This window comes from Pinus tabuliformis, chromosome 2_2 (genome assembly GCF_031772625.1).
Source record: "Pinus tabuliformis cultivar Carrire ecotype Pingquan chromosome 2_2, CPIR1, whole genome shotgun sequence".
In the NCBI taxonomy this organism is placed as follows: Eukaryota; Viridiplantae; Streptophyta; class Pinopsida; order Pinales; family Pinaceae; genus Pinus; species Pinus tabuliformis.
Window position 1 is genome coordinate 251,918,027 of NC_142300.1, and position 72,089 is coordinate 251,990,115.

The following is a 72,089-nucleotide window of genomic DNA, read 5'->3' on the forward strand; positions in this document are numbered from 1 at the left end:
CCAAAACTATGAAGGAAGTAGTGGATTGAGAGGATGGAAAACTCTGGAAAGAGGCCATGGTTGATGAAATGGCATCTTTACACAAAAATTAGGTTTGGGATCTGGTGGAGTTTCCGGCTGGAAGGAAACCCATTGGTAGCAAATGGGTGTTCAAAAAGAAGACAAATGTAGAAGGAAAAGTGGAGAAATATAAAGCTCGGTTGGTAGCAAAAGGTTATTCCCAGGTGTCAGGAATTGATTTTGGTGATATTTTTTCTCCTGTTGCCAAGGTAACTTCTATTAGATTACTTTTATCTATTGCTACTCCTTTTGATTTTGAGGTAGAATAGATGGATGTGAAGAAAGCATTTCTTCATAGGGATCTGGAAGAGGAGATCTACATGAAGCAACCTAAAGGCTTTGTGGTGAAGGGTAAGAAAGAACTGGTATGTAAGTTAAAGAAGTATCTATATGGGTTAAAACAGTCACCAAGGATGTGGTATCAGAAATTTGATACATTTATACGGGGACTTGGCTTCACCAGAAGAAAAGCAGATCACTGTGTGTATTTTAAATTAATTGGTGACTGTGTTATTTATCTGGTCTTGTATGTGAATGATATGTTGTTGGTTGGAAATGAAAAAGAAGTTATCAATGATTTGAAGACCCAATTGTCCTCCAAATTCGACATGAAAGATCTTGGTGCTGCAAACTATATTTTGGGCATAGAAATTAAAAGAGATTGGGCAAAGAGGAAGCTCTGGTTAAACTAGAGGAAGTATGCCGAGACAATATTGTAGAGTTTAATATGCAAGATAGTAAACCTATGAAGGTTCCTATTCCTGTAGGTGTGAGGTTATCTGTTAAACAGTGTCCCAAGACACAAGAAGAGGAAGAGGACATGTCTCGTGTTCCATATGAAAATGTAGTCGGTAGCCTGATGTACGCAATGGTCTATATTAGACCAGACATTGCACATGTCGTGGGAGTATTGAGCAGGTTTATGTCAAAACCAGGGAAGGAGCACTTGATCGCAGTGAAGCGGGTTTTCAGGTATTTGCGTGGCACTAGTGATTATGGTTTAGGATACCAACAAAGATCAGGATTGGACAGAGTGTTGGATATTCATGGCTTTGTTGATGTAGACTAGGTTGGAGATCTAGATCAGAGAAGATCTACAAGTGGTTATGTGTTTAACCTATTTGGAGGTGCAGTTAGTTGAATGAGTAAGAAACAATCTGTGGTGGCACTGTCAACTACAGAGGCAGAATACATGGCAGCAACTCATGCAAGCAAGGAAGCAGTTTGGTTGCAGAGATTGTGTTGAAGTATGGGGTTAGTACAGGAAGCTATAAGGATAGACTATGACAGCCAAAGTGCAATTTTCTTTGCAAAGAACCTCGCATATCATTCTAAGACAAAGCACATTGATGTTCAGTATCACTTTGTGAGGGATATGATAGAAGACAAAAAGGTGTTACTGGTAAATGTGGACACTTTGAAGAATACTACAGATGCATTGACAAAATCTATGAGCTCTGAGAAGTTCTCTTGGTGTAGAGATACAATGGGCATTTTAGGGCTGGAAAAATGACTATGCTCTCTTGTGGCCCCTTGTGGAAAGAAAACAACAAGTGGGAGAATGTTGGGTTATGTTATATTCTTTCCACATAGTTAACAGGGGGTTTGACGGGCACTCGTAACCCCACTATATGGGGTCCAGGGTAGAACCTCGGAAAATTTTAGTTTTGGACCCTATGTTAGGTTGGGCGGACCCAACTATGGTTTTGTGCATGATTTTCGCCCATGTTTTTTGGAGGCGATGATTTATGGTCCATGGTATTGGACGCGATGGTTTTCAGTCCATGTTATTGGATGCTTCGGCATGTATAAATATGTATTATAACATTGAAAGGAACATAATGAAGAATCAAGCTAGTAGTCCTGCTTTTGGGATCCAGGGTAAAATCTCTGTGTATATGTGTTTTATGTGTTCTGCTCTCGCATTATTTATTTTCTGTGTTTTTAGAATTCGTATGCAGGTAATTTCTGTACTGGGTTAAAACCTACATCTTGCATAGTTCTGCTGCTCACTTCTACTACTATTGCTATTCCCTATGGTGCTTGGAGACATAGAGACACTCATGGAAATAAAAAGTCAGCTAAAAAGCAAAAAGTAACTCAAGGATCGGTCATGCAACAAACTGGGTGATTGTTGGGCAAGATTGCATAGTTATGACTCTGTGAGATAGGGAGACTGTCACCTGGAACTGCGCATTGTGTATTCATGGCTACTAGTGAGTGGGTTCTTGGCTGAAAATACATATAACATAGTCTAGTTTGCCTTGCCGAGAACTAGAAATATGCAATGCAAAGTTCAATTTGGATTGATTGCTGGCTAGGATTGCACATTGTGCAATCCTAGGGAAAGACTAGGCATTGTCTCCTAGAACTGCGCAGAGCATAGCTGAGAAGCCAGTGACATGTAGCCTTTGCACAATTCTTGGAGCCAAGGAAGAGCCTTGAGTCCCAGGAATGGGCGGTGTATGCCTGGCAAGGCAAGATCTAGGCCAAGGCATCCGAGATTTTCCTAAGGGCGACTTGAAAATAGGTAGGATTAAATGCATGTTAAAATATGGTGTAGAGCTGAGTGAATGGACATGCATGCAATTAGAGAAATTTCAAGAATCAGTCAAACATAAGAACAATGAAGCTCATGAAGCGAGTCACCGCAACAATGACCGTTAGTGCAGAAACAGGGTCATGCATGCGACACTAAGGAAATGCAATGAAAACTTGAAACAACTCTTCTACAAATTAAAATACATTAAAACACCAACAATCATTCAATAAAATAAGGAAAAAAACACCCACACAACCTAAGGAAATAAAAGCGATTGAAAAAGCAACAAAAGACATGAAAAGTAAAACTTACCCGGAAAAGTCGTAAAGATCATGTCAAAGATTTGTAGATGCCTCAAGAATGCCAGAGCTCGAAGATCGAATGTGGAGAATGAGCTCTAGGGTGTCCATTGAATAAATTTGGTATATTTACAATTTATAACATGCATTCCAAAAAACTAGGAGAAAGTGACACTTGGCGGGAAGTTTCTAAAATCAAGTTGCATGCAACTCCTAGTGCTAAAAATAGATCCATATTTTTTAGGGATGCTTTTTTGCTTTATTCTTTTTATTTTCCTTTTCGGGAAAGACTGTCATGCATGCATGGGAGGATTTCACAATTCTAGGGGGAATCGAGGAACTTTCTGGCACATGCATCGCACAACAACATGAGGAATGCTTCTGCACAATTCCTTGGCTGAGTGGCTCTTGCTATCTCTCATGCTCTATGCAATTTCCCAACTGAAGACAAGCTGCCAGCTAGGTCTGATGATCTAGGTCGATATTGGTGGCCACCCGCCTATTCCACATAGACCCCCTAGTTAGTTTCATTTGTTTTCTTAATTGTACCACATTTTACTATTTTTGGCAGTTTTTCGGGTCCTGAACTTCCGAAGCCGTTTTGAGGCCCTAAATGATGTTTTTCTAGCAAAATTCACTAGAAAATTGATACAACAATGGTGTCATTAGTTGTAGTCCTTGGAGAAATCTTTCAAAAGAGGTATCATACACGTCAAATGGAGAAAATATGACCAAGTCACAACCCCAAGAAGTTGGTTGCCCAACTAACCCTAACTGGGCCCATAAACTCTTGGTGTTACGTCTCCTCAGTTAGGGTTTTGGTTTTTTAGGGTTTTCTCTTATTGTTAAATAATAAAATGGCCCTTGAGCCTCATTTTAAATCAGTTTAGAGGCATGTAGCCTCCACATATCTTCTCAGAGATAAGCTACCATCACCTAAGCTATCTTATTTTCATTCTGTTTGTAAGCATAGTTCAATATTCTTCTATTAATAAAATGAAGTGTTTTTCTGTTGCATCTATGTGTTTATGGTTATATCTATAATTTGTTGTATTCAAGTGTAAGTTTGGATCAGTGGTATCAGAGCGGTCTTCTCTTTCATTGTTTTCCTTTGCATGTCCCTAATGAGGTCGGGATATAAGGAGTTAGGGAACTGGTCGAACCTTTGCAAGACTAGCCTTGCCAATCCCGATGGCCTCCCTTGGCAAATGAAAATCAATACTAGGGGAAAGGAGATCCTATCAAAATCTTGCCCGAAGAAGCCCTTGGGTGACCAAGGAACGCAGTGATGGACAACTTTGCCCAAATCCTTCAGCGGCTACCAAGAGACGATGCATCTACTTCCAGCATCTACTCTGGAAGCACCACAACCTTTAAGGTACAAGTTAACTTTGACATTCCCATATTTTAGTGTCTGATAGATGCGGATGTCGTAGATAAATTGTTAAATTTCTAGAAGGATATTTTTTTGTTCATGATTTTTCCAGCTGAGAAAAGATCACTTTTGCACTTCTTAAATCCGCCCCCCACATCAAGGACTGGTTGGAAACCCACTACGAGCATAAGGATGAAAGTACGACCTCACTATTTTTAGCCCCACCCACTTGGAATTTCTTTTGGGATGCCATCAAGGAGCAATACTACCGTGTAAGAAGCTATGAGGATAAATACATAAAGTGGACCACGCTACGGTAGAGAAGGGACCAAGACATGATAGAGTTTACCAATATTTTTCATACCCTTCGCACAAAGTTGGGTATCAAGGATTCTGAGCGGCATTTGGTACTCAAATATCACAACTGCCTACACATTTAGGATGAGATAGAGTTCATATACACCTCGTCGATTGGCATGGCGTACTGATACAATGTCAAGATTGAGCAGAAATTTAAAGAATAAAGGACAAAGCCAAGGCGGGGTGACCCAAGAAAACCTGTCAAAGCTGCAAGAAAATAACACCACCATGAAGCCAAATAAGGACACAGGAAAGTGGTGTGAGTTCCATAAGAGCCCCACTCAAAACAAAAGTGAGTGTCAGGCCAAGCAGTCGTTGGTGGCTGAGTTGAAGGATTTAGAATCAGATGCATGTTCCGACCTTGAATCAGAATACGACAAGAGGAGTGAGAAAGGGAAGCGGATTATTGATGCGGAGCCCAGTGCCACCATTACCACCACGAAGATCCATAATAATGAGCCCAAAGATCTAGAGGAGTGGGAGCCTCTTTTCCACTTAAAAATATGGGTAAAGTGTTTGTCGCTACAGTTCATTGTTGACAGTGGAAGCTAAAAAAACATCATTTCAATAGAGGTCATGAAGCGGCTGGGCCTACTAACCATACCACACCTGCAGCAGTACAACATCGGCTGGCTCCACCAAGGACGAAATCTCTGAGTCAGCCAGCAGTGTTGCCTTCCCTACAACATCAAGCCCTTCACATATGAGTTATTGTGTGATGTTGCTCGTCTCAACATTTGTGATGTATTATTAGGAAAACCATAGTTTTGGAAGCGACATGTTGTAGTATGAATTTGGACTTTGCTCTATGATTATTTCTTCGGGTGATATGTTATATAGGATACTAGAGGTAGCCCCACCTACTTCCACCTCTTTGATCTCTGCTAAGAAATGCAGCAAGATCATCTCCCAGATTACGAAATTTATTTTGTTTTTGATTCACTGTCAAAATAAGCAGAAGATCATATCCAAATCCATGGCCCCTATGAAGGGTTCCTCCACGCAACAGAATCAGGTGGATACAGTCATGAAAGAATACAGGGACATCTTCTCCTCACCCACAGGGATACCATTGCACTGTCAGGTCAAGCATTCGTTCGAGATGACTCCCAGAGAACCTCTACCCAATGGGCTGATATATTGTTGCTCCATTGTGGAAAGTGCAAAATACAAGCAATGACATGATCAACATCGGGTGCCACACAAGTTTCAGGTGGGAGACAAAGTCTGGTTGTGTTTGCAGAAAGAACACCTTACAAGAGCCCATCAGAAGCTCAGACCACTCTGATATGGTCCTTACACCATTACCAAGGCTATGACAAACAATGCTTCAACATCAGATATTGAAGAACATCTCACCAGGGACCAAGTTCAACAAGAATTTCCTCAACTCATGGAGGCTTTGCATGCAATGTGGACCATTGCTTCCTAGGGGGGAGGAATGATCCAAGTGGATATTGGTGGTCACATGCCTATTCCACCTAGACACTCAAGTCAGTTACATTTGTTTCCTTAACTGTAGCCTAGCTTATTATTTTTGGTAGTTTTTCGGGTCCTGAACTTCTCGAGCCATTTTGAGGCCCTGAACGAATTTTTTTTTGGCAATCACGTCAATAGTTGTAGTCCTTGGAGAGATATTTCAAATGATGTATCATACGCATCAAACGGAGATAATATGACCAAGTTATGACCCCAGGAATTTGGCTACCCAACTAACCCCAACGAGGCCCATAAACTCTTGGTGTTACATCTCTTCGGTTTAGGGTTTTCTCTTATTGTTCAATAATAAAAATTCCCTTGAGCCTCATTGTAATTGAGTTCAGTGGCATTTAGCCATCACATCTCTTCTCAGAGATAAGCTACCATCACCCGAGCCATCTTATTTCCATTCTGTTTGTAAGCATAGTTCAGTTTTTTTTTTACTAATTAGATGAAGTGTTTTTCTACTACATTTCTGTTTTTATGATTATATTTGTAAGATGTTGCATTCATGTTTAAGTTTGGATCATCTGTGCAATTCCTAAGTGGGAGCCCAGTGTTTGGATATTCTAAGCAATTTCTCTAAGCAAGGTTGTCTGTCGGACTGCTCTGTGCATTTCTAGAGAGCAAGGTTGACTGTCGGGCTACTCTACGCAATTCCTGAGAGCAAGCAAGGTTGCCCTCTAGGATTGCACAATTTGCCAAGACAACGAGAGAACCAGATGTGAACCAAGTCACGGGGTCATCTTGTGATTACTTAGCAAAAACAAGTTAGCGAACACAAGTTACATGTAATATCCCTCCTTTTTTTTGTTTGTAAAGTCATAGTGGCTAAGATAGTATAATTAGTACTTCAAAATATTGGTAATAATGGGATCTTGGCCAAATTGTTTTTGGAAAAAGAACTATGATAATGTAATTAATTACGTTTAAAGAATAAAATAAGATGTTGCAATGAATTAGTTGCAAAGAACAAAAGAACGATCAAGATCATTATCCTCATCGATAGTTTAGGATCAATGGATTGGATTTAGGAAAAGAGGCAAAACACTGAACTTTCCCAAATCACACCAAAGAAAAATCCACTTGGAGTAGAACCATGTGATTTTCTGGATATGTATAGAAAGGAATCTATACAAATCACCCAGTGTGAGTGAAACAACACTGGAAGGGGTGGAAAAGCACCATAGAAAAAAAGGATGGGCTTTCAAGGATGAAAAAGAATAATTTAAATTCTCAAAAAAAATGAAAAAATCCTAGGTTATGGGTACAAGAAGATTCCCGAAAAAGTGGGACACCAGTTTAAAAATTTTGCTGGGGAAAGTGAAATATAAATGAAACCTATACGAAAATAACCAAGGTTTTTGGTTCTATGAGAATTATTGATCTCAACTCAGGGGGAACCAGGAGATAAGGTTTATGGTGGGGTGGAAAATTGTTCAATCAAGTTTAATTCGGTTGCAGAAATTCGATTTTGGTAACCGTGTGTTAATTATTTTGTGCATATTTACATAAATTTTGTTATAGTAGTTTCTTTGAAGTCTAATATAACTTTGTGGCATAAATTTATGTTAAATCATTTTACAATAATTATTTATGTTATGCTTATCAGACAAAAGTAAGTTATTTGTAATCGTTTTCTCATATTAAGATTGTTAAGCAGAAATAAGTTATATGCAATCATTTTTAAATGATTATTGAACTTATGTTTAGCATGGAGGATTAGTAAATAATATTGAATTTAGCAGGGTGGTGATTTTAGTAGAGTGAGGCCTAAGGGGGAACCCAGATAGGGTGTTAATTTTTTTTGAAAGGTGATGGTATGGGATGGGGCAGTTGCATGCCTAATTTAGTGAGGGATATCTAGTAAGTAGTTGGGTCTTGGTTTGTAAGTTACCTTAACCCAACTCTAAGACATCCTCTCACAAGGTTGTGATTAGGCTAGTTGGTACGCTGAGTGGAGATAGATGGAAAAAGAAGAAACATAAATGAATCCTTCGAGAGACAAGTCCATTTCCACTCTAATCACTTCTCCTAATGATATCAAGTGCTGTAGTGTAGCAAAATGGACATAGTTACCATGCTTCTTGTACATAGCTCATACCATTAATATGGAAAGGTCTAGATGGACCTTAGCTTATATACATACAGACCAAGAGAAAATCCAAAGTAGAATTGATGAATATCTATCTCGTAGGCTAGTTAATTTAATGCAGGCCGAGGGGAATGGTTATTTTAGTGTAATAGAATAGTTAAAGTAAAATAATTCACAAAAGGAATTCATAGAGAAGTATAGTCAACTCATTTTGTAAGTGCACTCATGAAGTGGCTACAGTAAAACAACCTAAGAAACAAATGCATGCAATAGTTAAAGAGAACTAACAAGGAGCAGATTCAGCTCTACGAATGGCTCACAATAATAATACAATTGACAATCCATTAAACATTAATTAATAGAGTTACACTATTATACTGAAAACATCGAACAATAATAGTTCAAGAGTCATTACAAGATTAAAAATAAATATAACTTTCAATACACTATCATCAAAAGGAAGCATTATCAGAAAACCCTTGCTCGCATTTTTATGCATGCAAAGGGAACAATCCCCAGGCTTGAGCTGGAGATGAGCCAAGGCCTCCAGAAGACTGAAGAAGATAAGCGTAGTTCTTCCCAGTCATAGACATAGAAATAATCATAAAAAAAATAATGGAATATACTGGAACAAGAGCTATTTAGTCTAACCATGGACAACATTCACAAACTGAACTTTCTACGTAGAAAGAAGTAATACAGAGCAGTAAGATGATATAAATTTTCGTATGATAAAGAATAACTCACACATAGGAATGATGAATTAACACAGATCAAGCGAAAGTATCTATAGCAACTGCAATTTAGAGGATGAAATCATAACTGCCAATATAAATTAGACATTATTGAAAATTCAAAGGTACAACAGTAATATAAAGCCTCATTAACCCAGCTGGGTGAGGAATGTCATTGCCAGAGACAAAGCTCAGTGAGATGACCAAAATAATTACAATATACAGATATTCTTAAATGAATATGAGAAATCTAACAAGAGTAAAAAGATCCTAATTTAACATTTCCAAGTGATTGGTTTAACGTCGCGACTACAACCAAGAAAGTGCAAGAAAAACCCATTTGTGAAAACATATCGAGCAAACTAGAGGAGCATTATGATTATGAGGTATAACCAGATCAGACCCTTTCAGAAGACAGGATAATCAAGAATCGACTTGGTAAGTGGGACATAGCTCAAGGTTAGCTAGCCGAATGCATGGAAAGACCTTCTGTAGTCGCTAACAAGAATTGAAGTTACCTGCCTTGAAACAAAACAAAAACGCGTTCACAAACCAGTGAGCCATAGACTGCACAGGTAAAAAAATGTTTAATGTTATTCTATATGAGTAAAAAAAACAACAGTAACTAAAAAGTATACCTTTGAAAGGTTGAGGATCGCCGCATGTTGGAATGGAAACTCAGAATGCATGCCAAGCATTGTGAGCACTGGAATAGTGCAACAAGTTACATAATTAAAATTGGTTGAATAGTTGATTGTGTGATAAATTACATCAAGCGTTCAAAGGTGAAGGGGTGCACTTTTTCTATGAAGGACCACCAAGGTTTTCCAAATTCATCACCCAAAAACCCTGTAGCGAATGGGGAAAGCATTCAAAACTCACATAATAAATTGGGTTGGGAAATAATAGTAAACAAAGTTAAACCAAAACAAAATGTATACTTCAAATACTAGAAGGAATTCAAAAATTGAACATTCTAGAGGCGTAAGAAACTGAGTCAATAAGGAAGTGAAGGAACCCCAGGGCCAACAGGGTGTTCTCCATGGGAAAATGCCACGAACTATACATCGTTCTCTCCTAATCATTTTTTCGCTGAGGAACCATACCTCGACCACGGAGGGAAACCTCAGGCATAGACCAAGAAAATAATGGAAACCATGTGAAAATACAGAACTACACCGAACGACAGTGAAAATGAGGGAAGGCATAAGGTTACAAGCATTTAGGGTTTGAGGGTTTCATTATGAGCCGTCGATCTATCCCTAGACAACTAGAACCCTTGAAATCTCATCAACCACATAGTTATACAATCGAGGAAACCCTGGTATGGGGAGTGGGGTGAGACCACATGGCCCCAAGGGATGTGGCACCACTCTACTCACTTGGGGTACAACTAGGCATGAGTGGATAGGGACACATTGAGGGTATTGATAGCAGCTTATAGAAAAGTGTACCAAGTTAATGAAGAGGGTAACCTTGAAGGTATAACAGTATGTTATAGTTGGTTAGGGGATAAAATCACCCCCTAGGTATTTGAGGGTTATAGACATGAATTTTGTACATAAATTGAATGTAGATAGTTAGAAATTGAATATAAAAGACATAGGGAGTAAGGTCATCTATCTTAAGGGTGGTGGGGTGCAATAGAACGAAACCATATGATTACATAATTTATTTTATGTGTTCTGGGGGAATACTATAATCATCAATAATGGCTACTGTTACGATTTGCAATTGGAAAAAAACAAATTAGAGTTGGGGAACATGAAAAATGCTATCATAGCCAAGATTTCTACACTGGGCCTGCATAAAGGTTCCATTACAGGTTACAGTTAGCATTATTCACAGTAACAACAAATTTCTGATATTGAAATTTTTTTATTTGGATTTTGGTATTGCACTCTGAGTGAAGGATGGAGGATATAAATCTAGACACTACAGGAGGGGAGACATTATATGTAGACCTAGGAGAAGGGGGTATGTCCTCCGCCGATCAGTTGGCAGGGTAATGATAAAGTTACTATAGGAAATGGCAGAACTCCAGAATAGAAATGAGAGATTAATAAAATCTAGTGAAGAACAAGAGAAATTGATTAGAGAATGGACTAAAAAATCTTGTCATAAGAGTGTTGAACTAGAAGGGTCAAAACAAAAACAACCAAGATTGACACTGGACAGATTTGAAAGTGAGGAGGAATATGAAAAAATAGATTCTAAGAACCAAAAAGACAGAAAAAGAAAGGAACTACATGGGGAGTTTTGAAAGATAAAACCCCCAACCTTTGATGGAGAAAAGGAAGAAGGTGTTGAAGCTTGGCTTTTAAATATCGTTAAGTACTTTCAGGTGTATGAATACGAAAGCAACTTGAAAGAAATATTAGTAGTCTATCCATTGCAGGTAAAACCCACTCTCTGGTGAGAGGAGACAAAAATGATACATCTACTAGAAGAAAATACGGTGTCGCGAGAGGAATTTCAACATAAATTTAAAGCCCGCTATCTGAGTGATAGGTACTATGATGATCGGGCGAAATGATTCCACGAATTGAGGTTGGGACAAATTACCATGGACAAATTCATGACTATGTTCACCAACTTTCTTTGGTATGTGCCTTACATCCAAGAGGAAAAATCAAAGGTACAGAGGTTTCTGAACTGTTTACCAACTATGTACAAAGAAATAATTGAATTTGATAATCCTAGGACTATGGATGAAGCGGTCAGAAAGTCAAGACTTTGTTATCAATAGTTACGAAATAAAAGTGAGGGCTCTCGACCTTGGCAGAATAAGGATTAAAACAAGATGGGGGAAAACCTAAAGAGGCAAAAACCAACTTACTTTAAAAAATTTGGTAAAGACCACCAATGGAAGAAAATCATTAGGAGTGAGTTGAGTCATCTAGCACAGTCTTACACGGGCTCTAGGACTGTAGAGCTGGGAAAAAAGAAGAACATGGGAGGTAAAGAAAGGAAGCCATTAAATTTTTAGGGATGTGGTGAACCCCACTTGCTATAGGATTGTCCTCACAACCCCAAATCGATCTAGAATGTACAGGTAGCACCTAAAGCTTCTACAGTAAATAATGTGGCCTAGAGTATCCCAAGAATCAGTGCAGCCTTGGAAGACCGACAAGAAGAAAATCAATCTATAATGATTGAAATAGAATCTATTATCCAAATCCATCCTGTGTCTATTTTAATAGACCCTGGGGCTAGCCGAAGCTATATACAGCCTTGGAAGACAAATAAGAAGAACATCAATCTATAATGATTGGAATAGAATCTGTTATCCAAATCCATCTCGTGTCTATTTTAATAGATCCTGGGGCTAGCCTAAGCTATATAAAACCCTAGATTATGGAAAAGCGAGGTTTAAAATCATAAAAATTCCACCATCCATCATTGGTATAACTAGCACTAGTACTAAAAGGAGAGTGACCCATGTGGTAAATCAAGGTGTAGTAAATTTAAATGGATACCTCACTAAAATCAATTTAAACATCCTCCCCTTAGGATCATATGATCTCTTGGTGGGAATGGACTGGTTAGAACAATATAAAGTTGTTGTAAATTGTTTGGAAAAGACAATGAGTTGTGTGGACCCCCAAGGGAATTCGTTTCTGGTGAAAGGAAAACCAAAACCAATTTCAGTAAGGAAAATAACAACCTTACAGCTGAAAATAACAACAAGAAATGGTTGCCAAGTGTATGTAGCACATGTGGAAGAGCAGGAACAACAGACTGAAGTGAGAGGATTAAATAAACTACTAGTTGTGAGAGAATTCCAAGATTTGTTTCTAGAAGAAATCCCCAAGCTACCCCCCGGAGAACCCTTGATTTCTCAATTGAATTAGTGTCAGGTGCTACACCAAAGACCCATATAGAATGAGTACCCTAGAATTGATATAATTAAAATTGAAACTACAAGAGATCCTTGATAAAGGTTATATTAGACCAACTGTGTTCCCATGGGGAGGCCTAGTATTGTTCGTTAAGAAGAAAGATGGTACACTTAGAATGTGTATTGACTATAGACAGGTGAATAAGATAACCATAAAAAATAGATATCCTCTACCCTGAATTGACGATCTATATGACCAAGTAAGAGTGGTAGTCTTATTTTCTAAGATTAATTTGCAAAATGGACATCACTATTTGCACATAATGGATGAGGATATACATAAGACAACCTTCAGAACAAGGTATGGATATTATGAGGTCATGGTATTACCATTCAGACTCACTAATGCCCCTCCTACCTTCATGTGTCTCATGAATAGTGTACTGCATAGTTTTTTGGTTCAATTTGTGTTAGTATTTATTGATGACATTTTAATACACTCAAACAATGAGGAGGAACACCAAGAGCATCTAAAATTAGTATTACAAACGATTAGAGAGAATAAAATTTATGGAAAGGGCAGTAAGTGTGAGTTTTTTAAAACTAAAATCCAATATTTTTATCATCTCCAAAGAAGGATTGCTGGTGGATCCTGAAAAAATTAAAGCCATTATGAATTGGCTGATACCAAAAGATGTATCAACAATTCTTTCCTTTATGGGAATTGTTGGGTACTACTATAGGTTTGTACATGGGTTCTCCAAGTTAGCGTACCCCATTACCTCTCTACAGAAGAAGGGGGTTAAGTTTGAATGGATAGATAAATGTCAAAAAAGTTTTGATCAATTGAAGCGTATGTTGACAACAACCCATGTTCTAAAGATAACAGACCCAAATAAGGAGTTCACTGTGTGTAAAGATGCACGTTTGGAAGGATTGGGAGTTTTGTTTCAATAAGACAATGCATTCATAGCCAATGAGTCAAGAAAACTAAAAAAACATGGACATAATTATGATGTTTATGACTTGGAGTTAGTTGCAGTCATCCACGGATTAAAAATGTCGAGACATTACTTGTAAAAAAATTGTGCTGGTAACAGATCATATTATTTTAAAGTACTTCCTTAGCCAACCAGATTTAAATGATAGGAAAGAAAGATGGTAAGGGTTCCTAAGAGAATTTGAGATGGAAATTAAACATATTAAGGGAAAGGAAAACAAGATTGTGGATGCATTATGTAGATATTCTCTTTCATTGCTGGCTAGTGTAGAAAGTAGTGTAAAAACAAATTTGGAAGAATAGATACAAGTGTAAGGGAAACATGACCTGAAGTATCAAGAAATATAAATGAAGGTACAACAAGGAAAGGCTATGGGATATGATATCAACTAAAAAAGATTTTTTACCTATTATACTAGGTTCTAGGTTCCAGTGTAACAACATTAAAGAAAATGATCTTGGATGAGTGCTATAAGAGACCATATTTCGGTCATGTAGCGTACCAAAAGATGATCACCACCTTAAGAAAACAATTTTTTTGGCAAAGAATGGAGAAGGAGGTAGAAGAATATTCATCCAAATGCCTATAATGCAAACAGGTGAAGGTGGAACATCAGCATGCGACAGGATTATTGAATCCACTGTGCATACCTGAGTGGAAGTGGGAGGTGATATCCATGGTTTTTATAACTAGTTTGCCTTAGACAAGATAACAACATGGCTCTATCATGGTGGTAGTATACACACTGACTAAGGTGACACAATTTATCCCAGTGAAATCCACCTTTGGTATTGCCCATATTACTAATGTATTCATGTGCGATATCTTCCAACTGCATGGAATATCGAAAATGATAATATCATATATAAATGCAAATATTACCTCCAATTTCTGGAAGGCATTGTTCGGGGCTTAGGTACTAAGTTGAACTTCAGTATTGCATATCACCGACAGATGGCTGGGAAAATTGAACGAAAAAACCAAATTTTGGAGGATATGCTCTGAATATTTGTAATGGACCGACTCACCAAGTAGGAATATTTTCTACATCTAGTGGATTTTACGTACACTAATAGCTATCAAGTTACTATCAATATGAGCCCTTTTGAAGCCTTGTATGGCAGGGGATGTAATACTCCACTCAGTTGGATTCAACCTTATGATAGATTGATTCTCGGACTAGAGATGCTGAACCAAATGGAACAAACTGTGCGGAAAATTCAATAGAATATTAAAATGTCCCAAGACCGCCAAAAAAGTTATGTAGACCGAAAGAGGGCCCATGAGGAACTCCAAGTAGGGGAGAATGTGTGTACTTGAGAGTTAAACCTCAAAAAAGTACTCTCAAAACTGAAGAATGTGTGAAATTAGCACCTTGGTTTTGTAGACCATTTGAAATTTTGGATCATGTGGGTCCAGAGGCATACTAGTTAGCTCTCCCTAGCCATGTTAAAGTTCATTATGTATTTCATGTGTCATTACTGAAAAAATATGTTGATGATCCTTCTCATATATTTTACTGGAATGTGTTACAAGTGGAGCCCAAAGGAGACTTTCTAATAGAACATCTCCATATTTTGGAGTGGAAAGAACTATGCTCCGGAATCGGGTCATGGGCCGGGTTAAAGTGTAGTGGAGGCACTTTACTCCGGAAGAGGCCACTTGGGAAATATAAGACAATATGAAAGGAAATTATCCTTATTGGATTGCCTTAGAGATGTCCAAGAAATAGACATTGAGGATGATGTAATTTTATTTTAGGGGGGGAATATGTAATATTCCTCCTTTTGTTTACAAAGTCATAGTGGTTAAGAAAGTATAATTAGTAGTTAAAAATATTGTTAATAATGGGAGGTTGGTCTAGTTGTTTTTGGAAAAAGAACTATGATGATGTAATTAATTATGTTGAAATAATAAATTATGATGTTGCAAGGAATTAGCTAGAAAGAACAAAAGAATGATTGAGATCATTATCTTGATCCATAGTTTTGGATCAATGGATTGGATTTAGGAAAAGAGGCAAAGCACTCGAAAGAAAAATCCCGTTGGAGTAGAACCATGTGATTTTTTGGATAAGTAGAGAAAGGAATCTCAAAAAATCACCGAGTGCGAGGGAAAATCACCGTAGTAGAAAAAGGACAGGCTTTAAAAGATGAAAAATAATCCTTTTCTTAGAAAAGATGAAAAAAAAATCTAGGTTATGGGGATTAGTAGATTCCCGGAAAAATGGGACGTGGTTTTAGAAATTTTTCTGGGGAAATTGAAATATAAATAAATCCTATACTAGACCAGTCCGGGTTGTTGGTTCTAGGAGAAGTATTGATCTCATCTCGGGGGGAACTAGGAGATAAGGTTCACAGTTGGGTGGAAAATTGTTCAGTCCAGTTCAATTCGGTTGCAGAAACTTGGATTATGGTAACTGTGTGTTCATTATTTTATGCATATTTACATAAGTTTTGTTATAGTAGTTTGTTTGAAGTCTGATATAACTATGTGGCATAAAGTTGTGGTAAATTGTTTTACAATAATTATTTATGTTATGCTTATCAGGTAGAAGTAAGTTCTGTGTTATTGTTTTCTCATATTTACTTATATTAAGATTGTCATGCAGAAATAAGTTATATGAATTTGTTTTTCAATGATTATTGAACTTATGTTTAGCATGCAGGATTAGTTAATAATATTGAATTTAGCAGGGTGATGATTTTAGTATAGTGAGGTCTAAGGGGGAACCCATATAAGGCGTTTAAATTTTTTGAAAGGTAATGGTATGGGATGGGGACGTTGTGCGCCTAATTTAGTGAGGGATATCAAGTAAGTAGTGGGGTATTTTCTTGCAGGTTACCTGAACCCAACTCTGAGATATCCTCTTGCAAGGTTTTGAGTAGGCTAGTTGGTATGCAGAGTGGAGATAGATGGGAAAAGAGGAAACATAAATGACTCCTTCCATATAAAAGTTCGTTGCCACTCTAATCACGAGTCCTAATGATATCAAGTATTGTAATGTAGCATAGTGGATGTAGTTACCACTCTACTTGTACACAGCTCATAGCATTAAGATGGAAAGGTCCATATGGGCATTAGTTTATATACATATAGACTAAGAGCAAGTCCAAAGTAGAATTGATGAATATCTATCTCACATGCTAGTAAATTTAATTCAAGCTAGGGGAATCAGTATTTTAGTGTAATAGAGAAATTACAATAAAATCATTCACAAAATGAATTCATAGATCAGTATGGTCAAATCATTTCCTAAGCACACTCGTGAAGTGGCTACAGTAAAACAACCTAAGAAACAAAGCCATGAAGTAGTCACAAAGAACTAATAAGGAGTTGATTCAACTCTATGAATGCCTCACAGTAATAATATAGTTGGAAATCCATTAAAAACTAATTAATAGAGTTACAGTACTATACTGAAAACATCGAATAGTAATTGTTCACGAGTCATTGCAAGTTTAAAAATAAATATAACTTTCAATCCACTGTCAACAAATGGAAGCATTATTCAAAAACCCTCATTCGCAGTTTTATGCATGCAAAGGGAATAGTCCCTAGGCATGAGCTGGACATGATAAAAGGCCTCTAGAAGACTTGAGAAGATAAGTGTAGTTCTTCCTATAATAATCATCATAAAAAAATAATAGAATATACTAGAACAAGAGCTATTTAGTCTAACCATGGAAAACATTCACAACCTGAACTTTTTTCACAACAAGAAGTAATACATAGTAGTAAGATGATATCCATTTTTGTATGGTAAGGAATAACTCACACACAAGAATGATGAATTAACATAGATGAAGAGAAAGTAGCCATAGCAACTGTAATTTAGAGGATGAACTCATAACTATCAATATAAATTAGACATTATCGAAATTTCAAAAGTATAACAATAATATAAAACCTCATTAAACCATCTGGGGGAGGAATGTCATTTCCAAAGACAGAGCTCAAGGAGATGACCTAAATCATTACAATATATTGAGATTCCTAAATGAATCTGAGAACTATAACAAGAGTAAAAAGAACCTAATGCAAAATTCCCAGTGATTGGTTTCACATTATGACTACAACCAAGAGAGTTCGAACAAAACCCATTTATGAAAACATATCGACCAAACCAGAGGAGCATTTTTCTTATGAGGTATAACTAGATCAAACACTTTAGGAAAATAGGAGAATCCAGAACTTTCTTGGTAAGTGGCACATAGCTCAAGGTTCGCTAGGCAAATGCATGCAAAGACCTTCCCTAGTCGCTAACAAGAATTAAATTTACCTACCGCGAAAAAAACAAAAGATCCATTCACAAAGCAGTGAGCCATAGGCGACAGGGGTAAAGAAATGTTTAATATTATTCTATATGAGAAAAAACAATAACATTAAACCAAAAGCATACTTTTGGAAGGGTGAGGATCACCACACACTAGAATAGAGATTCATAGTGCATACCAAGCATTGTGATCACTGGAATAGTGAACCACGTTACATAAGTAAAATTGGTCGAATAGTTGATTGTGAGATAACTTACCTAAAGCGTGTGTAGGTGAAGGGGTGTGCCCCATCTTTGAAGGGCCGCCAAGCTTTTCCAGATTCTGCACACAAAAACCCTATAGAGAATGGGGAAAACATTCAAAACTCACATAATAAATTGGGAAGGGAAACAATAGTAAAAAAATTTAAACCAAAAGAAAATGTATACCTTAAATACTCAAAGGCAGTCAAGACATGAGCATTTCGCAAGCATAAGGATCTAAGTCAAGAAGGAAGTGAAGGAACCCTAGGGCCAATAGGGTGTTCTCCATGGGAGGTTGCCATGAACCATACGTCTCTCCCTCCTGATCATTTTCTCATTGAGGAACCATACCTCGAGCACAAAGGGAAACCTCAGGCACAAACTACGAAAAAAATGGAAACCATGTGCAAATGGAGAACTCACCAAACAACACAAAAAATGAGGGAAGGCACAAGGTTACAACCATTTAGGGTTTGAGGGTTTCATTATGAGTCATCGATCTATCCCTAGATGATCACCACCCTTGAAGTCTCATCAACCACATAGTTATACAACCGAGGAAACCCTAGTAGCGGAGGAGGGCGAGACCACATGGCCCCAAGGGACATGGCACCACTCTACTCACCCAGGGTACAACTGGGCATGAGCTGATAGGGACGCATTGCAGGCGTTGACAACAGGTTTTAGAAAACCACACCAAGTTAACGAAAAGGGTAACCATGAACGTATAAGGGAAAATATTATTACCAAGTATCACCAAGTAGAATGATATGTTATAGTTGGTTAGGGGATAAAATCACCCCCCTAGGTATTCGATGGTTATAGACATGAATTTTGTACATTAATTGAATGTAGATAGTTAGAAATTGAACGTAAAAGACATAGGGAATATGTTCGCCTGTCTTAAGGGTGGTGAGGTGAAATAGAACAAAACCATCTGATTACATAATTTAATATTATGTGTTCTGGGGGAATACTATAATCATCATTAATGGCTACTGTTGAGGTTGACAACAGGAAAAAAAAAAATTAGATTTGGGGAACATGACACTACAAAGGGAAAGATAAATTCAAATGAAACACAAGTACCTAAGCAGTGCAAGACATGCTGCTAAGATTTGAGGAAGGAGGCTCCAAATCAAAGCGAAGGAAAAATTTTGGAGGGTGGTTGTAGCCACTACAATAACAATGAATATTGGTGTTATTTTCTAAGAGATTAACTTGCACACACCCCACAAATACAAGAAAAATTCAGAATACTAATTGAAACATATATTTTAGTTAACATATGCTACAAATATTTATACTTAGGTGGCCAAATCTTTCATGCCAAATCCTACTCAAGGAATCAACATGAGCTATAAAAAGAAGAAGCTAAGGAAAGCTAAAACTAAAACAATCTATATAATGTGGAGGCATGATCAACTTGTCCAATAGCAAAAACAACTATTGAATCATGTAGTTCTCTAATAGCTATCTAATTTGGAGAAAACTCTACTCTTTTCCCATCACCAAAATGATATATCTGGTAGATGGATAATAAGTTCGTAGAGATATCAGGGGCTAAGGACACATTGTTAATGCATGCATTGGTCAAGTGCATAGTACTTGACCTCAAAAAATCAAGTTCAATAGAGTTTCCAACTATAATTTATCAAATGCTAGTATGGGATGTAAAAGGAAGAAAATCTTGACAAGGAGTCATATTGATGGTCTTGCGAGAAGTTTGGGTGGTTCAAAGAAGGTTATTGGTGTAGTACATGATTTACCGAATGTCTTCGTAGGTGTATTAAGTCCAAAATCTACATCCTTTATTATTCATAGAATAAAGACCATGCACCTTCATGTACAAAATTTTGTCATTTCTTAATGAACGGGATTTGTTGCACAATATCTACATTTTTTTCATTATGTTCTTGGGTTAAGAACGAGATTTGTGTTTTTGATGTGATCAATTTTTGAGACTCCTCTTTGAGTTCATCTATTAACTTGGTGTTTAGGCCAAATTTTTCAAGATAATAAAATATTATAGGAACTTAATGAGAAGATGTTTGTTAATCAACTTCGTAGGGAGATCCGCTAAAAGAAGTTAGTTGTAGCTCATTTTCAAGTGAAGAATGCAACAAATAATAATTGGTTCCAAACTATAATATTTGAAAAATCAGGAAGGCTGATAACTGTGGGAAAGCATTTCTAATATATTTTATATGGCTTTTACGAAAATATTGACCTTGTTACACAGTAATTTGTCACTGTATTCACTCTAGTCCTTCTACTATGTCATGTGTCCAAGTCAAACATGCTCATATTGAACAAGTGCTCTCTTGTGCTGGAAAATGACCGACTTTTCCTAAGTTATTTGCCTCATCGTGACTGTGGACTTAATATACATGTTGAAAGGAGCTCATAAATAGTCCAGCTGCACTGCCAGCGCGGAAGTACATCTGATTCCCGCGATGATCCGATTTTATGCTCCAACGCAAGACTACTTATTATCTTTAGCGATGATCTGACTGGCTACATTGCTCACTAGCGATGTCAGCACTAAAGATCAGTTATTCCCCCGCGATGATCCAGATTGGGCGAATTTGTTCCAATAGTCGGCCTTCTAGATGACTCCAAACCTGGTTGTTGGCATAGTTTGTATCGCCCTCCTTTCTCTGGCATGGAAGTTCCATCAATTGTGCTACCTTCCTTTGGGATAAGCTCACTCTTCCACCTTTCATGGAGACTCCTTCTCCTATTTAAACTCTCACCATTGCTATGCATTGCTAGTTTCTGATAGTTGGCTAGTTGAGCAGTGTTGTTAGTGTTTGTGAGTTTAATAGATAGGTGTGACAAGTGTGGGATTGTTGATAGCTTGTGGAAGGTTGTGAAGTGCCCTTAAATTTGTGTAAAACTTATGAGTGAGAGAGAATCTTGTATGTTGGGAGATCCATTTTCAAAGAGTGAATGCTTGAGGAACATGCTGGTTGGATCCCTCTGAGAAGGCTTGCAACGTTAAGACTTTGGTTGTAAGCTTACTCTTATTTCATTATTAATACAATCAATGATGTTGTCCTATGTCTTGTATGTAATTTATTGATAGCTCATGACTTCTTGACTTTGTGAGTAAATAGATCATTGTTGTTTTCTAGTTACGTGCTTTGTTGTATTTCCTTTGCATTGTTTCAGGTTGATCACTCATTAGGAGAAGGAAGTCGAAGCTGGAGCAGTGCAACGGAACTCCATCGACCATCGGTTGAGGTAGGCCTCTAACTATGACTATTTAAGGAAAGCCATTGTTGATTTATCCTTGTTTGTGACTAGACCCACTCTAGGGCTAGAGGGGTTGGCTCTGTCCACAGAGGGAACACTTTCCTGCATCACAAATTGGCGAATCCACTGGGGAGCTTGGCCTTTGTTCTTCCTTTGTTTGCTCTTGTTTTGATTTTTGATTTGGTCTCTTTTGAAGTTTGAGGATTAGTTATCTGTGTTTTGAGTTTCCTGCCTTGATCTAGGAAGTACCTCTATTTGATTAAAGGATTGACTGCTTTTGATTTGGGAGTTTTGGTTTGCCTGTCATTGTTTTGAACATCATTGCAGATTTAAATTTAACAGTCACGCTGTGATCACACCCACCCTTTTGTAATATCCCGTGCATTGCGTAATTATGCCTCACAGTTGCGATGGTTCTGAAAATCCGACCATCGCGGAAAAGTTGTGTACTTCCGCACTGACATCGCTCTATTGTTGCGGTTAGTTCTTTATTAGTGCTAGTTTCTTGTGTATTACCCACGCTAATTGCTATAGAATTGATTTTCTCAATCCTGCCTCCTGAGTCCATAGTCCTGTTGGTCCCTTGCTTTTCTCGCCTGCTTAGTAGCTTGTTTTTCATTGTTTATAGTTGAGGCACTCTTTTGTTAGCTCTGTTGAATGAATCTTGCTTTTTTGCCTATGTGACCTAGTTCATTATTTCAAGTTTCTTGAATCATTTGGCTTGGTTGCTAGTTCGTTCAAAGTTCATTTGCATCTTTTTGTTTGTTTTTTTGACCCTTCCCCTTTGCTTGTTTTTGGTTGATTGTTTAGTGATGGTTATTGAAACAATCTTTGGCATTGATTCGATTTCTTTTTCGCTACCAAACATAGATCACAATTGTTTGGATCAACCGGTTTTTTCCACACTTTCTTGTTGCTTATTTGTTTCTTCTAGATTTAAAGACATCAAAATCAAAAGGACTGCATTCATTTAGCGTACAAAAGTGAAAGTGAATTTGCATTTCAAGTTTGCATATTGGAAAGCGAATGATAAGATCTATCATTAGTAGTATCTGTGCACTTCAGGAATTGATGTCTGTATGCATTGAGTGACTGCCTATGTTGTCATGGTTTTCTTGGTTTTCGTTCATTCTAGCTGCATCCTAGGATTTATTGTATACATATGGTAAGGCCTGAAAACTGAAACATAATCCAAGATCAACTCTAAAATGAACTAAATGAATCTAACAACGCATTGGAACATAAGTCACACTATTTAGAGGTCTAGGATAGAGACGTGCTCCAGCGTCGTTAAACCTAGTCACTTTTGTTTCCACTTAAGGTTGGGTGATTCTTCCTTCTGTGACTTAATAACGGCCTAGTACAGAATTGTGCTCCCATGTACCATCCAGTATATGCTGGGAGACCCCACTAGGTTCTCATCCTTTATCCTTAGGAAGCCGTGTCTGCTACCTTGCAAACCTTAACGCACCAAACACAACATTCGGGAAGATTGACTGTTGTATGGAAAGTCCTTGGTTTTCATATGACTGCCAAGGTGTATATGTAGTTTTACGGGTTGTTTGGTAAACCTTTTGCCTAGTTTCTCCAGAGTAGTAACTTTCATTCCTTTTCAGACTCCTTAAAAGAAAAGGTCCATCTGAGCACTTGTCCTTTCAGGCTCATTAAACCTCGAAAGAGATAGAGTCACCTTTTCATCCTTTTCTCGATTCTTGAAACATAAGAAGGTCAAGTTTTGTTCCTGTGTCATAAAATTTACTGCCCACGAAATATTCCTGGTAATAGTTCGAGTTCTTGGTTGTGAGAAGAGTGTTTTTTTAGGCTCGTTCTTGATGGCAACATTCCCCGAGTCTACCGGCCAAGGTTTTCCCCCAGATGGAAATCCTGGTCTGTTTCCTTCATTTGGAAATGCCGGTGCTTCGTATATGGCAACATTGTCTTTCCCTGGGTTAACCATTTGTTTGCCCGTATGGTTGTTTTCAACCTCGGTGGTCCCGAGCGTCATGACTCTTGTTCCACCGTCTTCTTCGTCTGAACCATGGCATGATGATTCCAAGGTTGAGCCTATGTCTTCTTCCCCTGTTTCTTCCTCCTCCTCTCCTCCTTCGCCTGGTGAAAGTTTCACATCTAGTAACCAGGAGACTAAGAAGAAGAAGAAGAAGAAGAAGAAGAATTCCGATAAATGGGTGGCCACCTGTGCAGCTATTTCTTCGAGTACATCTCAGGTCGGACCACCTTCTGCTCCTTCACAAAAGGTTAAGTTTTCTTGTAAATTCTGCAAGGGCGACCATCTTCTTCGTGATTGTCTTGGCATTCCTAGGATCTTAGAAGTATGGTCTCACGATCTGGCTCATCCCTCGTCATCCTCTAAAGCTCATGGAGATGCTATACTATCATCTGGCAAGAGTAAGAAGAAAGGGAAGATTCGATTCCGCTGTAGGTTATGTGAAGGCAACCATCCCCTTCACCTTTGTCCGCTCATGGATAAAGCTTCGGCCATTTTGGAAAGTCTTATAGCTTCTTCACCCCAACTTCCCGTTGGTTATCAGAGGCTCTCTTCAGAGCCTCTACTCGTCGGCAAAGAGATTGAATTAGATTCTTCTCTTGTCCATCCTCCTCTTTCTAAGCCTGGCTGTGCTAAGCCTGTTCCAGACCAACCATTGGTCGGAGAGAGTGTCGACTTGGGTTCGCCACCTGTTGATCACTCTATTTCGTAAGAGCATCATGCTCATGTTCTTCTCATCTCGTCAGATTCTCCAGAGTTCGAGAAGGATCCTCCTATCCTGATTGATCACGAGAGTCCTTCCTCGGTTCCTGTAGAGCATGGGGACAATCATATGATGCCCCCACCAAGTAGTTTGGTCGTTTCCTTTGACTGGAGTCACTTGACTGCTTTCTGCCTTCCCTCCTATATGCCTTTCCAGATTACAGTACATGCCTATGATAAGGTAGTACTTGGCACTGCCTTGGATGAGGGTGTGTCTGTCAGTCTTATGCCTTCCACTACTTGGCAAGCTTTGGGCTCCCCACAGCTTGTGCCAGTCACATAGAATCTGTTGGCATTTGACGGAGGAACCAGTCAACCTTTAGGGATCCTCTCGAAGCTTCCTATTACTTTGGGGGGAAAAATCGTCTATATAGACATCATGGTTGTCCAAGGTGCTTTAGATTTCAGTCTTCTCCTTGGTCATGACTATGTATATGCCATGGGGGCCCTCGTCTCTTCACTTTTCTGTGTGGTTTGTTTTCCACACGACGGAAGAATGGTGGCCGTAGATCAATTATCCTTCTTTAGCCCCCTGGTACCTCCTGTGCAGTCGTTGTCCCCTATTGGTTCTTGCTCGTAAGTAGTAGCTTCCTTGCCACTGGTCAATTATGTGGCTACCCGTTCTGTCTCCGCCTCTGCTGATGATCATGCAGATGGTCTCGTACATCATGTACTGGGGGCATTGGAACCCGATCTGTCATTGGTGCATCATGACATGTATTCCTCCCAAAGTGCATTTCTTCCATCCCGCGAAGACCTCTTGGGAACCATGTTCTCGTATGGCATATGAATCAAGGACTTTTGAGGAAAGTTCTTGATGTTATGTCAACCTCGTTAAAAAATGAAACAAGGGTTATGAGGATAGTTCTTTTACTATGTCAACCTCATTAAAAAAATGAAACAACTCCGCTTTCCAAATCAAGTCTTTGATTAAGATCTCGTAAAATCCAAGTCAAGTATTTCCAAGATCTCGAATGTGAACCTTCATTCCATCCACCTCGTTGAATGCAATGAAGCTTGGGGGGCATGTACCTTGATTTGCGTCATTATACTGGGGACATGTGAACTTATAACAAGCATAGTTTTTCGTTTCAAGCTTGTGTAAACATGAAACTGAATCCAAGCAGAGTTCTCCATGGTTCAAGCTTGTGAAAAAATGAACCCATACTTGATTTACATCTCGTGATTGCCATTTTTATCTGCTAAATTATGCTAGATGAGCCTTGGTTGTTTCATTCCATTGCCACCATCTCTTTCGCTGATCATATGCTTTCACTTGATTGTTTATCCTTTCCTGAGGAACCGCAACGATGAGTGGTTTTATTAGCCAGCCTCTTGACCATTACATGTTTTGAGTAGTTCCACCATTGCTAGAACCAGTTGCTACCCTTTATACCACTCATTCCTCTAGGACAAGTCACCTTTAAGCCCTTTTTTGACTCATAAAAGATGAAAAGGTTGCCGAGTATTTTTCCATTTTTGAATCGTTAAAGAAAATAAAAATAGAAGTCATCTTTAACGCTCTTTTCTGACTTGAAAAATGAAAAGATAGACGAGTTGTTCCTCTTGACTCATTAAAGGAAATAACAGGCGGTCGCCTTTAAGCTATTTTCTGACCGTGTAAACATGAAAAAGATTGCTGGGCTTTCGTCGTTTCAAGCTCGTTATTGGTTACGAAACGATGTGATTTCGATCGCTTTTCTATTTTTTCGGGTCGAGGTCACTAACCATGAAAATTACTCCTCGATTGTAATGGTCGGGCAGTTCTTTCAAGTATCGTTTTATACTTTTTCAGGCTCGAGAGACACAAATCTACAAAAAAGGACCCCCCTGGAGTTTTCTTTTCTGTGTCTTTTTCAAACTCTCTAAACATGAATAAGACTCCGAGTTTTACCTATGTCGGACTCGTTAAACCTTGAAGACATTAGACTCATCACCATGACAAAACTTGAGGTTCTCCTCCCTAGGGCTCATTAAACCATTACTAGGTTGGATTAAACTAGCGGTCAAACTTATATTAGAAGCATATGCTATCCCCTTCAAGCTTGTTTTCAAAAATAATAGGGGTACTCGCCAGCAATGGTGGGGAAAAATTGGAAATCATCATTGGTAACTAGTCACTCTTGAACATTGACATTTTTGCTTCTTATTGGGTTGGGACATCCATACATCGTCATTTGGCTTTCCGTGGGTTTGGGTTGCCATTTAGCCTCATTTCATCTGATGCATGCCATCTCCATCGCACCTCTGATCCCTTGGTACCTGAATGCTACCACCCTCCGGAGTCATGCCGCCGACATGTTCAAGAGTATAATCCTTCTGTAGTTTACATCCTTGCCTCCTCCCTTGATACTCTGTTTCACCATCTACTACTTATTCCTTATCTCGTGTCGTTGATGGGGGAAACATTATGGCCCTCCTGCGACGGGTCGTCTCCTGTTGACATCAGCTCATTATCCAGGAGATTGATCTACAGATCCCCTCTGGTACCTTAGAGCTTGCATGCCTCAATGGCAAGTTCTCCACACCTGATGGTCGACTTTCATCATTGGTCATCGATTGGGTGATTCCACGAGTGTTCAACTTCAACTCCTTTTCCACACTTCGTGGATTGTGCTAGATAGTACCTTGAGAACCATTGGCATTATTGGTGGTTTCTCTTGCGCTTGTTAATGGTTTTCATCATTGACCAGTAATCAAGTGACTTTCTATCACGCTCGACCTCAGCACATCCATTCGCATGTTAGAATTTGTACTATGATCGATTGGGTTCAAGACCCCGAACTCTGATTACACATGTTCGGGCTGCGTGGATTGGTTCATGATTACATGACTCATTGATGGATCGCTATGACCATACCTTTATCATTATCATGGTCATATTAGCTGGATGGCTGCATCCATACCACAGACCTAGTTCGTATGTCTTTTGGATGGCTGTGCCCATGCCTAGACTACATGTACTTCATTATCAGAGATATCACTTGTACTTGCATGCACGTTCTTCTAGATGGTGTTCCAACTCAGTCATTTTCGTAAAGCATTTCACCCCTCCCACTCTCTTGGGCTTCATACTTTAGGGGGCATATGTTACACAGTAATTTGTCACTGTCTTCACTCTAGTCCTTCTACTGTGTCATGTGTCCAAGTCAAACATGCTCATATTGAACAAATTCTCTTTTGTGCTGGGAAATGACCCACTTTTCCTAAGTTATCTGCCTCATCACGACTGTGGACTTAATATACATGCTGAAGGGCACTCATAAACAGTCCAGTTGCGCTGCCAGCGCGGAAGTACATCTGATTCCCGTGATGATCCGATTTTATGCTCCAGCGCGAGGTTACTTATTATCTTTAGCGATGACATGACTAGCTACATTGATCACTAGCGATGTCAGCGCTAAAGATCAGTTATTCCCCTGCGATGATCCAGATTGGGCGAATTTGTTCCAATAGTCGGCCTTCCAGATGACTCCAGACCTGGTTGTTGGCATAGTTTGTATCACCCTCCTTTCTCTGGCATGGCAGTTCCATCAATTGTGCTACCTTCCTTTGGGATAAGCTCACTCTTCCACCTTTCATGGAGACTCCTTCTCCTATTTAAACTCTCACCATTGCTATGCATTGCTAGTTTCTGATAGTTGGCTAGTTGAGCAGTGTTGTTAGTGTTTGTGAGTTTGCTAGATAGCTGGTGTGAGTGTGACAAGTGTGGGATTGTTGATAGCTTGTGGAAGGTTGTGAAGTGCCCTTAATTTTGTGTAAAACTTATGAGTGAGAGAGAATATTGTATGTTGGGAGATCCATTTTCAAAGAGTGAATGCTTGAGGAACATGCTGGCTGGATCCCTCTGAGAAGGCTTGCGACATCAAGACTTTGGTTGTAAGCTTACTCTTATTTCATTATTAATACAATCAATGATGTTTTCCTATGTCTTGTATGTAATTTACTTGATAGCTCATGACTTCTTGACTTTGTGAGTAAACAGATCATTGTTGTTTTCTTGTTACATGCTTTGCTGTATTTCCTTTGCAATGTTTCAGGTTGATCACTCATTAGGAGAAGGAAGCGGAAGCTAGAGCAGTGCAACGGAACTCCATCGACCACCGGTTGAGGTAGGCCTCCAACTATGACTGTTTAAGGAAAGCCATTGCTGATCTGTCCTTGTTTGTGACTAGACCCACTCTAGGGCTAGAGGGGTTGCCTCTGTCTACAGAGGGAATACTTTCCTGCATCATAGACCTCCTTGATGATCTAGTGGAGGAATTTGAGTCCTTGTATGATTTAGAAAATTTGATTTTGAAGAAGAAAGTTTGCAAGTTGGAGGAACAAAATAATTATCAAGTTATGAAGATTTTATATTTTTAGCCTACCTGTTTTGGTGTAACAAAATAACTCAATATGGGCTAAGGATATGGTATCATGTATGAGTGCAAAACTTCCACATATCAGACTACAATATTTGTAATCCTTCTTCGAAAGAGATCAAGAAATTCAAGAACGAAGAAAATACTTCATTGCTTGAGGAAAAGTGTTATACATAAACCTAATTTATAGGATCAATGGAAACTTCTATAAATATTTATAAGATAGGACATGAAGTTAAACATATAAGGGTGCTACGTAAAATTATGAGTTCCAAGGAATCATACATTAAGTATGAATCAAGTTCATTTGCTATCAATGTCCTTAGAAAATGTAAAAACTATCATTTACAAAGTATAAATCAAGTTAATTTCCTATCAAATGTCTTTGAAACAAGTATAAATCATCATATGCACATTGATTTTCTAACAATGTCACAAGGAAATATTACTTTAAGTGTGCAATATAGTGAGCGAGAAAAAAATTGTGCCACATGAAATTATTTTTTTGGTTCATGTAAAAAATGTTTTAGTTATAACACATCACATTTCAAAAACGTTTTGTTTCATTTGAGATGCCATGTTAGTTCAAAGTTCTTATTTTGTGACAGAGGAAAAACTTGGTTCAAATTTCTTATCAAAAAAATTGGCTAGAACTTGTTTTTAACAATGTGTCAAACATAACCCTTGTAATGTGACAAACATAAATGAACATTGAAGATTATGTAATGGAAAAAAATTGATATCACAATGTGATAAATATTACTCAATTTTAAAATGTGATGAAAATTTAACTCTATGTAACAATGTGACAAACATACTCAATGTTATACTGTGTTGAAAGAAACTAATGCCAATGATACAAACATAATATGATGCCACAATGTCGCAAACATAACCTAATTTCACAATGTGTTGTACATAACCTAATGTTGTGGTTTAACAAACATAACCTAATTTAATACAATTAACATAACTTAACATTACAATGTAATGAACATAACCTAAAATGAAAATGTGGCAAGCATAGCCCGACATCACGATAAATGAACATAACTCAACATCACAATGTGTCAACCATAACCCATCATCATAATGTGATGAGCATATCATAACCTCACAATGCGAAAAACATAACTTAACATCATAATATGACAAAAAAACACTGATACCACAATGCGATGAGAAAAAACAATTTTGTCAAGGTGATAACCAAATTCCAACATAATAATGTGTCAAAAAAACATAATTTCACAATCTGCTAATGATAACTTGATGTTTAAATGTGATGAACATATATATGTGACAGTATATTAAACAAAACCTGATATTACAATGACATAACTTGATGTTATAGTGTGATGAATATATCATGATATCAAAGTTTAACTTAACCCTTTACCATCTTCACATTGGGATGTAATCCAAACATAGTAAACTACAGTCAACCATTTCCAACTACATTTAAACATAGTCAACCATGGTTAAAAGAACCAAAATGGTCAACCATATTCCACCATGATCAACTTGGGAAACATGGTTATCATTCTCAAACATTTTCAAGCATAATCAACCATACTTAATGATGGTCACCATTGTTAAATGTTGCCACCCATGGTTAACCATAATTAATTATAGCCTTTTATAGTCAAGCATAGTCAACAATAATTTTTCATAGTTAACTATGCAAAACCATGATCAACTAAAGTAAATATGGCCACCATGGTTAACCAAAGTCAGCTATATTTAAATGTTTACAATCATGATCAACCATATGAAACCACGGTCAACCACATGTTGACCATAATAAATCCTTATTAACCATAAGTTTATGATATTCAACCTTATTTGACCGTAGTCAACCATGGTCTCCTAAAGCTCCCAATGGATGTAAACCATCAGCCAACACAAAAAAATTATTCAAAGTGGTTGATATAGACCAATAAAGGCCATTAGTTTTTGAAGGGTACAAACTAATGTTGATTATCATATATCAACTAATTTTAATAATGTGATTATGTTAATATATAAAATATAAGCATAAACACTATTTACTTGACAACTTCGCAATTATATTTTATTTTTCAAAATAATCCCAATTTATTTGTACAGTAAACCTAAAATATTATTAAACGAATAATCCATCTATCTCAAATATTTTTCTATACCAAATTTTATGTCTTAAAAGTTTTAATATAAAGTTTTTTATTAACTTCTTTATTGTTATTAAGTCATGTAGAGCGACAAATCTAAATACATGACTGAATGATATATACGCTCTAATTGTTTCTATGGAAGAAAACATGTCATTTGCTAATAATTGCATTATTAGGGAAAATAAGATCTCGTAGAATACATGTGAGTTATAAATAAATTAGAGACAACAAATAAATTATAGAATGATATTTTATTAAATAAGGGTCACATTCACACTCTTACAAATACATGATAATGTCCCATTGTATAAAAATGGGATCAATAGACTCGATAAAAATAACAACCTATAGGATAATGACTCCTACTCATCTACAATTCACTCACGTTGGAAAACAATGAGTTCTAGAACATGAATTCAAAACTTATGCAATTTATAAAAATCATTTATCTACTATCTTTAACATTCCCCCTTAATGGAGAAATGATTTTTTTACCACACCAAACTTGTCTCTACATAATGTAAACTTGCCTTTTCCTAGAGGCTTAATAAATATGTCTGCAACATTATCATTTGTTTTACAATAGATCAAATTAATTTTCTTTCATTGCATTTTTCTTGTACAAAAATGATGTTGTGTTTTAATGTGCTTTGATATTGCATGATAGACTGGGTTGTTCACATGTTTGATAGAGATTTGGTTGTCACAATTTGATGATTGTTTGTCCTTCTTATTTTTCTTCCATGTCTCCAAGAAATATGCTTAGCAAAATTGCTTCATAGGTTGCACTACATAAGGTCTTGTACTCAACTTCAATGGAAGACATAAAAACAATTAGTTGTTTCTTATTACTCCATGTCACAATATTGGATCTAATATTGAATGCTTAACTAGAGGTGGACTTCTTGTCATCTCAATCTCCTACCCGAAAAAAAAATATGAATAACTTTTCAAGTCAACATTTAAATCATTAGTATGCTCAATACTAAAATTTTCAGTCTCCTTCAAATATCGAATGTATCTCTTGGCTTCTTTCCAGTGACTTTGTGAGCCTTAGCCATGAATTGTCTAAGTATGCTAATTGAATATGCAATATCTTGACTAGTTGTAGTTAATTAATTTAGAATTCCCACCAATTTTCTATACAATATGGCATTCGCTTATTTTGTTTCATCATCATTATTGTGTTTAGCATTTTGTTCTAGTGGTGTAGATACTACTTTACATCCATTCATGTTGAATTTTTTGATTAACGCATCTATGTACTTAGTTTGTTTGACCAAGTTTCTACCATTATCTATCCAAACTTCAATGCCTAAATAGTAATGGAACTCTCCAAGATCCTTCATTTTCAATTCCCGTGATAGAAAACTTTTGATCTTTTCAATTAACCTGGTAGCACTTCTTGTTATGATAAGCTCATCAGCATTTATAGAAATCAACACAATATATCCTTTTTCATCCCTCTTGATATTAAGATTTGGATATCCTTTACTTTTAGTAGAACTTTGTTTAGATGAAAATTTATCAATATTCACATACCAAGAATTATGTGCTTCTTTTAGTCCATATGATATTTTATTTAAACTACAAACAAGATTTTCTTATCCCTGCTTTACAAAAACGTTTGACTGAACAAGATAGACTTCCTCCTTTAATTCACCATTGAAAAATGTTGACTTGACATCTAACTGATTTTAACTTCCAATTATGCTTAGTTGTCAATGCAGTCATCATTCTAATAGTGTTCATTTTAGCTACAAGTGCAAAGGTTTATGCATAATATATCCCTTCCTTTTGTGAATAGCCCTTTGCTAATAGTTTAGATTTATATTTACCAATAGTTCTAGTGACATTACATCTAGTTTTGAACAACCATTTTAACCATACGAAAAGATTATCCTTAGGAAATTCTATCAATTCCCATGTATCATTTTTAATAATAGAATCATTAATGCATAATAGTTATAATTGATTGGTGTAGTAATTTTCCTTGTTGAACTTCGTAAAGGTTGATTTATTTTTGGAGTTTCTCTACTTCCTCTCAATGTGCTACTAGCTTCAATTCTACCCTATTCTTCCTCAACCTATTGTTCTTCACCTTATTCTGCTCTATTGTATTCTAGTAGTTTCCAAAAATTGTCCTCTACCTAGTTTCAAATATTTTCCATGCATTCATGAAATATGACATCTATCCTTGTAAAACCTTTTTGATTGATTGGACCATACATTTTATAAGCTTTATAATCATAACAATAACCATTAAGCATGCAATTGATTTCCTTAGCATCAAGCTTTCTCCTATCTTCTTTAGAAACATGAGAAAATTTTGTGCTTCCAAAGATTCTCAAATGAGTCGCTATTGGTTTATAGCCATGAAATTCCTCATAAGGTGTTTTTTCTCTTTGTAGGACTCTTATTTTCAAATATACAATAGTTATAATTTCTTCAACAGAAAAAATATTAGTCGAATTTTTATCTTTTATCATGCTTCAAGCATATTCAACCAATGTTCTATCTTTCATTTCTGCTACACCATTATGTTGAGGAGTATGTAGCATTATAAAATGTTATTGAATTCCATGAATTTCATAGCAGTTGATGAATTCCCCTGATGTGTATTCTAACCCTTGCTTTGACTCGAGGATCTTGATATGTTTTCTTCTTTGCTTTTCAACCATATTTTTAAATTCTTTGAAGTATTCAAAAACATCGCTTTTTCTTTTAATAATGTAGACCTGTGTATATATATATCTATCATCAATAAAAATAACAAATTATGAAGCTCCACCCAATTTCTAAGTTTACATGGGACCATATATATGAGTAAGAATTAGCTCAAGAATTTCCCTCTTTCTCTTTTATGTTCTTACATGAAAGTCTCCCTATGTTATTTTCTTATTGCACACCCTTGAAATTTATGAAATTCATTCTTAAACATTAGAAGACCTTCGACCATACCCTTCTTTTGAATTAAAACAAGATCATTGTGATTAAAATCATCATACCTTTAATGCCATAGCTCCTCCATTGACATGGTAGTAGATGCCATTTAATTATGATCTTTCCTATTAACATCAAGATTTTACATTCCAACTTAAACTCCTTCACTATGATGTTGTAGTTATCCTATATATCCTTTATAATACAATGTGACTTAAAAAAGTTAACTTTCAGATTAGGATTTGCAACGTTGGACACAAAGATTAGATTATTATTGATTCTCTAAACATACATCACATTTTGTATTTGTCTCACATGGCCATTTTAAAGTTACAGATACGTCACCGGGTAAAGTTATACATAAATCACCACAACCTTTGATTTCATGAGATGAGTCATCTCCTAGATAGATGTGAGTACAATTATTATTTTCATGATAGGTATCAAACCATTCCTTATTCATGTCATATTAATTGAAGCAACATAGTTAATAAAACATGAATTAATATCATAGTTTCTATTAATAAAGAAATATTTGAAATGAATAATTTGATAATTTTTGATAATATCACTAACCGAGGCTTCTTTATGAACACAATTTCTTGAATGTCTTCTATGCTTGGACTCATCAATTTTTTTTTTTTTCGCAATCTTTAGCAAAGTGTACAAGCTTACCATAATATAAGCATCCATCCTTCCTCTCCATATAGGAATTTATCCCTAGTGGTGTTGTGCCTTGCTATTGTTTTGACAATAATTTCCTCTGTTGTTCTTTTCCAATGGTTTCCCTTTATATGGCCACTTCCCTTTGGTTACCAACGCCAAATCCGAACTTTGAGATATGCTATTGAGATTCTTCCATATTTCCTCTTCTCGTACGAAAGTACATATTAATTCATCAAATATAGGATCATTTTCCCTAACTGCAAATCCAGTGATGAACATATGATAATCATCCAACATCCCATTTAATGTAATTGTTACTAGATTATTATTGGAAATCCAATAATACCAAGCATATCATAAGCTTCTTTTATTCTAGAAAGAAAATAAGTAATGTTTTCATTTACATCCATCTTAATTGAGAAAATCCTCTTTTTTAAACATATCTTGATTGGCATTGACTTGTTTCATACAACCTTTTAAGTGTTTCCCAGTTGTCTTGAGATGTATCACAATCACTGATGTGCAAAATAATTTTGTCCCTTATGGATGTTCACAAGAGAAACTTGGCCTTGGTATCTCTACACTCCCAGTCTGAAACTGAAGCTACTGGTGCTACTGGTTTGGTTTCAACTTTTGATACTATTGACCAAATGTTATAGCCTTCCATTAAAAATTGCAACTTAAATTTCCGATTTATGTAATTTTCTCCATATAGCTTAGTGGATTCATTTGTATATGAATTCACTAATAGATTTTCCATTTTTAAATTAAAAAATAAAAAATATCCCAACTTAAAAAAAATAGATGAGAACTTGATCTCCACAATACTTAAAAAAAATGCAGGCAAATTAGGTGATTTCTTAAGTGCTCCACAAAGTGATGCAACAAAAGAGACTTTATATTGTTCCTCCTATTGGTAGTATCCCTCTTAACTTTTCTCTTTGCTATATTCTTCCCTCAACCCGCAAAATGATGATGACAAAATACTTATTCCATATATGAAATTGGAACCCATATTTATATCATCCCTTTCTTTTATTTCATGCCTCATTCTATATTCCTCAAAAGCTCCAATTCCACTCAAAGAACCTTCTAGTCGCTCCTTTTAGTCTCACTCTACAATGGCTTGTGCATAAAATTTCTCTGTTAAGATAAAGCCCTTTTCATAAACCATAACCACAACAAAAACATGAACATAACCCAACATATAATATAGCATGGAATAAATTAAAGCTTTGCAGGGCCCACTAGGCTAGTCAGGTTGGGTTGGCGCCACACTCAAAAAAGACACAATCGCTGAACTATGCCCACTGATGGTCAGACTCGACTGTCTAATTATAGCCCATTGACTAGCCCATGTAGGTCTAGATTGAGATTGGTTAAGGGGTTAGACATTAGCGCTCCCATTAAAATATCTCCCACAAACCTGACTTTCATAAAGCCAACCGAACCTTTTTTGCAATTAGGACTTACTACAAAAAATTCAAGGGTTTCTCCTTAATAAATTCCTCCCACATCATGTCAATCGTCAGCATTCCCCAATGTTATCAACATTGTCCAATTCAAACAAAATTTCCCACACTCAAAAGGAATTTCACTTTCTAATCTTGTCGATGCCCTCATTCGAAGCGACACTCACGCAGGCTATGGATTCGATCCTCCCAAAAACAATTCATAAGTGCACTTATCTTAGAATTTAGACTGCAACACACCATAAGAGAGCATTCCAAACATAATAATAACTACATCTAGTTCCTAGACCTTACACCTATCCAACAAGTCCAATACCCACGCAGACAAAAGAATTCAATCACCAAGAAAATTAAATAATATTGGTATTTCTTAGGACAGGGGTATGTACAGAGATTACAGTGATTCGACACCCAACTCTTCCTTAAAATTCCAACTCTCAAACTCTCTTGTTTAACCTTTTTTTGGACTTACTCGAACCTAACTGCACTATAAAAAATGAAGACACATTCTATTTATGACAGGAAAATTACATACGTTCATATAGGTTATGTAATGTAAAATAATCATGCCCACCCAATCAAATGTGAAAGAATATTTACAAATGAAACAAATGGTTCACTTCATACGCTTAGACCTTTCTCTTTCACCATGTACTTTCTTACTCTTATAATTTGTATGAGCATAAGGAAATATGTACACAATCATAGAGAAATTGAACATCTATCCCAAACTACATACTTTGAACTTGACATTTGTCAATATTCGCAAAGGTCCACTTGGCCTAAATACCAACTCCTCAAAATATCCTAACATATTTCTACATAATCATTCCATTTGGTTTTATAATAAAATCCCCCTAATTCTAGTTTATAAGAATAAATTGGACAAAATAAGACCTACATCTAGAATTTAAAGGACCTCCTTAGGATATTGCACAAATAAATTTTCCTAGGGTGATGCTCCTAAACAGATTCCCGAGGTGGAAAATGTTTTACCTCGTGGTCAAATGTCTCAATATGCTAAATCCTCTATGTTTTAAAACAAATGTTGTCATTATTCATATGCATAGTTTCCTTGTTGTTCCAACATTGGTTTTAGTATTTCGAGATTCCCCACATAATTCTTCAATATGCCACTTACTTTGCTGGGAAAATATTTCTTATTCAGTTGCTTGTTGTTGTTCCCCTTTGTTTATACACTTATGTGGGTAATTTTTTCATTAGCATCCTCATCTTACTTACTTCATCTTCCAGCTTGGGCCTATTCCCATCATATTTCATCTCAAACATTACATGTTGAATGTTTATCATCTAATTCATCAACTTCTCATCCAAAGATCTAAAATCCACAAGAAAATTTAAAGTGTCCTTTCCATTCTTCATGACAAATTCATTTAAATGATTTTATTCATCTTTTTTAGCTTCCTCCTAAATGTGTTTCGAAGCCAATTCATCTTGTTCATTTCAATAATAGGATCTTTACATGTACACGTGTCCTTATTTTTGTCCATCCTGATGTCTCCATGTATTGCAAGAGGTAAATTTATCACTCTTGGACTGTGTTTCTAAGAAAATGTCTTATATTATATTAAGGACATTCCTTTTCTCATCAACTCAACTGAGATTTCTTTGAGCAACCGAGTGCTCCATGGTCCCCACTTGTATTCTGTAAAACCTACATTCATAAGGCTTCCTAGCTTCTTTTTCTCTCAAACCCCTGAACATATATGAATTACTTTCTAGATTCCATCTCTATTGACATTCTTCCATTTTCTGGAGGGTTGCAAGCCCTTTATCCAACTCTTGTTTTTCATATTTTTTGGCTACATTTTCTTCTGCCTATAACTCAGTGTGTTGGATGCACATCCTCAAATAAGTTATCCTCCCCTCCATGCAATTAAATTCCTCATACAAATGATAAAAACTACTTCGGAATGAAGTTGCAGTTCCATCCTCTATCATCCATTATTCTCCCTGCATTTCTTCCAACAACTCAATTTCATCATCAAACTCCATGAGTGCTTCACTCAAAACTTGTATAGTATGTATCTCATACAATAGAAATGAAATTCCTCTTGGAATTTTATTTTCTTCTTTGTCTCCTAAAGTAAAATTCATTCCCTCCCCTTCTTTTATGGTATTTTGTAATGACTGTCTTTCATCATGGTCCTCATGACTTGCACATGAAGAAAACAAATTGGTTTTAAAAAAATGATCCTCTTGAGCCTCTGTTGATGCTCCTGGAATCATTTGATGTTTAGACATTTCCCATAGTCCATGAGACTCTTGAACAATATGTTCTCTTCATCCTTATCATCACCTTTCCTACCTTGTATAATATCTTCTCAGGAACCTTTAACATCATTATTCTCATTTTCCATTATGGAAATCTTTGGAAACTGGCTACATCATTCCTCTCTTCTTTCTCTTAGTCTTAAGAGGCGATCCTTGTTCCTTTCCATCTTTGTTGGAATTTTTTCCATGCTTCTAGCCCATGTTCATGTAAAATTTACCCACTTTAAACAAAAAAGGCCATATAGCCACCTCTGGTATTTTTGTTAACATCTCTTCTTGCTAATATTCCATGAGACCTTCTTCACATTCCCTAAGACATTCGATTAGTGTCTCATCAACATTATCTTCCCCTCTAAGGGGTATGCCTTCTTCTCGTTCAAAACAATAATCCGTTTTATTCTTAGGCTTAGCTTCTCTTAGATTTTCTTCTTCTACTTATGCACTCAATAGATACTTTATATTCTTCCCAATCTTTTTGGCTTTAGGGATTTCCTCTTAAAACTATTCTGTGTGATAGATAGTTTGAACCTCTTCCTCAAGTTGCATGTTCGCCTCTAGTCTTCTCGTTCTAGTATCATATTTACTAAATTGAGCTTCTCCTTCAACTTGGCCATATTCTTGTCAAATTCATCTTGGATTAATTTATTCATTGTGTCATTCCTCTTGGCATCCTTTTCTCCTCTACTATGGATTCTCTTTGAGCCTTGATTATTTCCATTAGTAACCATCTCTTTTCTTCCCTTATTGTGAGTTTCCACTTACCCACTATAAGCTACAAACCACACGGGCTTCTCTAGGGGAGAAATACCATACCACGTGGGTTCATATTGGGGGGTATATATTGAGGAAAACATGGCATAGTATATTGGGGGATATATAGGATGTAAAGGGCTTTTATATTGAAAGGTATAAAAAATGGAGCTCAAAGTTAATGAAAAAATACAGAAGGGTATAAAAAATGTTATTGAAAAAATGGATACCTACAATATATAGTGAAAGCATGGGTTTTTTAAATTGGGAATGTGTATTGAGTTCATATTGGTAGGGGGTTAAATAATGTGTTTTTTAGAGGTATTTTCCAATACGTAGTCAAATTAGGGGTATTGTTTAGTATGCCATGAATGCACATGATATGTCAGAGGTTCATTGAGTGAATCCCCCATGTTACAGACAAACCCTTGTAACAATTCATCTCCATTTCTTCTTATCCGAACACTTCACCCACTTCTCTTAAGCCTGGACAATCGATATTCCCTTAGTTCCCTCTGCTGGAACCTCTTGAGTGCTCCTTGATCCTCCCTAGCTTATGTTGCACCTTTATCCTACCTTGATAACTCTTTTGGTTCTCTACTCTTGAGGACCTTCTTTGTCCCCTTCGCTCTTGTAATTTTCTAACTAGAGAAATAGAGTGGAATATAAAAACATGAACTAGTTGCAACAAACAAATAAACATGCAATCTAAAAAGTCCACAAGAACAACAAGCTTAGAACACTATTGAGCATAAATAATATAGTTGAGCCATTTTATTAAATATCAAATCAAACACTAAGTACAAAATACAGTGGAATGTGTGAACCTAGGATTTCTAAAGAAAGCACACAAAACCCAGGTGAGAATGAAGAAAATCTACACGCTAAAATGGCCCACTGGCCACATGCTCTACCCAGAAATTTATTGTTGTTGTTGCTAGAGAAAAATTGATATTTGAGGCCTCAAATCTAGTCTAGAAATTCTAAAAAATTAGGAAAATGATCTCCAACCTCGGACCAACAAAACCCAAAAATATTTGGGCTAATTCCAATCTCTCGGAATTACCCAAAAGTTAAGTGAAATCACCCACTTCTTAGCTCTGCATCCCATCGTAAAATATAAACCTACTCCACCAAAACTTCTCCACAAAAATAACTAAGAAATCACTAAAATATAACTCTAGAAAGATGGAGTGAAATTCCATCTATTTCCAAGCATAAGATTGCAGCGACTGCTCGAGAAAAAATGACCCAGAAAACCCCTATGCTGCCCTACACTAGTCCTAAGAAAGAATAATACAACCCCCAAAAATGCAACAATAATGGGCTCCAAAAGTCCACAAGGAAATTCATCATCCTCCAAGTGAAATTCTTGCAATTTCTCAAGGGAGATCTCCCCGGCAATCTCTTCCTCCAAGAAACTCTACTTATGCTACTATGCCCCACTAAAATATTTTTCCTACCTACTATAGAGATGAAATGGCTCAAAAAATGCAGGACAAGAAATATCCAATCATTTCCAAGTCTTCTCTTCTAGGATTACGCTCTATGTTCACCAAAAGAGAGTCAAGATTCTCCGCTTGGAAATCCTTGTGCCAAGCAACACTGGTTAACTTAGCTCAACAACTTCAGAAAACCTCCAATTTGGAAATGGAATGCCAAAAATAGAATGATCGAAATGAGGCCCCAACCTTCCCTTTATTTTTTCCTTCACTTCCTCATACCATGCTTTAATTTTTCCCATACCATGGTTTGATCCTTCCCACAGTTTGATTTCCAGACTTGGTAACTCCACAACTTAACTTTAATTTTTCTTCTTTTCTTAAGTTCCAACAATTTCCTTTTCTCCAAATTTATTAAATATCTCTACAACTTATTTCTTCTAATTTTATTTAGCTAAATAAATATATTAATTGCAAAAATTACAAAATTGGGAATTTCCATGTCAAAATTTTAATTGGGGATATGACATTCCTCCCCTCCCAAATGTTGTTTTTCCTCAAGCAATTGTAGTGCTTGATGCTACAACATTTGTTATCCTTCCTAAGTGGCATCTTCTTTAGGAAAATCCTTCCACTTGACATGGAATTCTCTAATGGTCTTGCTCCTCAACTTCCTTTCCCTCTCCTGTAATATGGACTCTAGTGTCAAAATCAAATGCCCCTCATCATCTAATGGTGGTAACTCAGTGGCAATCATTAATTATTGCCCCAATGCCTTTTTTGGGTAAGATACATGAAATACATTATGCACCCTACTTCCTATAGGAATCTCCAACTCATAAGCTACCTATCCCACTCGTCGGATCACCCTATATGGCCCATAAAAATGAGGTTCAAGATTTTCAACTCCCTTCTGCTTCAGTGTGGATTGCTTGTATGGTTGCAATCTCAGGAGAACCAAATCTCCGACCTCAAAATGTTTCTCTACTTTTTCCCTATTTACATATACATTCTATTGGTTTTTTCCTATCTGCAAGTTATCCTCGAGTTCTATAAGGATATCGTGGCTCTCTTGTATCCAATCTTTGGCCCCTAGAGCTCTGCTATCTCCAAAAATCATATCATCAAATGTCACTGCATCATAACCATATAAAGAATGAAAGGGTGTCATACCTATGGAAATATGATATGTGGTGTTGTAGCAATACTCCCCAAGGTACAACCACTTCTACCACACTCTCTATTGTCTAGTCACATAATTGCATGAATAACCCTCTAGCCAATTATTTACTATCTCTACCTTCCCATCTGTCTAAGGGTGGTAGCTAGTGTTGGGAGTTAGCTTCGTACCCACAAGGGGAAATAACTCCTTCCAAAATCCTCCCATAAATCTAGCATCCCTATCACTGACAATCATCTTAGGAAGCCCATGCAACCTAAACACCTCCCAGAAAAACAACTTGGTCACCTGCGATGTTGAATATAGACATAGAATGGAAAAAAAATGTGCAAACTTCATTAGCTTGGCCATCCTGTAATAAAGTCGCTCGATATACTCAGCCACTTCCTCTCAGGAATAGGAAGAGGTTGTAGTAACCCAACGGGATATGTGTGATCTCCCTTGTTCCTTTGGCATGCATCACACTCCCTGACATGCCTCAAAACATTCTCCTTAAGATCCTGCCAAGTGAAATGTTTCTTAATGGCACTGTCAGTCTTATAGAATCCATGATACCCTACTAAAGGTAAGTCATCAACAATGTGTACGATCTTCTCCCTCTACTGTGATTTTGGCACCAAATAAATCCTATCTTCGTAATAGATGAAAACATCCATCACCCAGTACCTGTCATCCCCATGTGTAACATCCAAGTTCTCACATGCCTGCCGATCCTTGGAGTACTCCACCAAACATTGTGCTTTCCAATCTTGTGTGATATCCATCAAAGAGAGTGTCATGGGCCTTCGTGATAATGCATCATCTACTATGTTATACTTTCCTTTGACATAGTCAATCTCAAAATGATATGTTTGGATCTTAATCACCCATTTATGTTGTCTCTTCTACAGGTTCTGCTGCTCCAAGAAAACTCAAAGATTGCTATGATCAATATTAACCTTGAACATGTTCCCCACCAAGTATTGCCAAAACTTAGCCAACACATGCATGACTACTAACATCTCTTTATCATATATGGGATACAATCTCTCATGTGAATGAAGTTTTTGACTCTCAAATGCTACGGTGTTACCTCGTTGTGACAAAAATACTCTATCCCTCCTCTAATGCATCGTACTCCAAGAAAAATGGGTGTGAAAAAAAAATATGGAAGTTGCAGAATAGGACAACTACTCATCACCCTCTTGAGGCCCTCAAAATCCTCCTATGCCACATCAGTCCACTCAAAAGCCTATTTCTTTGTCAAATCTATAAGGGGTGCTGCTAACTGGGAAAACCCCTTCACGAACCTCCTATAATATGTACATATGCCCACAAATCCCCTCAATCTTGTCACATTCATGAGCATAGGCCAATCCAGGATGGCCGTAATCTTCTCCTGATGCACTTGTACTCCATCCTCCCCAATAACATGCCTAAGATATGACATCTCCATCAATCCAAACTTACACTTGGACATTTTCGCATACAGTTGATGCTCCTCTAGTATGACCATGACCTCTTGCACGTGTTGGAGGTGATCCTCCCAATTCGTCCTATATATCAATATATCATCAAAGAATACCAAGATACATCATGAAAATTGTTTATGGAACACATGGTTCCTACAAGACTGAAATGTGGATGGTGCGTTGGTTAGCCCAAAAGGCATCACCAAGAACTCAGAGTGTCCATAATGGCAGTGAAAATAGGTCTTGGGAATGTCATGCTCCCTCATCCAGTTCTGCTGGCACCTTGAGTGCAAGTCTATCTTAATGAAGTACTTGGCTACTCTAAGCTCGTTCATGATGGGATACCTATTCTTCAATGTCTTCTTGTTGAGGTCCATGTAGTCTATGCCCATGCGAAGGGTCCCATCCTTCTTCTTCACCAACACTACAGAAGAAGTGAAAGGAATCGAGCTAGGCCTGATATGCCCCAATCTCATCAACTCCTGAAACGTTTCATAATGTCCCTATCAGTCTTGTAGAATCCCTGATACCCTACCAAAGGTTATTCATCAAACGCGTGTAGGATCTTCTACCTCTACTGTGATCCTGGCACCAAATAAGTCTTATCTTTGTAATAGATAACATCATCCATCACCCAGTACCTGTCATCCCCATGAGTAACATGCAAGTTCTCACATGGCTGTCGATCCTTGGAGTAATCCACCAAAAGTTGTGCCTTCCAATCTTATGCGATATCCATCAAAGAGAGTGTCATGGGCCTCCGCGATAATGCATCACATACTACATTATGATTTCCCTTTACATACTAAATCTCAAAATCATATGTTTGGATCCTAATCACCCATTAATATTGTCTCTTCTATAGGTTTTGCTGCTCCAAGAAAAGTCTAAGATTATTGTGATTAGTCTTAACCTTGAACTTGTTTCCCACCAAGTATTGCATAAACTTAGCCAACACATGCATGACTTCTAACATCTATTTATCACATATGGGATACAATATCTCATGTGACAAAATTTTTCGGCTCTCAAATGCTATGGGGTGACCTCCTTGTGACAAAACTACTCTAATTCCCTCTAATTCATCGCACTCCAAGACAAATGGGTGTGAAAAATATGGAAGGTCCAAGATAGGACAACTACTAATCACCCTCTCGAGGCACTCAAAATCCTCCTATGCAACATCAGTCCACTCGAAAGCCCATTTCTTTGTCAAATCCATAAGGGGTTGCTGCTAACTAGGAAAACCCCTTCATGAACCTCCTATAAAATGTACATATGCCATGAATCCCCTCAATTTTGTCACATTCATGGGCATAGGCTAATCGAGGATGGCCCTAATCTTCTCATCATGCACCCATACTCTATCCTCCCTAATCACATTCCTAAGATATGACATCTCCATCAATCCAAACTTACACTTGGACATTTTCACATACAATTGATGCTCCTCTAATATGACCACGACCTCCTGCAAGTGTTGGAGGTGCTCCTCCCAACTCCGCCTATATATCAAGATATCATCAAAGAATACCAAGAAATATCTTCACAAATGTTTGTGGAAGACATGGTTCCTACAATATTGAATTGTAGATGGTGCATTGGTTAGGCCAAAGGGCATCACTAAGAAATGTCCATAATGGAAACGAAAATAGGTATTGGGGATGTCATTCTCCCTCAACTGGATCTGGTGGTACCTTGAGTGTAAGTCTTTCTTAAAGAAGTACTTGGCTCCACTAAGCTCATTCATCATGGGATACCTATTCTTCAACTTATTCTTGTTGAGGGCCCTATAGTCTATGCACATGCGAAGGGTCACATTCTTCTTCTTCACCAATACTACAGAAGAAGTGAAAGGACTTGAGCTAGGCCTGATATGCCCCAATCTCAACAACTCTTGTATAGCCATCTCAATCTCATCACAATATCCCTTGGGATGTATAAAGGGAGTGGCAATGACCATGTATACAACCTTCTTCAGCTCAGTGGTGTGCTAGAACCCTCTGTCAAGTGGCCTTCCTAGTGGAATCTCTCTAAATACTGCCTAATGCCTCTCTAAGAGAGCCAATATGTCCGAATGTGTCTACCACATCAGCCCTCTTGTCTTTGAGATCTTCAAATCTACAACCCACTCTATGTCACTCCGCCTCAAATAAACCTCTGTCCTATTTGAAGACGCTATCTTTTGTGGATGAATGCATACCCATCAACACTACTAGCTTTCCATCCTACCCTATGAAATCCATCTCTAATTTCCTCTAATTAGTAGTGACACGCCCAAGAGAATAAAACCACTGAACTTCGATCACCACATTAGTGTTTGGAATGTGCACCATGAAGAAATGGTATGTCACCAAATAGTTCCCCATGGTCACAATCATGTTGGGAACATATCAGGTTCACTACATAGTCCTATATCCTAGCAACAATACTGATAATCGCTCGAAAGCCTCTGTCTGAATGCCTCTACGCTCCACCAACTTTGTATCAATAAAATTTTGGGTTTTTATACTCTCCACCAACACAGATACATGTTATCCCTACACTATGCCTCTCATCCCTCAAATAATTGAGAACTCCATGAACTGAACCAAAAACTCCACGAGTGGGAAAGAAATCGCCTCCACTAGGTGGTGGCAGTGGGCCACCTCCTCCCAAGCATTGAGGTCTGCCCTCTCCTGCATCTACCTCATGGTCTACATCCTCCTCCTCTAGCTCACTCTTTGAAAATACCTCCATGTAGTGGGCCTTGCCCTTGGTACCCCGATGCCTTGGTGCCCATTGCTCCTAACAAGTAAACTATAATTTTCTCCCTCAGAGGTCCCTCCTAGTCTCATCACCCAGTTGTCCCTTCCCTATCGACTCCTTTTGAGTAGGTATGATGTATTTTCCCTTCTAAGAGAAATAGGGTTTAATAGGTGTTGGAACCCTCATATTTGGAACAACCTCTAGCATTTCCCACATTCGACTATTTCCATCCTACAATGATACTGGCCTATAAGCTTGCAACCAACCTCATAGAGGCTCAGCCAAACCCTCAATAAATAGGATGATCAACCTCACCTAGGAAATATCTGAAACCATCACCACAAGCATATGAAACTCTAGTATGTTAGCCTTTTTGCTATGTGTCTGCTTTAGGTTAGCCAGCTCCCCAAAGTGCAACTCTAGTTCCTTCCTATCGAGTCTCTCCACCAACCTGCAAGAGAAATCACTATAGGATGTTATGGATGCATGACCCAGTGTAACTAATCCATGAGACCACCACTTTTGCGCATCACCCACCAAATGCAATGTAGCAAATATGAAGACATCTCCCTATCGCATGGCATTCAAACTAAGGAAGTGTATAGTTTATGAACCCATGATATCGTAGAAATCTTGGCTGACCCATCAAACTATGGAAATTTCACCATCCTTGCTATCTTTTGATTATCACAATTTTGATTTTATTGTCCTACTTAGAATGAGGGTCCAACTCCCCTATATTTCTCCTTTATATGGAAGTAATCTGCAAAGGATAACATCCTTCTGATCCTGGGATCCAAGGCCTCATACTCATCAATCTGATCAGTGACTGATCTAATTAACTCTGTGAATGCATCAAAACCTCTCTCTCACTTTGGTTCCTCTTTGAAGCAAGTGATAGTAGGCCTATGAATCTGACCATATATGTGGGTTGTGCATGGATGTACATGCCTCCCATGTCCTATTCGGGAACCTCCTTCATCTTAAATGTTTCCTCCCCCCACCACCTTGAGTTCCTCCCTTCATATTCTACAATTGCAGAGCCAACATCTACCTCATCATCTCCATCATTTATTGGTTTGATCTAGCCAACGCCTCCAGTATTGGGTCACACCCACCCTACCTAGGATGATTTTCACCATTGACCTCCATGTAGTCTCTGGTTTTCTCAAAATTTGTATCATATAGATGCTTAGGGTCATCCTCTCTACCACGACCTCTTCCTCTCTCTCTGCCTCTACGTCTAGGAGGATGAACAACTCCACCAAATGGTCTAGTCATGACATGTTCTAGAGCCCATAGTTGGCCAGGAACATGCTCAGATACCACTGTAATTTTTTACTTAGAGATATATAATGAAATATCAAAACATTAACTAACTACGATAAAAAAATAAACATGCAATTTGAAACTTCCACAATAACAACAAGTTTAAAACACTATTAAGCAGAAATAATAGAGCTAAACATAGCACTGAAATGATAAAGTGACATTCCATATATTTCCTTATACAAGATTGCAACAACTTCTCTAGCAAAAATGGCCCAGAAAGCCCCTATGCAGGCCTTGAGGAAGAAAAACACGCCCCTCACAAATGCAACACATCTCGACTCTGAAATTCCACAAGAAATTCATCCTCATCCAAGCAAAATTACTATAATTTCTCAAGATGGATCTCACCAACAATCACTTCGTCCAAGAAACTCTACTTCTTCTATTACGTCCCACTGAAAAATTTGTGCTACCTATTGTAGAGATGAAATGGCTCACAAAATGCAGGAAAAGAAAAATCCAATCATCTCCAAGTTTTCTCTCCTAGGATGACACTCTAAGTTCACCGAAAGAGAGTTAGGATTCTCCAGTTTGAAATCCCTGTGCTAAGTAGCATTGGTTGACTTAACTTAACAACTCAAGCAAGCCTCCAAGTTAGAAATGAAATGCCAAAACCAGAATGATCAAAATGAGGCCCCAACCTTCCTATATTTTTTCTTTCACTTCCTCATACCATGGTTCAATTTTTCCCATACCATGGTTTGATCCTTCCCATAGTTTGATTTCCATGCTTGGTAACTCCACAAATTAACTTTAATTTTTCTTCTTTTCCTAAGTCCTTACCATTGTCTTTTTTCCAAAATTGATTAAATATCTCCAAAATTTATTTATCCTAATTCTATTTAGATAAATATATATATTAATCACCAAAATTGCAGAATTAGGAATTTCCGTGTCAAAATTTTAGTTGGGGATATGACAACTCTCCAACCGCAACTGGGTCTTCTCCTTCAACAACCTCTCTCGGTGCAAGGGTTCTTTTCCACTTCTTCTGAAATTTTTGCTAATACTTTATAACTCTTGTTGTTGTTGCTACCTACAAGGGTTAATTCTTGCCAAAAATTTAACAAATAGCATACCAGTTACCTATAAGTTTCTCAACTCTTTTTCGCGTTGCACCTCCCTGGGATTTATCTCTGTACTATGTTCTGAAAACTATTCCTTCATGACAATATTCTTCTACTCCTTAACACATCTTTTATCTTCAATCTTATATGCCTATGTGTTGCACCTGTTTCTTTGATTTCCTTTCTAGTATCTGTTGTCCTTTGTTCGAAATTGCCCAATTCCTTTGTCACATAAAATTATCAAACTGTTAGTCGTTGTTAAAGTAGAGAAATTATTACCTATCAGGTTTTGTGTCTTCTCTTATTCTACTCACTGCAAAATCCATTGGCTCATTCTTATTTTCATTGGGAAATCGTTTTTTCTTCCATAGCATCCTTGCAACAACAATCCTCCTCAGTCTTTTATTGGCCACAATTTTCCTTATTCCTTGTGTCTCTCTTTGCTTCTAAACTCCTTCCACACTTTCTAGATTCTAAGAATGTCTCTACTACAGGATCTAATACCGCTCAATGCAACAAAAGCGGCTTTATATTGTTCCTCCTATGGCCGACATCCCTCTTAACTTTTCTATTTACTCTATTCTTCCCTTAACCCGCAAAATGATGATGAAAGAGTCCTTATTCCACAAATGAAACTGGAACCCCTCTTTATATTATTCCTTTCTTTTATTTCATGCCTCCTCTTGTAGTCATTCCACACTCCAAAAACCAAGCAATCTCCCGATTATGCCAATCGGTGGTCGGGCCCAACTGTGTGACTATAGCCAGTTGATCTACAATAAAATCCTCCTAATCACCCTAATTCTATTCTAATTATATATACTAGTACAAGCACATTATAAATATCAATATGGTTGATATAGTCGAAGGTTTCATAAATATAAACTAAAAAACTAAAAAAACTATTGCAAAACTAAGAATGCCTTACTCATGCACATATTTCCCTGATTAACCATGTATAAAAAACTTATGGGTTAACTTTAACTTAAGAAAAAAAATTATAAATGAATGTTATAAATAATAATGAAGAACTTATCATGGAGGAACTTATTAGAATTTGAATAATTTCAAATCTCTAGGAAATTGGTGGGTGGGGAGCCACATGGCATCAATCTAATTTTTTAAATTTATTAAAAGTAATGAACCATTTTGTATTCTCAAACTCTTTAATACAATATAGAAATATAAATGAATTTTATAAATAATAACAAGGAACTTATCACTTGGGAACATATTAGAATTGGAATAATCTCAAATCCCTAGGAAATTGGTGAGTGGAGAGCTACATGGCACAAATTACTTTTTTAATTTTATTAAAAGTAATGGACCATTTTGTAATTTTAAACTCTTTAATACACTATAGCCATTAATAAGCATTAAGACTATACATATGCTAACCATATTTCTTGAGAAATACATTAAAATAAAAAACCTTAAACAATAAATATAAATAAATATATATTATTTTTCTTTTGCTCGCATTTATTGTGCGGGTCTTCCGACCCATGGTCTGTGAAGTTAAATGTTGAATTAACAGCATGCACATTAAGCATCACACAATTGATAGGAGTAGTCCACCCAGGTGGAGGAATTGCGCGGTTTCCGTTGCCACCTGGAAAAACCACCAGCTCTAGCCACCAGCAATTCCTTCTCCCAGCTCCGCCACCCTCCATGAGCTCCGCCTAGCTTTGCCACCCTCCACTTTTAATGATGACCTCTGACAGGAGTTCCATCACCGTCTTGCCACCATTCACACCTCAATTTGAATTTGGGAATTATTCGTGGGTTGCATTTGATCCGGCACTCACCTCAATTCGAGTTTGGGAATTAACTGCGGGCTGCATTCGACTCGGCACTACCCTCCAGCTCACCAGGTCACCAGAAGAAGGGGAAGCCAGACTCTCGGGCTCGACTCGATGCTTTCAGCTCACCAGAACAAGAAGAAAACTCACTCCCAGGCTCTGCAACTCACCACCCAGGCTACAAACAGGCAGGTTCATTCATCGAATCCACTCCCTGATCTGATTAATATGTATTTTTTTTCTGAGCTGAAACGAGGTTGCCTTGAATCGAATGTCCTGGAGCTCCATCTCTCTGCGTGGGCTATATATAAATGTATATTCAAGCCAAGAAACTATTATTTGAAGCTGAAGCTAAGAAACCCTTATCTCAAAAGACTTGCAAAAAAGAAAGGATCAACATCTTGTGTTGTGTGGGAATCCATTAGGGGGTGTAGTTGTTGTGTTGGAAACTCTTATAATTTCGAGGTTCCTTGCATCATCCTTATCATCAAAATATGGGGACAAGTTTCAAGTCAAATGTATTTGTATTTTGCAACCTTCAATTGGGAATGCCGCTCTTCAAGATTATGATTGTAGTAAAAAATGAAAGCATCATTTTAGCACATATTGCATACTAGAAGATTTGGTGCCTCGCATTTTACTACCAACTTATTTTCAGCATTATCTTGCACTTTCTTCTTATGGAGATTTATGCAAATTTTCTTTAGGGCATGCCAGTAATGGATTTAATCGCGAGGAGCTAGTGCAGATAAGACCAACACCTAATTAAGAGGGGCAGCTAGTATTATGATTAATTCATGTTCAGAAGTCCCTTCACATGTTTTCGAGACTTGTACCTATAGTAAATATCACTAATAAATTTAACTTGTTTGGAGGAAGGAAAAAAGATACAGATTAAACTTCTACAAAGGGAAATTATGTTATGAACTTATGACCTCAGCAATGGATGAAGAAGCATCAGCATAGTCCCTTGAAATTCAGGGAGATTATAGATCGAGTTTCCCTAGTGGATCTTTTCGATGTTGATAAAACCTTAACAATGGTCAAGAGGAACACTCAAGGGACTGAAAACATAGAAACAACTACTAGAGAATCCACACACTGGCATAGGGTGCCTTCTTTACCTTCTAATGTTTCTTTTGGTATAGTCTGTCCATGTGGAATTAAGGGAGTTGTTCGAGTCACACTTTAGGATATCATATAGGTATTAATTTCTAAATCACGTAGTACACTTGAATAAAGAAAAGTACATATTCAGAAAATGCCATTTGAACCAAGAATTTTAGTTTGGCAGAGTTTACTTAGGACCTATGGAATCTATGGAAATATCAAGTATAATATCTTCTTGAGTTGAAACCTCGTGACTTTGCTATATATGTATCACTTTCAAACATCTATGTTGCAGCTAACATGCCTGAAGATGTAGCAAGGGTTAGAAAAATGATGACAGACTATGGTTTAAGAAAGGAGCTTGGGCAAAATTGGACTGATGTAAATAACACTGTGCATGAATTCATTTTAGATAACTCACACTCCCAGGTAGAAGAAATATATAAAATGTTGGAGAGGTTGTCTAACCAGACGAGGGATACAAGATATGTGCCCAATAGAGATTTTTTTTACATGATATTGAAAATGAATAGAAAGAAAACTCTCTTAGACACTATAGTGAGGTGTTGGGTATTTCTTTTGGGTTCATTAAAACAACTTCAGCAGCATATATCTAGATCTTGAAAAAATCTTCGCATGTGTGGGGACTGCCACATTGATACTAAGTTTATCTCCAAGATTGTTAGCCATGGAATCATAGTGAAAGATGCTACCCACTTTCATCATTTCAAGAATGGACTCTACTCCTGTGGTGATTATTGGTGATATTGATTGAGGCATGAAATAGACCATATGATGTTTAGGAAAAAAAATGGTTATGGATAATTTTTTGTGCAATGTGAAGTTTGCTTGGAGGACATATTATGAATAGATCACTGCCTCAGAATATTAGTGATATGCAGGAAAAAATTATTTAATTCTTGACATGTCTCATTTGAAGATGAGTCTAATACAATATTTTGCGATATGTTTTATTACATTAGAGAACAATTCGAGGTATTCTATGCAACAAAAGAAATATGTTTTAAGAGCAAGTTCCAACAGTGTATATATATATATATATATATATATATCAAAAAAAGGGAAATAAAATAAATGCAATAATCAGGGATCAAGGTATAGGAGTCCTTAAAATAGATTACTACATTTTTTTTATGTCTGAATGTAGTTATATCCAAAATTCAGTGTATCAGTGGGAATCCCAAAGGAGCAAATTATTAGTCTCTCTTAATAAGTTTTCTAAAATTGAGGCTCTAATCTTGCCAGAAAACAAAATGAAGAAAAGCCTTGAGTATCTTCATCCATCTCACATATCATGAAACCTCATCAGATTGCTAGAATTCAATTTATGTGTGAGAAATGTATCTGATACGAGAGTTTTGGAAAGACATTACTAGCTATAGTTATTCTCTTAAATATTGCATTGCCGTAAACTCAATTTCCTTGCAGGCTTATGTTTATTTGGAAAGATATGTGAAGCACTATAAGGATCCTTCCCACACGTTTAGTATGTCCTTAGGTGGTTTTTCTTCTAGAGTATCTGTTCTAATCCTAGTTTTATTTCTCCATGATCACACAGAAAGGAACGCGATTTTGAATATTCCAAACATGCAATTCTGGAGGAGGATATAAGGAAGAGACAGGTATTTACTATTTAATATTAACCACCTATAAGTGCTGAAGAAATCATTGTTCACTTTGAGCAATTTATTTTCTTATTTTTTTACTTCAGATGCGCATTGAAATTTTCATTACTCATTTTACCCTTTTGTTACACAATTTATTGATCTATGAGGAGTGGATACCAGTACAGTCACATGGAAAGCTCTTGACAACACTGCTCATTCAGAGTTACATTGATACGCAACATTCCATCTTTCCTATGAGATTTTAAGGAAAATATATTGTGTGAATGTCTGCTGGATGGATGCTTTGTTTGTCCAACTCAGTTAGAAAAAAAAGGTAGATCTGAAAAGGTTTGAAAACACAATATAGTTTAACTTTTGACTATTAAGTGCACAACCGCAAATGGTACTTCCCTTCATCCAGTGGAAACTATCTAAATAAAGGATAGAATTAGATAGTAACCTAATATTGATTCTCATACAAACATCCCTGACAACCTTGAGACTTAGTTCAATCTCTAAAAGGGATCATCATTCTAAATTTAATACATTGGAAGATGGAAATCAATTATGCCAACGAAAATTTTCATTGATGTTATATAGGCTAATGAGGTTCATTCATTTATAGGTCAGTGGAGAGGTGACCATATTTCTTTAGTGTAGATGATAAGCTTAATCTGAAAATGAGGAACCCTTTCATGCAATCCAGAGCATTCTCTACCTTTTCATAAATTTTCAATCTCATCTAGTGTTCTGATTTTCTACAGAAGGAAATTTTATGGTTATACTAATGTATAATAGTTCCGGCACTATTTTTAGTTCCTAACATAAAATATTAAGAGGTGTTGGTTTTACAACCTTCCCTTGTCAGTCTGTTCTGCCTAGACACTTGCAATAATGTTTGTTAAAATCCTATAACAGTGGAGTAACTTGTACTTAACTATAATTTCTCGAAAAGGACATAGCTGCAGGTACAAGGAAGCTTGCAGAGTGATAGGAAACCATACTTGTTCTTAGTAAGTAGTTGATGGCCCTTGCTTTCCCAGTGGACTCCATGGAATTTCCATACGAGGCAGAAAAGGTATAGTCAGGAAAAGGTACATCTATCACTCTAGGGTGAGATCTGTTTTGCTAATAAGAACTAGTTGAGACTAGAGATTCAAAGCATGCTGAGGAGAGCCTGACAAATTGTCAATTTTTCTATGGAAAAGAGTTGAAAGGGACCAGATATATGAACTGGATGCTCCTTGGAGTCCTCGTAGCCAAAGTGCTTCATGGGCATCAGAACTTGAGAATATCAGCACAACAAATGGCAGAGGACGTGCTAGTGAGTGGACTAGTGAATCTGGCCTTGTTGCTTATGATCTATATAAAGTGAACGTACCAGATTCACCAATTGTAGATTATTTGGATGGACGTTTAACAATGCATACCTACTATGATACGGAAGAAAGCTCACCAGCAGGGTCTCCAGTGAAATCTACACAACACAGAAACAAGTTCACATGTTTCTCATCAGGAAGTGAATTCCCAAAGTCTGTCAAAAAATATGGAGGGAAGTCACCTACATCTTCATCATCATCATCTTATTTAGCATCCACTTTCTTTTCAAAGTCACGCGAGTAGCTTATGTAAGCACTTTCATGTGCCAGAAGAAGTCACTAAATGGATAAGCAAGGAATTGGGAAAATTACAACCCATTTTGCCAGCAAAGAGCATAAATTTCAGTTTAATTCATTCTAGCATGGCTTGTGATGTGGCTATTGAGCGGAAATAGCCTTGCAATTAGAATGCCTATTACCAAGAACTTCAAAATTGTTACATTTAGTTTTGTATATTTACAGCTTTGGAATATAACCTTCGTTTATATTGAAAACTTGTGGCCATGAATATACTGCTAACTAAACTTGATTTGTATCTGTAGTTAGTTTGGAAGTTTAATTGAGTACTTGTGAAGAAAGAGTGAAGATTCAGTAGGTTAATAATTGCAGAGCCATGAACCTATGCTATTTTTAGATGTTTTTGAAAATTTTGCTATCTTTAGTTCATTTCATGTTGAACTGGTAACAAAGAAAATTATTCCCTTATTAGTAAAACCTATTTTCAATCTTATGTGTTGTCAATTACCTGATTTTCCATTTACCAATTGCAAGTAGAGAGGTATCTACATACAAGTAATTCTAACATCACCCCTTAGTGTTTACCTGGGGAAATATTATTACATTATCTCATTTGTATAAAAGTATCACATCATTAACTTATATTGATAGTTTGCATTGTATTGAGCACTCCCCTTGATTGACAAGTTTATTCAGATTTTGTACCATTTTATATCTTCGGACCTCTCTTTATGGGTCTTTCAGGTCTACTAAGCCTTCCTTTATGCTGCTTTGTGATGGTTTATGCTGCCTATCATAATATCTTCCCCATATGGGCTCTAGCTGAATATCATCATCATGTTCTGCAATCATAATGTATATGTTTGTCATATCTGTAATATTTCTTAAAGGTAAGTTTTTGGCTATAAACTGAATTTTGAGGGAGTTTAGAATGATCTCTAAGCATCTAAAATAAATGGTTTACTAGTTTGTAATATTTAATGATTGCAATACAATATTGCGTGTGTAATAAGATGGTAAGATAGTGTTTGCTATGCAATCATTGCATGAATGAAGTACCTTGTGATGTCTCTCTGAAATGGTAATTAACTTTCTATGGCTTGGACTATCATTGAAACGATTTTATCATTAATCATGCTTGTGGTGTTAATATTTATATCGCTTAGATCATGATGGAAGAATTTGTGTTACCCATAATGCTTGTGGTTTTCGTTCACCATTAGTTTCACTTTCTCACAAATAGTTTGAGAATGAACAACAAAATTAGTGTTGCCCATGATTCTTCTTGATTTGCTCTCTCTTAATTGTTTTCATTCCTTATTATGAGAAGAATGGTTGAAATATAAATAGAAGCCATATATGATGCACTTTCTTAATAATGTCATGAAACTTTTGGTATCTTGTAAAACATAAGACCTGATAACTATCACATCATATTAAAATTGTTAACAATATGGACAACGTTAGACAAATTGATTTTCAGGTTTCTAAAGATCACAGAAAGGATTTGATTACTTTCAACAATACCTGAATTTTTTTATTTTGAATGGAAAATCTAATTTGACAATAACAAAGTCAGAATTATATTTTTGAAGTTCTTTAATAAACCTTTTGCCATCTTGCTTAAACATTTACAATCTTCAAAACTACATGGCTTGGACATTTTTCGGAAAGGACCAGTTGTATCATTGAATGTAATTGCATGCACCCTTTGGTGTTTGTGATGTGAGAGCTTATTTTATCACAAAAACAGAGTGATGCTTATGAAGATGCCTTTGAGATCCTTATCGAAATTTTGAAAATTTAAGTTCTTTAAGCTCAGACATAATTTACAGCAATGTCAAAATACCAAAACTACCCTAAATTTATCCACATTTTATAAAATAATGCAAGGGATCTAAACTAATTTCTATTCTCGACAAAAAATGTAGAAGTTTGTTTCTTGTACTATTTCTTGTCGCTAATTGCAAGTAATCCTCTTAGCTCTCTTACAAGAACCGCCATAACACCAACTGCATATTTTCTAGTTTTTATCTAAGAATCCCTTTGTAGAGGAAAAACTAGTGCAATATTTGGAGGAAGTGGAGTGGTCACATTGGAGATTTAGCATAGTAGACCATCATGATGGATGTGATTTCTTGGAGAAATATTGACATTTCATTACTTAGGAAACACTGAGCATGAGCAAGATTTTCTTTGATTTAAAAAGACCGGGTCCTTACTATCATGATAAATCCACAAGCACAAGATCTGAAATACATAGAAGTCAAGCCAAAATAGAGTTGTGATATGGGAAAACTATTGGGATGAAATCCAAGGCGGAGATGGGAAGAGTGACTGGGTGATTGAGAAATAATAGTGTTATTAAGATTAAATTCCTTATAAACATAGTAAAGAAAACTTTCATCACTGATCAACAACCAACGAAGAAATCACATAGCATATCAATATCTCTCGAGAATTAAATATCTGAGAAGGTGTTTGGAAGGATCAGACAACACCATAATGTATTAATGATAATCACAAAACCATGAACTAGTTACTTTTCTCAAAATACATCTGTCCATGCACATGGAATATATTACATTTGTCCATAAATTTGTCTCCCATACAAAAAACCGTAATCATTGCGTGTTGGGGAAAAATAAAACATTAACAGGTTCTTCTTTAGTGAAAGAATGATGCTATGATAGAACCCATAAAAATGATAACAACAACCCATTCGCACAATGGGGATCTATATTGATGGTCATCAATGATTTCTGTTGTTGTGGATGGTGATCCTATGTCATATTTGACATCTACATATGTGCTTAAAAATGCTTTGGACATTATATCAGTGGACATCTTTTCAGTATTTGCAGATTGATGGTAAAATGTTGAAATTGACAACTCAAATTTATTGATTCCTTATGAAGAGGTTTTAAATTGTCGTTCTAAACCCGATAGATGACTTTCATCTGATTACATATCAACTCCGAGTTGGTGAAGACTTCAATATCATTGACATCATGTCGTTTTGCCTCTTTTAGCCCTCAAACAAGGGAAATGTAATATGCCCCATTGTTTGTCGTAATTCTAGGAATTTCTCTCTTTCCATGAAATAAATGATTTGTTGCCATATTGTAAAGGATAAATTTAATAACTCCTCGACCTGGATTTGGAAAGCAGGAAACTTCAATGCATAAACGCCACTTTTGCACCATTTTTTACACTTCAAAAACCTGAAAAATAAAATAACAATAAATTCATGCTAAACAAGTAGACAATTATCTATTTCCTAATACTCAACATGTTTTTCAATCATATATAATTCAAAAAAGCAGATAATTTGTGTTCATTTACATTGCAACACTTTCAATACTAGCAACTATCCTGTAAAAAACACATCTAGCAATCACCACTTTATTGGAATTACTTGCAAACTCTAAAAATATTTATCCTTACCGACTATCCATACACCAAAAACCAGATAACCCTAGACTAACAGAGCCTTGTCTAAGCAAAGCCTGATTCATGTATATTCCTTACGTGTGATAGAAATGCCATTTGTCATATAAGATCACAATTGTTTGCACTTTTGACAGGCTAGTACTACTCTAAAAAGTATTTTTACAGACTGACTGAAACATAAGTAAATTTGTTTAACTACATGCCTAACTAAGTCTCAAGGTTGTCAGGGATGTTTGTATGAGAGTCAGTATCAGGTTACTGTCTAATTTTATCCTTTATTTAGATAGTTTCCACTAGATGAAGGGAAGTATCATTTGCGGTTGTGCACTTAATAGTCCAAAGTTAAACTATATTGTGTTTTCAAACCTTTTCAGATCTACTTTTTTTTTTTTCTAACTGAGTTGGACAAACAAAGCATCCATCCAACATACATTCACACAATATATTTTCCTTAAAATCTCATAGGAAAGATGGAATGTTGAGTATCAATGTAACTCTGAATGAGCAGTGCTGTCAGAAGCTTTCCATGTGACTGTACTGGTATCCACTCCTCATAACTCAATAAATTTTGAAACAAAAGGGTAGAATGTGTAATGAAAAATTTCAATGCGCATCTAAAGTAAAAAAATAAGAAAATAAATTTCTCAAAGTGAATAATGATTTCCTCAGCACTTATAGGTGGCTAATATTAAATAGTAAATACATGTCTCTTCCTTATATATTCCTCCAGAATTACATGTTTGGAATATTCAAAATTGCGTTCCTTTCTGTGTGATCATGGAGAAATACAACTAGGATTAGAACAAATACTCTAGAAGAAAACCCACCTAAGGACATACTAAACGTGTGGGAAGGATCCTTATAGTGCTTCACATATCTTTCCAAATAATCATAAGCCTACAATGAAAATGAGTTTAGAGCAATGCAGTATTCAAGAGAATAACTATAGCCAATAATGTCTTTCCAAAACTCTCGTATCGGATACATTTCTCACACATAAATTGAATTCTAGCAATCTGATGAGGTTTCATGATGTGTGAGATGGATGAAGATACTCAAGGCTTTTCCTCATTTTGTTTTCTGGTAGGATTAGAACCTCAATTTTAGAAAACTTACTAAGAGAGACTAATAATTTTCTCCTTTGGGATTCCCGCTGATACACTGAATTTTGGATATAGCTACATTCAAACATAAAAAAATGTAGTAATATGTTTTAAGGACTCCTATACCTTGATCCCTCATTATTGCATTTATTTTATTTCCCATATATATATATATATATATATATATATATATATATATATATATATATATATATATATATCCACACCGTTGGAACTTGCTCCTAAAACATATTTCTTTTATTGCATAGAATACCTCAAATTGTTCTCCAATGTAATAAAACATATCACAAAAGATTGTATTGGACTCATCTTCAAATGAGACATGTCAAGAATTAAATAATTTGTTCCTACATATCACTAATATTCTAAGGCAGTGATCTTTTCATAATACGTCCTCTATGCAAACTTCACATTACACAAAAATTTATCCATAACCATTTTTTTTCCTAAACATCATACGATCTATTTCATGCCTCAATCAATATCACCAATAATCACCACAAGAGTAGAGTCCATTCTTGAAATGATGAAAGTGAGTAGCATATTTCACTATGATTCCATGGCTAACAATCTTGGAGATAAACTTAATATCAATGTGGCAGTCCCCACACATGCGAATATTTTTTCAAGATCTAGATACATGCTCCTGAAGTTGTTTTAATGAACTCAAAAGCAATACCCAACACCTCACTGTAGTGGCTAAGGGAGTTTTCTTTCTATTCATTTTCAATATCATGTAGAACAAAATCTCTATTGGGTACATATCCTGCATCCCTCATCTGGTTAGACAACCTCTCCAACATTTTATATATTTCTTCCGCCTGGGACTGTGAGTTATCTAAAATGAATTTATGCACAGTGTTATTTACATTAGTCCAGTTTGGCCAAGCTCCTTTTTTAAACCATAGTCTGTAATCATTTTCCTGACCCTTGCTACATCTTCAGGCATGTTAGCTGCAACATAGATGTTTGAAAGTGATACATATATAGCAAAGTCACGAGGTTTCAACTCAAGAAGATATTATACTTGATATTTCCATATATTCCTTCGGCCCTAAATAAACTCTACCACACTGAAATTCTTGGTTCAAATGGCATTTTCTGAGTATGTACTTTTCCTCAATCATGTGTACTGCATGATTTATAAATTAAGACCTATATGATATCCTAAAGTGTGACTTGAACAACTCCCCTAATTCCACAAGGATAGACTATACCAAAAGAAACATTAGAAGGTAAAGAAGGCACCCTGTGCCACTATGTGGATTCTCTAGTAGTTGTTTCTCTGTTTTCAATCCCTTGAGTGTTCCTCTTGACCATTGTTAAGGTTTCATCAAGATCAAAAAGATCCACTAGGGATATTAGATCTATACTCTCCCTGAATTTCAAGGGACTATGTTGATGCTTCTTCATCCATTGTTGAGGTCATAAATTCATAACATAATTTCCCTTTGTAGAAGTTGAATCTGTATCTTTTTTCCTTCCTCCAAACAAGTTAAATTTTTTAGTGATATTTACTATAGGTACATGTATATAAAACATGTGAAGGGACTTTTGAACAAGAATTAGTCCTAATACCAATTGTCCCTCTTAATTAGGTGTTGGTGTTATCTGCACTAGCTCCTCACGATTAAATCCATTATAGGCATGCCCTGAAGAAAATTTGCATAAATATCCATAAGAAGAAAGTGCAAGATAATGCTAAAAATAAGCTGGTAATAAAATGCGAGGCACCAAATCTTCTAGTATGCAATATTTCTTGAAATAATGCTTTCATCTTTTACTACAATCATAATCTTGAAGAAGCAGCATTCCGAACTAAAGGTTGAAAAATACAAATACCTTTGACATGAAAGGTGTCCCCATCTTTTGATGATAAGGATGATGCAAGGAACCTTGAAATTATAAGAGTTTCTAACACAAAAACTACACCACCTAATGAATTTCCACACAACACAAGATGTTGATCCTTTCTTTTCTACAAGTCTTTCGAGATAAGGGTTTCTTAGCTTCAACTTCGAATAAGGGTTTCTTGGCTTGAATATAAATTTATATATAGCCCACCCAGAGAGACAGAGCTCCATGACATTCGATTCAAGACAGCCTGGTTTCAGGTCAGAAACAAAATACATATATAATCAGATCAAGGAGTGGCTTCGATGAATGAACCTGCTTGTTTGTAGCCTGGGTGATGAGCTGCAGAGCCCAGGAATGAGTTTTTCGCTTGTTCTGGTGAGTTGTAGTCGTCAAGTCGAGCCCGAGAGTCCAGTTTCCACTTGTTCGAGTGACCTGGTGAGTTGCAGGGGAGTGTCGGGTCGAATGCAGCCCGCCGTTAATTCCCAAATTTGAATTGAGGTGAGTGCCGGGTCGAATGCAACCTGTGGTTAATTCCCAAATTTGAATTGAGGTGTGAATGGCGAGAAGACAATGATGGAACTCCTCTCAGACGTCGTGATTAAATGCAGAGGGTGGCAGAACTGGGCGGAGGAATTGCCGACGGTCAGAGTTGGAGGTTTTTCTGGGTGGCGACAGAAACTGGGCAATTCGTCCGCCTAGGTAGACTACTCCCAAGTAGGACTACACCAAGTTTTTAATATTCTAATGTTTCATATTTGTATTTATGACATGTACTCAGTAATTTTTTATTCAATAACAGTTATGTGCTTGGATCATGCATTTGGCAGATATTGTAGCGAAGGCTATTTCTATGGAGATTATATTGAATTGTGCGACTGGTGTTTTATGGAATCTGATCAAACAAGCTTCTTTCCTAACTTCTCTTCAAGCGCCAAATCTAATAATTCCTCTAGGAATAACGTTCATGGAAAAAGATCAAATGCCTCTGCTTCTGTTAGGAGAGTCAATGCCTTGGGTAAACGAATGAGAGATGAAGCTGAAAATTCAACTAGGTTGTTGAGAAATCTTAGTAAAACAGATATGAAAAGACCAAGATTGGTTCTTGCAAGAAGTAGACGAAGGATGAAGTTCCTGAATGAAATCCTATTTTAAATTTAAGAGAAAGTGTGACTTATTTTTTATTATATGGTGTAACTTCTATTCATACTGGTTTTTTTTTTTTTTTTTTTTAGATGAAAAAAATGTTGGTTTATATTATGTACTAGTGCAAATATTCAAAAAGACTAAAAAGTACATATAAATTTTTATATTGAAAATGTTTCTATCAGCATATCAAGCAATGCATCTATACATATCCTTTCATATTAAAAGAAATGCTATCTAGGTCAATAATTGGCATGATTGAGATAATGGATTCTATCATAAATGATTGTGCCAAAAGCAAAGAACATAACCATATATACTTAGCATAGCTATAATAAGAAGATTCAATAATAAGAGCTATGGGAGGGAAAATTATCCCTCAACTAAAATTGGTTCTCCCTCCAGATAAGTATAATATATGGTACCAAAATAATTAGCAATCCCATGCTTTGATAGCAAGTCCAAAACCTGGTTCTTCTCGTGATATATGTGTTAGAAAGTGATTGATGTAAATGTACCACTTAGAAGTTTGATATGGGCAATCCACACTGAAATATGGGGGCGGGAAGGGGAGAAATCCGAGATTGTCAATAAGCCATTGACAAGGACTTGTGAGTCCCCATACACAAATAAAGTATCAATACACAATTGCCTGGAAATCCACAATAGGCCCAGAGAGCAAATGTTTCCGCCCACATGTTTGTTCCATGTCCACCATTTTAGTGGAACCTATAATGGAAAATATGGTCAGCCCAAAGCCAAACAGTGCAACCACAATTTGAATTCTAAGTAGCTTTGTCAAAGAAACCCCCAGGAAAATGCATTGCATTTGGAGCAAATATGTGAGATCTATCCTTTATTGTATGAATGGGAATTCTGACATCCTGTAGACTAAGTAGAACTTTATGGATAATAAAATGAGAGTATATCGGAATCCCTTCAAAGATAAGTCTGTTTCTAGCACGCCATATGTTGAAAAGTGTGCAACAAGAAATTCTTGTTGAGAATGTGACAAGATGATGGAGCATAGTGGAAAGGAGTCGCCTTCACTAAGTGGGCCCGCAGGCAAATTATGGCGCAAAGTCTATTTTTAGACTATGTTTATTTTTAGACATATGAATCATGGTCAATGAGTTGCAGGATGTTGTTTATGGATGATTGGTCATGTTGGGAAAAATATATGGACTTCTATTTTGGGATCACAGCAGGAGTGATCAGAGTCTATTTTTAGATTGCTAGTTAAAAATAGAAAAGTAAAATATTATTGTCTCATAATAATATTTAGACTATAAACTTTATCTTATCCTCTTGGAGCACTTCAGTTTGAGCTACAGATGTGGCACATGTAGCTGTCAGAAGGAAATATGATTTCTTTGTGGGTCAGTTGAGCTATTGCATGCAAGACATCAGTTAGAACTCACGTGGTTGAGTTCTGTGGAGTTGGATGAGCAGTTAATGAAGTTGTGTTCAGTTTGACTTAGTTGAACTAGTTGTATTTAGTCTAACTGGCCAATAGACTAAGTGATGAGTTGTGTGAATTAGTTATTAATTAATTAACTAATTATTAACTCATAATGCAACTGAAGAATACATTAGTTAACTCAGTGCATGTACAATTTAGTGGAGACAGGGGTTAGAGGTTGAGATTGCTATGAGTTGTGACTATCAGTTGTGCATGAGATTTGCACATGCATGGATTGAGTAATGCCAATGAGGATTGCGCAGTGTCGGCCAATATCAAGGCAATTGTAGCTTGTGTTCACGTGATTCTCTTGCAGGATTGTGTAGTGGAGGCAGGCAAGCAGCGGAAGAGATTTGGAGATCAGATCTGAGCTGTATTGTGTGTAACAGGTGGAGATAGTACTAAGTACTTGTGAGGAATATTGTACTATGTAATGTTACATGTTCGCAATCATTAATATATAGATAGTGTGGGGTTTTCAGCTGTAAGCTTTCCCCGGGTTACATACTGTGTTAATGTGTCCATGCAATTGATGTTTCATTGTTTTTAATGCTGCTAAATTGATGATCAACGTAGAGGAGCTTATGTATTGTGAATTTATTCTGCAATAGTGCATGATCAAGATAATCTCTGTTGAATAAGTGTTTATTATTAAAAAATTCTACATGGTATCAGAGCGAGCTGATTTGTAGAAGAAGTTCTACATGATATCAGTGTTGTATTGATCATCATATCTATTATTTAGAAAGTGTTTACATTTTATTTCTTCAGGCAGAGTCTGTGATCGGGCAAGGTAGCCTCTGAATTCATCCTTCTTTTGGAAGGTGAGATATCTAGTGAATGCCCATACAGTCGATCTCTATACGAGAAATATTTTGTTCTCACAAATTTTAGATCAGAAGCGGTTGAGTTTTTTGAGCTGGTGGAATTCGAATTTGCAGCAGTGTTTTCTTGGTGTCAAAGTTGAAATGTCTTTTAACGGATTGCTATTGTAGTATGCCATTGAGGGCAGCTCGAACTATATTGCATGGAAGGACAGGATGGAGGTGGTGTTAGATGATAATGGGTTGAAGGAGTTCATAGATGCGGATGTCCCAAAACTTACTGATGCTGCTCAAGTCTGGGATTGGCAAAAGAAGACAGCAAAGTGTCGAAGGGTTCTGTTGGAGGGCATGAGGGATCACATTATGTCCAACCTCCATGGAAAGGCTTCTCCATATTTGATGTGGAAAACGTTGAAAAAATTATTCCCAAGCAAGAGCGACCAGAGGAAGTTGGTGCTCAAGGATAAACTCAGAAACATTAGGTGTGAGAATGGAGACAGTATGCCCCAGTATCTCACAAAGTTCACCCAATGCCGGGATGAGCTGGGAAGTGTGGGGGTAACTGTTGAGGATGAGGATATGGTGAGTCTAGCACTCCTTGGACTTCCTAAGAGTTGGCATAGCTACCAGGACTCGGTGAATGGAAGGGAGAAATTGCCAGGATGGGAGAGACTTTGGTTAGATATTGTGCAAGAGGAAATTAGACGGTGCACCAGAGATAGTTCTTCATCTATGTATGATGAGGAGAACTGTGCCTTAGCGAGTAAGGGGAAGGGGAAGGTTTGTCTTTCCGAATCCAGTTCTTGCAATGATGGGAAGAAGGTTGACAAGTCGAAGGTGAGATGCTTTCGTTGTCATGAGTTGGGCCATTATGCTACTAATTGCCTAAAGAAGAAGTCCAAGAAGGGATTCGGGGAAGGATCTGAAGGTGAGGCACTTGCTTCACAGTTTGAGTTGGATTTCACACTCTTCGCATGCATGGTTTCATCCATGGTGGGAAGTGGTTGGTTTCTTGACAGTGGAGCTTCTTTCCACATGAACAGTGACAAAAGTTTGTTCAGTACTTTGGAGGAGAAAGATCTCCAGATACTCATAAGGATGGGTAATGATCAGAAGTATAGTGTCTCAGGTGTAGGCACGGTTATTTTTCAGAGGGAGCATGGAGCTCGCCTTACCTTGACCGATGTCAAGTATGTACCAGACTGAAGAGAAACTTGGTGTCGATAGCGATGCTGGAAGACAGAGGGTATGATCTAGTCTTCAGTAACTGAAAGGTTTTCCTTAGACACATCATCACTAGACAGGTGAAGCAGATTGGTTCACGGGTCAATAACTTGTATGCTCTTGAGGTTCAAGATGCATGCAAAGCCTTGAGCAGTGAGGCAACTGATGGAGACTTGGTGGTTGAGAGGGAGTGTATATTACCTCTTAGCATGTAGAGCCATAAGAAGTCTCAGACGATTGTGGAGGAGCCACGATTGGTGCAGCAGCTTCAGGAGGTTGTGGAGTAGCCACAACAAGGGAAGCTGAGAGGAGATCGAGTAGAGACATCTACTCATGCAGAGACCTCCAATAGGGGGAAACTTCGAGCCTGGTGGGCTGGGGGATCGCATGCAGCCATACCTCCAGGTAGGAGGTGGGGTGATGTGGATTGATCGTTCCAAGGAGGAGGGGCAAGATCCTTGAGGTACCCAACCTCTTGGATGAGACCTTGCTACGGGAGCCCCGATGTGGAGTAGAAGGAACTGATTGATTGGGTAGAGATAGATGCGGATGGAGCGATAGAGAGAGCGACAATGTAGGGAATCCTAGGACAGCGCATAGCTAGCAGGCTACAATAATGCGAGAGGAACAAGTGTTTTGCACAGTGCTAGGTGGCACAGAGAGGTGTGCAATGGTGCGAGATGCATGAAGATGTTGCAGTAGCGCAGATGTAAGAGAGGGAGCACTTGTTAGCAGTAGGTAGAGCTTCAACATCAGAGTATGTTTCTAGCCCAACAGAGTGGTTAGTTGGGAGTGTTTTTGTTCTAAGTGTTGTTGGAGCAAAGTGGACCGGGCAGATGTGTTGCACGAAGAACATTTCAGAGTTACAGGATCGGGTTTGAGAGGAAGTTTTTCTTGTTGAGAGGGAGTGTTGAAAAGTGTGCAACAAGAAATACTTGTTGATAATGCAACAAGATGATGGAGCTTAGTGGAAAGGAGTCGCCTTCACTAAGTGGGCCCGTAGGCAAATTATGGCACAAAGTCTATTTTTAGACTACGTCTATTTTTAGACATATGGATCATGGTCTATGAGTTGCAGGATGTTGTTTATGGATGATTGGTCATGTTGGGAAAAATAGATGAACTTCTATTTTTGGATCACAGCAGGAGTGATCAGAGTCTATATTTAGACTGCTAGTAACAAATAGAAAAATCAAATATTATTGTCTCATAATAATATTTAGACTATAAACTTTATCTTATCCTCTTGGAGCACTTCAATTTGAGCTACAAATGTGGCACATGCAGCTGTCAGAAGGAAATATGCTTTCTTTGTGGGCCAGTTGAGCTATTGCATGCAGGACATCAGTTAGAACTCATGTGGTTGAGTTCTATGGAGTTGGATGAGCAGTTAATGGAGTTGTGTTCAGTTTGACTTAGTTGAACTAGTTGTGTTTAGTCTAACTAGCCAATAGACAAAGTGATGAGTTGTGTGAATTAGTTATTAATTAATTCACTAATTATTAACTCATAATGCAACTGAAGAATACATTAGTTAACTCAGTGCATGTACAGTTCAGTGGAGAGAGGTGTTAGAGGTTGAGTTTCTATGAGTTGTGACTATCCGTTGTGCATGAGATTTGCACATACATGGATTGAGTAATGCTAATGAGGATTGCGCAGTGTGGGCCAATATGAACGCAATTGTAGCTTGTGCTCACGCGATTCTCTTGCAGGATTGTGCAGTGGAGGCAGGCAAGCAACGAAGGAGATTTGGAGATCAGATCTGAGTTGTATTGTGTGTAACAGGTGGAGACAGTACTGAGTACTTGTGAGGAGTATTGTACTATGTAATGTTACATGTTCTCAATCATTAATATACAGATAGTGTGGGGTTTTCAGCTGTAAGCTTTCCCCAGGTTACATACTTTGTTAATGTGTGCATGCGATTGATGTTTCATTGTTTTTGATGCTGCTAAATTGATGATCAACGTAGAGGAGCTTATGTATTGTGCATGTATTCTGCAATAGTGCATGATCAGGATAATATCTGTTGAATAAGTGTTTATTATTCAAAATTTCTACACCATCTTTCCCAGGTGGTGAGAAAGGAAACAACCTTAACCTTTGTGTCGTGTTGCAGCCACCATAAATAATAATCGACCATGTTTCCAAAGTGCCTAAAAGGAAGGTTTAATGCAGTACATATGCCACTCCAGAAAAACTAACATTCGAAGAACAACTGAAAGTTATTTTCATTGGAAGTCCTACATAGGGGGCATCTCCCTGGTCCTATCCAACCCCTCTTGCATAAATTATCCCATGTAAGGTTTTTATTTTTTCATACCAACTAGTAAAAGAGTATGACTTTAGTGAGGCTATCAATTTTCAAGTGAAAACCAACAAGGTTAGTGCAGATTGTTGAGAGAGTTTATGCGATACCTATAATTTTTTTCCACCTCGATTAGATTTGTGTGAAGCTTCCCCACACAGGTGAGAGAGTCCCCAACTTCATATTTTCAAAGTTCGATGAGCTAAAGTCATAAGATATATTCCTCCCACTTAGTAGCAAGTATGTCAGTCATTCCCAACGACTCCACACTTTTCCAAACTGGAGAGAAAAAGTTCCATCCATCTATAACCCGTTCTTGTACGAAGATGCCTCTTTGGTGGAGTCATTGAATCAAACCACTTGTCATATTTTGTGTGGCCTCAACCTCCTTGATGTTATCCATCCTGATAATGATTCAATTCCCTTTGCCAAAATTCTAATAGATTCTCTACAAAAACATGTCTCTCACCTTTTGGAAACATCTCCATATGTAGGAACCTATGTTGCTTCCATTTAATCCCAATATGAACCATTCCTCTATCCTCCTGTTATGTAAGTACTTTGTAGCAACTATATCTCTCCATATACCATCTTTGAAGAATCCACGCGAAATTGATTTGACGATGAGTGCCTGCCTAAATAAACTGATGTCTAATATGCCCCAACCTCCCAAGTCCTTAGGAATAGTTATATTAACCCATTTTGTCAAGTGGTATTTGTTGAGGTCTTCCCTACGAGACCAAATAAATTGTCCCATCATTTATTTGATCTTGTTGGTGACAGTCGTGGGAAGTATGTACAAGTGTTCCTAGTAAACCGTCGGTTGTTGTAGTAATGCTTGAACCAAAATATATCAGCCTCCCACTAACAAACTCCTATGTGCCCAACCATTAATCTGCCTCCTGTATTTGTCCAATAACCATTGCCAATCTGAAACATTATACCTATTTGGCTTGATTCGGAACCCCAGGTATGTGAGTCCTTCACATAAAGGTAGAGTCATGAAGTTGAACATGCTCCCAATCTTGTTAATGTTCCTGGGGTCTCCTGTTGAATATAATATAAAATATTTTCCTTGATACTAGAGGCATCCCCAAAATGATATAGAATGTCATGCAACAACCTTCATTTTGGGTGGGAAATCATTCCAAAAGCTAGTATGTCGTCTAGGAAGAAATTATGGGAGATCTTGATACCGGCCGCCAATCTTAGTCCATTCAAAAGACCCCCCAAAAATGCCCCCTAACTTTGGGCTAAGGCATTGCATCATTAGTATGAACAGTAAAGGTGAAAGCGAACAACCCTGTCAAAGGCCCCTGCCAACAATGAATAAATTTGAGGTGTAGCCATTGAGCAATGCTTCAAATGGGATATTGAGACATAGGCCATGATCCATTCTATAATAACAGATGACAGCCAATCTTTTTAAGAATAACTCTAAGGAAAGACAAGTCAACTTAGTCATACACTTTCCACAGATCCACATTCATCACTATTGCCTTCATAATATGTATTGAATAGATAACCTCGTGAGTAGTGGCGACAACATCATGTATTAGTCTATTATGGAGGAAACCCGATTTTTCCCTTGAGATCTGGCTTGAGAGGGTTCCTTTGATGTGTTCCACAATTATTTTAGATATAAGATTGTAAGTAATGTTGCATAACAAAATGGGCATGTAGTTAAGAAGTGGAAGATGCTTTAGGGATTAGTGCAAGAAAAGTGGAGTTTATTGCTCTTGTTACTTGCCTCAGAGACTGTGATTCTTCTACCATTTTTACCAAGTCCAACCCAACAAAATCAAAGAAATGAATGAAAAATTCTACTGTCCACCTTTGCAAATGTGTTCAATACTTGTAGAATTTCTTCTGATGTAACTAGTCTAAATAGTTCCATGTTCAGCTCCTCATTGAAAGTAAGTGGGTACTCGTTCAAACGCCAAATATGATCCCGAATACTAATTTTTTGGCTGCTTCTAAAAGAAAGTATGGAAATGTTGCACAGCTTCACATTGTATCTCCTCAGTTGTATATGCGACAGTCCCATCTATTTTTTGAATTTTCCAAATGGTATTCTGGTTTTTTCTTTGATTTGCATATAGATGAAAATATTTTGTCTTTTTTTCGCCTTCCTGCAACCAAAGGGCTCCACTCTTTAGCTGCTAGAGCGCCTCCTGAATGTGGAGGATTTGTCATTTCCTACCCTCCAGTGATTTGAGAATTTCCCAAATTCTTCCAAATGTATTACTCCTCTCCACCAAATTGTAGAGTTTCTCAATTTCCCTGAATATATCCTTCCGTTCCCTAGACATTTATTTATTCTTCTCTGTTTCCCATATCCTACTACGACTTTTTAATGCTTGTAGAAATCTAGACAGGTACAACATCAGGGACTTTTTGTTCTACTGGGGTTGTTCCCTCCAAAAGTTGTTGAACAGGGAAATGAATTCCTCATCCTCCAACCAGATTCTATTAAATTTCAAAGGTATGCCCAAACGAGGACACTCCAGTTTCCACTATAAGAAAATTGGCATGTGGTCAGAGATCAAAGGTTTTTGTACCCATGATCACACACAACCCAGACACTCCAACATTATTTCATGAAATAAGAACCGATCCTGTCTTTTACCAATGTGGTCGTCACCCACACGATCATTGTGTGAGGTTGGAGTCAGAGTAAGGGGTTTGATATCTAGTAAATGATTGGACTCAAATAACTAGAAAATATGGTTAATGATGGGATCCACCCTACATCTAACACCCCAACATTCATCCCTAGAAAAAACTACATTAAAATCACATGCCAATATTAGAGACCCAATTTTGAGTATATCACAGTCATCCATGCACTTCCAGAAAAATTATTTGTCGTTATATGGAACAGATAAATTGAGGGAGTGTAGTCTAGATGGAAAACCCCGAATATAACCAAACAAAAGAACACCCCAAAAAAAATTATGTGTAGACATAGTGGCCCATCTGGGATCCCAAAGTGCAGCCATACCACCAGATAAACCAAAAGAATTTACAACAACCATATGCCAATCTGAGAATATTTTATAGAAGTATTTGTAAAATTTATCAGTCGTAGTCATCATCTCCTGTAAAAGAATCAGAAAAGGGCGAGTAGAATTGAAGAGGTGATTGAGGGAAAGAAGTTTGGAGTGGTCCCCCAGGCCATGGAGGTTCAGTGAGATGTAGTTCATTGCACATGCATGTCATCAAGTGAGGTTTCTATAAGGACTCGAGTGAATTCTGAGGTGATAGGAATGCCACAAAGACCCTCAAAGTCTCAAATATTTTGGAACCAATGTCTACACCTTCCCATTTTACGAATAGTGACATTGCGAATAGAGTTTCGGCTGACAGGTATAGGAGAGGGACGAGAGGATCCCTTATGCACGGATAGTTGCACCAAATCTAGTGCCAGAATGGCCATAATAAAATCCAGGTCGCTACCTATAGAATTGTGGGGGGTCAGGCCATCCAACGTTTGCAACTGAGAACGAGATTAGGGAGAAGAGGTAATCAGTGGAGGAGGGATCAGAATAATAGCGAGAGGGGGAGAATGTGCCCACAAAGGGTCTCGAGGGGGGGCTCGACAGGTCCTGGGCTGGTGAAGTAACTTATCGATCCCTGGAAGGCGAATGGAGAGACTGAATGGGAAAGGGAGAAGAGGGTCTGTAACAGAGATTTCCTAGGGATAGGACAAAATGAGGGGGTGGATGAGGGGAAAAGCAAGGGGAGGAGGAAGGAAAATCAATGAAAGCAGGAGATTTCTAAGAGAAGTATTTAGTACCTGAATGATCTGAGCTACCATGTGCAACATCCACTTTGTGATTTTGACACCTATCGCCACGTTGTATTTGATGTCTAATGTATGAAAACCTTCTTTGGCAATGTTCCAGAAGATGTCCCGTATCGTGGAAAAACAAAGATATGAAAGGGGTACACAAATAAGCTAGGCATTGATGGTGAACAGAAACATCCCAAGCCAAATCAATTTATCCAGGAAGTCCACCAGAGAAACCCATTTCCACAAGGATCCAGACAACCTGTTTATCACTGGAACCCATATTTTCGATCGATCTGTACAAATCAACCTACAGAGTTTCCAATCTCCATTAAAATCCCGCGAGCCAAGAATTCTAGAGGGAGGCCCGGTCGCTTTACCCAAACAAAGTTATTTCTTCGTGTGCCCCGAAGGGGATTAAATCGCACATACCAGTTATGAAGGTGGAGGAAACTGCCTCTATGAACCCAAGGGATGTTCCTAATATGATCCAAGTCCTCCTAGTGTAAGAAATGAAAGTTGAACCATCCATTCATATGCCTTCTCACC